The following is a 56,829-nucleotide window of genomic DNA, read 5'->3' as shown; positions in this document are numbered from 1 at the left end:
TTGGTGATACTGTCATTGAACGAGTCGAGTCGACAGCTATGTGTATCTAGGGACATAAACTAATGTTAGGTCTGGACAACCAAACTGCAGAAATAAAACGTAGAATTGGTCTTGCTTGGGCTGCATTCGGAAAACTCAGGCTAGGAATCACACTCAGAAACAAAGGTGTCGGGGAATCTCGCACACGCGATCATAGTATGCGTCCTTTTACGACATGTAACGAAAAGTCATGACTGTGCGAGATTCACCACTTAGAGGTGAATCTCGCACACCATGAATTTGTGTGGTGTGCGAGATTACCCTACCCCGAAACAAAATGACCAATCAATGGATTCGACAACAAACGAAAGTCGTTGATGTCATGGAAAGAGTAGCATGTCTGAAATGGAGTTGGGCGGGACATATTGCAAGAAGGACAGACGAACGTTGGACCAAAAAGATCATGAACTGGAGACCAGAACCAACCGGACCACCGGAAAGATGGAGAAATGGAATCGAGAAAACAGCAGGCATAAAATGGCAACAAGTGGCAATGGATCGTTCGAAATGGAAGGAAGTTGGGAAGGCCTACATCCAGCAGTGGATAGAAACAGGCTGAAGAAGAAGAACAGCGATCCTGAACGCGGATTTTCACTGGCTTCTTAATGAATCGACGTCTTTTCCAGATGTGCTCCAATGTACTTTACTTCTCTCAAACAACAAAAAGTCAAGAAGGAACTGCACAAAAAAAAATCGAAATCGGAAAAATTTTCCGATATCGCGAAATATCTCCAGATCGAGGAGAAAAAACTTTTTAGTGCACAAGAGCTGATAAATTATGGACACAAAATTATGGTGAATCTTGTTAACTCGACAGTCCAGGCGACAAGAAACAACTGATCAAGACCCAGTTGCTGGCTGGTCGATGCTGGTGTCAAAAAAGTAAAAACCATAAAAGTTTCAATTATTGAACTGCATAATTATTATAAACAAAACGTTGTTCCTAACTTATGCTAAAAGGCTTTTTGAGCGAACTCGATTCCAGAACTCGCCTCCGGCTCGCGTTCCCTAAAAAAGCCTCTTAGCATGCGTTAGGAAAAATACTATTCTAAAACCTTTTTAATATTGTACGAAGTGTATGAAAAACAGAAAGATCTTAAGGCTGCAAAAATTCCCCGGAAATTACTTATACAACCTTTCTCAAATTTTAAAAAATTCCTCCTAAAATTCTCTTAAAATTACCTTCAAAATATCCTAAAATTCTCCTAAAATTACTTTTAAAATCTCCTAAAATTCCTAATTTTAGGAGCCTTCCTAAGCAGTGGGAACTCTGTATTCATCAAACTGTAAATATTATGGACCGATAACTTTGTTCTTGATGTGTTCCCTGAGCAACATATGTTAGTAAGTTATTCTAACGATACACACCGTTTGATATGACATTAATCCTAACGAGCAGTTTGGATTCAGACCTTAACACTCTGTGGGCTATCACTTGCTGCAAGTATCTTGGACCATCAATCAGAGAAGTTTACTATAAAAAAGAATCCCTTTTAATAAAATCCAATATGGCCGCCGACAGCCATTTTGTAAGGAGACCGGAAATAGTACCGACGCTTTACATTCGTTAATACCTTTTAAACAAAATCATGAAATTCGGTCAAAATTTACTCGAGATATTGACAAAATACTCCACATTCACTATACGCCCGAGTAGCCAGATAATTTTTTCCCCTGATTGGTACGGTCAATACCTATCTGATAAAGCGAAAACAGACAAAATATGTTCAAATTTAACCGACCTGCAAGCAAAAACTGAACCGTAGATTCGTGTCCTTCCCGTTTATCATGTAACTTAAAGCTTGACCTATCAACAATCGATGTTCTCACAATTATCAGTATCCCGACGAAGAAAAAAGCAAATCGAAAAGAAAGATTTACTTCGGAGAACCGATTGAACTACAGAAATGAGCAAAATAATTAAACTGAGTGGGCTGTTCCTGCTAAATTGATATTCAATAGCTATTTTCTATTGTTAACATGCAGGAGACATTTCTTTTCTCTACGTTTTTAGATCGTCATTTACGAATATCTTTTCTCCTGTAGTGTAATGCAGCAAAGAGATTAATGTTCTCTCATCAGACCAGGACATATTTTAAGAGGATTAAATTCCCTAAAATTACCCGATGCCTGATAATGCCGAATTTTTTTTCAGTGCGCCTTTGTTCCACGAGTCCGATGAGCCTGTCAGTAGTTAGGTCCTTCATTAATTTTAAGTGTCGTTAATAATTGGTCTACTATGAGTACCGCCGATTCACTGGAGATTGATGATTAATGTGAGCTTTAAGAGGGCTCCAAAACAACATTTTCATGTATACACTCATACTCCTCATATTCTAATATCTGTTGAGGAATTTCACCAAAGCAAGAATTTCATTTTCACTCGGCTATGAACTACCAGCAAAGATATTACTTGTCAAGAATAAACACATCATTTTCCGTCGGAACGTAACAATCTCTTTTTAAAGCACTTCTCAATGTATTCTAACAATTAGATGCAGAAGAATTAAATCTATGATCGAGTGTCTCTTCTTGTTTTCTCAATGTTTTGGAATGTATTGAAGCAGTTGATACCTAGAAAACCTTTCCTTTCATTTATTTCGTCATAAATTACATATGTTCTGTTTTTGTGTGACCCTGAATAACGAAATATCCAGACCAGATTTGTTTTGTTGTTGTTCAAGAACCTAAACAAACCCTACACATAAAAATAGCGACAATCGGCAAACTTGTCATACTAAAACCGAAGATTAGAGTTTGGTCAATATTATTTTGTGATTAAAGAAACGAGTTTGGCCTATATCATCTCATTAATGCATCCATGTCACTAAACAAGTACAACAAAAGTTGCTAATAGATTTTTTTTTAGTTAGATATGGCACATTTTGTGATAATGCTTGATGATTGTGGATATAAATTTGGGTTCAACTTCAGTTGACTATTCAGACTACCTTTTGCGCTCTGTTGCTGCACTTCACAAGTTTCTGACCAGAGAACAGACGACAAAATGGCAATAAAAAAGCTCTTGTTCATTTTTGCATTAATTCAAATCGGAAAAGTATCGAACGCTTCGGTTCGACAGATTGGACGTTGGATTGAGTCACCCAGATTAACAAACTGGGGAGATTGGAAGGCAGAACAAATGTGCCCACCGAACTCGTGGGTATCGGCAATGAATCTAAAAATCGAGCCGAACCAAGGTGAAGGTGACGACTCTGCACTAAATGGCATCAGACTCACATGTACCAGCATGGATGGACGCGACACGGCCGACATTACAAGTGGTGAAGGACCATGGGGATTTTATCGTGGTAAAAAGTTTTGCAGCAGCGGTTTCGCCACTGGATTTCAACTACGTTCTGAACCTGATCTCGGAAGTGGAGATGATGGAGCGGCTTCTGATCTGATGCTGGTGTGCGCTAACGTTGACGGTACTACTTCGAAAGTTGTTGGTGGCGGAGTTCTTACATTCGGACACTATACAGCACAGCAAATGTGCCCGCGAGACACAGCTATGTGTGGAATTCGAACTCAAATTGAACGCGAACAGGGCAAAGGAGATGATTCAGCTTTGAACAATGTAGATTTCGCTTGTTGTCCGTACGCTTTGGACCTGTCAGTGTATGTCAGAAGACCTGCAATGTAATGAGTTTTATCCTTTACAACATGTAAATCTAAAGATTGAAAATAAATGAATGTGTAAATAATTCTAACGACGTTTTTACCATCCAGTTGCTACCAACGTAAGTCAAATAACAGTGACAGTGCCTCTTGTTGTCTGAGAGATAAATGTTAGCTGCCATTTGTAACAGATAAATGAGTGAAGGAATAAACGACAAGCTTTGAATAATAAAGTCATTAAAACAAAGAATACTTTAAAAAATGAAGTAAAAGATTTGAAAGCGATAGCTTAAAAAACTTTGATCAAATGAAGTAATAGATCTTCGAATACTTGGAATAATTTGTATGAAACAAGTAAACAAGCCATTATATTGAAATCGTTGCCTTGCTGAGGTTTTTTACAACAGCGAGAAGTCTAGCTTTACTATGATACTATGCATGGGTTTTACGACAGATTTTTTACGTCGGATGCATAGCCTATTTTAGGTAATTTCTTAAAGAATTTTCGGGAATTTTAGAGAATTTCGAGAATTTTCGGGAATTTCGAGAATTTTCGGGAATTTTAGAGAATTTTCGGGAATTTCGAGAATTTCATTGCAAGTAAAATATACCTTCGCTCAACAATTCGTTGATTTTAATTTCCGATTTAAGTATACTGATAACAATTCTAGAATGAGCAACTAAAAAAGATATCGACATTAGGAAGTGAAAAAAATTAAAATTGATTTTCGGACTTTGTTCCACAGTTTTCTTTGCCGATGCTTCTTCGAAGACACCTTTAAACCATTCAGAGGCGTGTTACCCTATGGGAAATTCGGTACCATGCCCAAAAAAATAGGCGCTGAGCTCGGTCACTGAATGGACATTTATTGTCTGAAGAGAAATTGTAATCTATCATAAATAGCTATTAAGGTAGTAAATGGGATTGTTTTGCGCACTAGATGTGAGATTGCCGATACGAGCGAAGCGAGTTCGGCAACACATCGTGTGCGCAAAACCCCCATTTACTACCGTGTTAGGAACAAGGTTTTATCTCCTGTAATGTCATAATCATCATAAAAAACAAATTAAAAAAATCAAACTGAAACATAAACACGCCATGACGCCGTCACTCATTCATATTCCCCGCAAATAAAACACACATCTAGTACACTGTCAAGAATTTGTCAATTTTCCGTGAATAAATGTGAAATTATCGAAGTTAGCCGTGCGCAAATGACCATTTATCGAAATTTTCAGTTAATAAACGTACGTTCTGTGAATGACGTGTTTAAATCTAGCCCATTTTGATTCTAAAAGTGACACTCAAATTGTGAATATTATGACATTACAGGAGATAAAACTATATAGAGTTTGCGAATTAACTTTACATTGCCTAATCTCGTAAAAAATACGTACCAAATTTTTTAGTTTGATGAGTGCAAGAGTCCATGAGCTAAAAGGGAAAATTTCAATTCGCACGTCAGGGTATTAAAACCGAACATTTACAAAAAGAAATTGTTTTGATAGGAAACATGAATGGTGAAGTCTAAAATGAAACATTTAGAACTACAGACCTTACTTTAAGGGCTGAGCTGATCTTCATTTGTTTGCGCTATCCTACTACTTTCAATAACGTAAATCATGTAGAAAAAGAAAGCTGATCACTTGAAAATAATGCCACAGCGCAGCAAGAAGTGAAAAATAAAAAGCTCGAACATTGAATTAGAGGGATCCTTTTGAAAAACAGCCTACCGAAATCGGATGCATTTTCAGTGGACTTTTTTTTATCTGTGCCTAGAAAGGTATTCGACCCTAGAAGCCAAAACCACTTGAAACTTGAAAGTGGTTTTGGCTTCTAGGGTCGAATACCTTTCTAGGCACAGATAAAAAAAAGTCCACTGAAAATGCATCCGATTTCGGTAGGCTGTTTTTCAAAAGAATCCCTCTTAGCGTAAAAACAAATGCAGGATAAATCACCCAGGTATGGTCTAATGGGCGTGGGGTAATTTGGCACACCATGCAAACTGATGGTGTGCCAGATTCACCTGTAAGGAGCGAATCTGGCACAGTCATGACTTTTCGTTACATGTAGTTAAAGGACGCATACTACGATCGCGTGTGCCAGATTCCCCGATGCCAAAAATCACCTCGGAGGAAATAACGATTTTCACGCTTATTTTTATCTTGACAAAAATAATGAGTGCGTTCAGTATAAATCGACAGATTTTGAAGAATCTGCCATAACTAGTACGTATACATTCATTGGTAAAAACTACGAACTGTGAACTAAAATTTTTACTTTTACCTCATACACGTCAGTTCTATTAAGGTTCTGAAATAACAGGTTAAGACACCTCTGAGTTGATCACGAAGGCGGTGACACCAATATCGGAAAATCGAAAAATCTTAAAAATAGCTCTTTGTCGCTTGAAATATGTAAAGCCACACCATAGAGGTAGACTACCACACTTTGAAGAACGATAAAATCGAAACGGAGCGAGTTTCTAGTGTTTTAACAATTTTTAAGAATTTCGGGAATTTTCAAGAATTTTCGGGAATTTTAGAGAATTTTCGAGAATTTTAGAGAATTTTCGGGAATTTTCGAGAATTTCAAGAATTTTAGAGAATTTTCGGGAATTTTCGAGAATTTTAGAGAATTTTCGTGAATTTCGAGAATTTTCGGGAATTTTCGAGAATTTCAAGAATTTTCGAGAATTTTAGAGAATTTTCGGGAATTTTCGAGAATTTTAGAGAATTTTCGTGAATTTCGAGAATTTTCGGGAATTTTCGGGAATCTTCGAGAATTTTCGGGAATTTCTAGAATTTTCGGGAATTTTCGAGAATTTCAAGAATTTCAAGAATTTTCGGGAATTTAATGCCTAAAATAGGCTATGGTCGGATGTCCTTCTCAAACGGATTGTCGTTACCCCACAAACGATATTGGATTACATTGTAAATTTTACAATTACTGGTACTGGTACTGGTACTGGTAATTTAGAAAATTTAATTCGTGACAAAAACTTACGTTAGCATCTTTCTTCAACCATTACAACATTTCGAATATTTGGTTGTCCGTGAAAATGTGTTCTTAGAAAATTTTTGTGCTCGTTTTTTTTATATTTTTAATTTTTTTTTATTAAAAGTCCAAATTACAATAATTATAATCTATAAAATTATCAATAAAAAAAAGGAAACTAAAGCTACAATATTTGAAACAATATTTTTCATCTCCACTTTACGCTTAATTGAAATTAACAAACAAACAAACAAAAAATTCATAAATTTAAAACAGACTCCGTTTTGAAATGAATTCGGGAAAATAAAATCTATATAAAATGAAAATCAAAACAATTCCATTTTCCATTTCTAATTAAAAATACGATAAAACACTTTTATTCTACGTGGATGAGGGGGCAGCTAAATTAAATATAAATCTTTTAACTTGCAACAGGTCTACCAGAAATTCACTTTTTTTTAAATAAAGTTCATTTGGTGTGTTAGACTTTCGCTTATTTTCAATTCATATCCATAACAAATTAATGGCTTTTTATATTAATCAACTTTTGTTTTGTATATTCACCAATATTATTGTCAATTATTTTGGTTTTGTTTTTTTTTGTTTTTTTTTTTTCATTATTCTTTTTTTTAAATATATTTTCGTATATTGAATATAATATATATGAATTCTTCTTTTATTTATTTAAAAAATTTAAAAATTGTATAAAGCAGAGACATAATTTTGCTATGTACGAAAAAAATGTCTTCAATTTATTTGTCTTTTGGCATGGCGGTAGAAAAATTGTGCAATATTTTGTTGTTGTTGTTGTTGTATTTTATTACAAAGAAAAAATCGATTACTTTTAATCTTATTTTTACTTACATACATAAAAGCATTGCGTGTGTCGATTATGTGTATTTTATGTTTCAATCAGATTTTTTTTAAAACCTCAAATCAACGTTGACCACTAGATTTTCACCTGCTTCGCGCCCAAAGTTTATAAACACTCAGTAAATTTCACTGTTGTGCAGAATTTGCAACAGCTAGTGCTCATACTATTGTTTATGATAGTAGTGTATTTGTCGGTTTACTCACTGTGTGTGTGGGTGTGTGAGTGAATAAGTGAGCGGCTAATACAAATCTGATGTCAATAATAGTATGAACAGCAAATGCTGAAGGGACAGCTGTTGCAAATTCTGCACTCCAGAACCGAAGTAGTTTGAAATTCTGCAGTTAATTAAGGGAATGAATGAAATAGTTACCGAGGAGTTTAAAGAGGTTCCGCAATGAATGAGGTGCTGTGTTAACATAAATATTGGTATGTTTAAACAATCTTATATCAATGCATGTACCGGTAGACACTTTGAAAAATCAAGCGGTTTTTTCTTATTGTAATTTCTAATTTATCGAAACGATAGTTTTTTACTGACTTTGTCGATTGTGAGCAGTCTTTTTTCGATTTTGTTTTTCAAATAAATTGACTTAAAATTTTTCCAGAAAAATTTAGACCAAAAAATACGTAGTTTGCGACAAAAAGTAAGCAAAAAATTGGCCTAAAAATATTTAGTGGCTGTGCTGAAAAAGCTGGCTTTAGTAAATACGTTATTTTCCTACTTGAATACACTATTAGATTGTTGGTAAAGAAGTTTTTAATTTTCGGAGTAGATTTCGTGATTTTCCAATACTTTTTACAGAAATTATGGATTTTTCAGAATAGCTCGCAGCTAGATTACTTAAGAAAACTGTCATCCGAAGCACATCAATCTGTAAACTAATCTGAAAAATCAATTTTAGTAACTTTTTAACATTTGAAACTTTATAGTGGTCAACGCAGCAAAATCGATTGGTCTTTATTTGTAATTTGTATTATAATGCTGAAGCAAATGTTTGTTTTATTTAGAAATAAGCAATGTGTAGCATTTTATTTATCATAAGAGGTAATTAGAATTGTCTTTTCCGTTCATAAAATTGTTGTTTTAAAGTTACTTATCAGTTATTGCTTTTCTTATCAAAGGTGGAAGAGTATGGTGTATGATGGAGTGTAAGAGTGTTGAAAGCTAAAAACTATTAACGATCGCATACAAAATGTAATACGCCGAGCTAGGTCGAACAAACATAGTTGCTTCTTCTGATATATTTGAATTGATTTGGAGATTTTTGAGCTCAGTTTCATTTCTAATAGAAAAATGGAAATTTCGACGAGAATTCAGAAGCTTGCTATGTTCACTTATTGTTGGTAGTAAGACGATAGTAATAAAGCTTTACGTGTTACGGCATGTTTCATTTTCATTTACATTGCGTAATCACGTAAAGGATTGTACTTCCGAGGTTCAAAGATGTCCTCGGAAGTAATATACCATTACATTCTTGAATTATTAAAAGAAAAAGTTGTTGTGTGCAAATGATTCACATATGCGATGGGAAATATGCATCATGTCCGGAGCGATAGCGGAGGACTTGACGCAGTCTAACTTCCAAAAAAAGAACGAAGAAAATTTTTTGAGACGCGGCAACTATATATAGGCGAGAATTTAAGTTTCTTTCCTTTGGCCTGTATCACCACAAATCCTATTCTATCTTATTCAAATACGAGCAAAACGAGCTATCACTCGACTATGTAACTTTAAAATTGCCATCGTTTTGAAGTTGGTCATTTTGATAGAAAATGCACCAAATTAACGTTTTTCAAACAATCAAAATCTTTCAACTTACTCTGTATGTTTCTATCTGTCTATCTGTCTATCTGTCTATCTATCGACGGTCGATCTCGGAAACTAGTCAGCCAATCTCCATGAAATTTTGCAGGAACCTCAGGGTGGGCATAAAAATGAAAATGTGATACGCTATTACCCCAGGAAAAACCAGAATTTAGTTTTATTGGCCTCGAAGTGGTTTCTGAGTGTGGTTTTCGAGGGTCGGGAACGCGTTTTCGGCTGTAGCTTAGCTGTATTGAAACCTACAGAGGCGTGTGACCCATCAAATGAAAGGTATTCGTAACACGATTCAAACAAAAAAAATAATTAAAAAAATCGGGTCAGATTCGTTTGAGGTAGAGTGATTAGAGTGACCAAATTTTGAGCTACTCGAGCGTAGGATGAAAGGACTAATATTTTTTTGGGTTATGTGAGATAGAGAATTACTTTCTTCGGCAAAGTCTCAGAATTTTACGAGTAGAACAGAGGGGCATATGTGAAAAATGTCGAAAGTTGGAAATGGGTGGGTCAATTATGTTTTTAGAGGTATTTCTTGAATGGTGGCTGGTAGAGAGTTACTTTCTTTGTCAAATTTTCGAATTTCGTCAAATTTTCGATTTTCGTTAAATTTCGTCAAATTTTCGAATTTCGTCAAATTTTTTCATTTTCGTCGAATTTTCGAATTTCGTCAAATTTTCGATTTTCGTCAAATTGTCGATTTTCGTCAAATTTTCGAATTTCGTCAAATTTTCGATTTTCGTCAAATTGTCGATTTTCGTCAAATTTTCGAATTTCGTCAAATTTTCGATTTTCGTCAAATTGTCGATTTTCGTCAAATTTTCGAATTTCGTCGAATTTTCGAATTTCGTCAAATTTTCGAATTTCGTCAAATTTTCGAATTTCGTCAAATTTTTGAATTTCTGTTATAAACTGTTATAAAAAGCAGTGTTCTAAAACTTCTAAAACGACTGATATCCCAACAAAAATCTCTTCGAGAAAAGTGTGACGCAGTCTTTGAAATACAATTACGTAACGAAGCTGAAAGCGTCAACTCTAGCGATATCATTCATTTTAGAAATTGTATTTCAAAGACTGCGTCACACTTTTCTCGAAGAGATTTTTGTTGGGATTTTATTTACAGGCTAATGGGGTCTCAAAATATTTAACGCTGATTTATGCAGTGATCAATTTAACAATTCTTACCAGCACTAGAACTTATCATCGCAAATATGAATTTTTTTAACCTTTTAGTGACGGCAAGTTATCGGTTATCTTCGACAAAAAAACATTAGGAGATTAGCTCTGACTTGTGACCTCGTAAGCATAATTTATGCAGAAACTATTTTAAGTAAAAAATTTCATATTAGACACTGATGAGAAGTGCTTTCAACAGATTTAATCTGGCTTACCGTTTCTAAAAGACTAATGCCGTAGCCATACCAAATTTGGTTTCGAACGAACTATCTATGTATAACACGGATCCATGATAATAATGTAATGAATCATTTTGATGTTGGGCTTATTTATCATTTCTGTAGCACTTATCATATTGATTTTTTTTGTTCTGTTTGGAAAACGAATACATCAATAAGGCTAATGTTGGCGTCACTAGTTTAGATTGTTAGGTAGGAGGTGTGTATTGTAGATAACAATTTTTTATAAAATTCCCTTAGAACGAGCAAAGTCTCATCGGATTCATGACAAATGGTTAGGGGAACACATTTTATAGACTAAACAGTTAATGTCTAAAGGCTGTTTCAATTTTGGCGAAAGAAATAAATAAACGTTAACGTTAGGCAGTCAATTTTGTCAAACGATTGTACTATTATGCATTATGCAATGCTGCACGCATGCTATGTATGTTATTGTAGCATTCTTATTACTATGTACTTTCTGGTATTCAAACTAACAATCGTTAATTATGCGGCATTACTGCAAAAGTATTGTTGAATAAGAATTATGATCACTATTGAATTGAAAAGTCGAAAAGTGGGTTTCTCTTGTTTAAAATGTAGCCCGAATCGACGGTTGAAGAAGTTGAAGTTGAAACTTGTCTCAAACTCTACACTAAAATTTAAAAATAAAAATGTGGACAATTGGCTGACGCATTGGGCCTCAGCGTTTTTTATATAGCTGATCTTGTGACTTGCAAAACGAGCCAACAAAGTTTAGAAATGAAAAGCGTAGATCCCCAGACATTCGTCTCTATTTTCCGTCGACGGATTAGGCGAGTCCGCATGAATATGTTAGGCAGGAAATGTCTTCATTTTCCGTGTAGAGTGGAAGTATCGATTTTTGCCGAAGGGCATGGAATATGAAAATTTTTTGTTACAGAAAAACCCGGTTTTCACTAATAAAACGATATTTTGTTTGATTTAGATATATCAACTCAAACAGAAGAAGAAGAAGAAAAGTGAGAGCAGCCTCCACTTTTTAAAACCTTTTAAAAACAGGTAAGCATCTGTTATTGACAACGAAGTCAACAATAAATTGATGATCTGTGGTAAGGGAACCTCTTACTTATATAGCGAATCGTATAGTAACACTAAGGAAGTACAAGATTTGTTGTCAATTATTACCTGACCTGATCTGACCAAATCTGACCTGTTTCAAATATAACCGGAAATGACCTGATTCACTCCAGACATGATGAACAGCAATTCAGAAATGTTTTATTGTGCAAACATGGCAGATAGTTTCAGGTTTTCTATTGTCAGGCTCAGATGATGTTTATTTGCGGTTCAGGTCAGGTTTCAAGTTTTTCAGTTCAGGTTTTAATCTGACCTGGCCTTAAAAGGCCCGTCATTGGGAAATGACAGGACAGTTTCCCGAAAATGTATGGAAAATTTTATCACAAAAATTCACCGAAAAGATTCAAAGAAACTCACCCATGATGCTTTCCATTGTATTCGTGCACCGTCTCTTTATGTCCCCAAGGCATATTTAAACACTAAAACACTTTTTACTCGATGCAAAAACAAAAAGTTTTTTTTTTGTTTTGTCGCGATAAAAACACAGAAAATATTTCGACACAACTGTGACACTCCGCTATTATAAGGACTAGAATGAATGTTTGCTGTGTTCACTTCGGCGGTAAAATATTTCCATTCAAAAAAGTGTCCGACACTTCAACGATGGTAGACATTTATAAAAAATTGTAACCTCTCCCACTTCTTTAGTAAGCTAACAAGACTTCGCTGAGTCTAATTATACCACCTCTTCGAACAAAAATATCGGCTGAGGTCGAATAATTCTCCGCTGAGCTTTAACAAACCTCCGCTGAGCTCTAATAATTCTCCGCTGAGCTTTGACAAACCTCTAATGAGTTCTAATGATTCTCTGCTAGGCTTCAGTAAGAGTCCGTCAGACCTTAGCACGTTGTAGTAAGGCAATGAGGCGAACACTCAATAAGTATCAGCGGATACCTAATAATTGTTGCTATGATTTAATAAGACTCCACTTAGCTTTGGCAGATCTCCGCTGAGTGTCCGATTCACTCCATTAAGTCTTCCTGCAACTTGCTTAGACCTACCGGACACTTCCTGAAGCCTAGCGGAGAATTATTAGAGCTCAGCGGAGGTTTGTTAAAGCTCAGCGAAGAATTATTAGAGCTCAGCGGAGAATTATTAGAATGTCCGCTGAGCTCTCGTAAAGCTTTAAAAAATGGTCGATGAGCATCATTAAATGTATACGCTACCCTTTGTCAAATGTTTCATGATTTTTATAATATGTCCGACACTTTTTTGAATGAAAATGTTTTACCGCCGAAGAACACAGCAAACATTCATTCTAGTCCTTATAATAGCGGAGTGTCACAGTTGTGTCGAAATATTTTCTGTGTTTTTGTCGCGACAATACAAAAACAAAATTTTGTTTTTGCATCGAGTAAAAAGTGTTTAGTGTTCAAATACAAACTGTAACATTACAGAGTTCAGATACCTTTTACAAACTTTGACATAACAGAGTGTTGCTCCTATTTACAAACTGTAACATTGCAGACTGTTGATCCCTTTTACTAACTGTAACATTACACACTGTTGATCCCTTTTACAAACTGTGACATTACAGAGTGCAGATACCTTTTACAAACTTTGACATAACAGAGTGTTGCTCCTATTTACAAACTGTAACATTGCAGACTGTTGATCCCTTTTAATAACTGTAACATTACACACTGTTGATCCCTTTTACAAACTGTGACATTGCAGACTGTTGATCCCTTTTAATAACTGTAACATTACACACTGTTGATCCCTTTTACAAACTGTAACATTGCAGACTGTTGATCCCTTTTACAAACTGTGACATTGCAGACTGTTGATCCCTTTTAATAACTGTAACATTACACACTGTTGATCCCTTTTACAAACTGTAACATTGCAGACTGTTGATCCCTTTTACAAACTGTGACATTGCAGACTGTTGATCCCTTTTAATAACTGTAACATTACACACTGTTGATCCCTTTTACAAACTGTAACATTGCAGACTGTTGATCCCTTTTAATAACTGTAACATTACACACTGTTGATCCCTTTTACAAACTGTAACATTGCAGACTGTTGATCCCTTTTACAAACTGTAACATTGCAGACTGTTGATCCCTTTTACAAACTGTGACATTGCAGACTATATTTCCCTTTTACAAACTGTGACATTACAAGTTGATATTCGCTTTTATAAACTGTAACATTACAGACTGTCGCTCCCTTTTACAAACTGTAACATTACAGAGTGCAGATACCTTTTACAAACTTTGACATAACAGAGTGTTGCTCCTATTTACAAACTGTAACATTGCAGACTGTTGATCCCTTTTACAAACTGTAACATTACACACTGTTGATCCCTTTTACAAACTGTGACATTGCAGACTATATTTCCCTTTTACAAACTGCGACAATACAAAAACAAAATTTTGTTTTTGCATCGAGTAAAAAGTGTTTAGTGTTCAAATATGCCTTGGCGACCTAAAGAGACGGTGCACGAATACACGAATTTTTGTGATAAAATTTTCCATACATTTTCGGGAAACTGTCCTGTCATTTCCCAATGACGGGCCTTTAGTGGAGGTTTCGGAAAGTGGAATTGAGGCGCCGAAAAATCTGCGGATAAAGGCTGACGAGATTTATGGATGTGTTTCAAATTAGAAAATTCGAATAGAAGAAGATAAAAATTATTTTGTTTTGAGCGTACCGTTTTCTTAAGGACTAGTTAAATATTTTCATTAAATTTCTGTCTTATAAAGTCTTGAAAAGTTTTAATCTTTAATTCGTTTAATATATTTCCTTTTTATATTTTTTTTTGTGTTTTATATTCATTATTATTAATTTATCAATTATTCGCCTGAATAGATATGATTGTTTATTGTAAATGGAGTTGATTATTTGAAATAGTAGATTTTCTCCTTCAATTATTTTCTTTCACTTTAAATTATCTGTCGCGTGAAAAACAGATTCAATAATTTTTCATTTTATTTACTGTAAAAAAAACTAAAATTCAAACTTTAAAAAATGTTGTTTTAACAATCTTATACCGGAATTAGTTTGCAGTCAGTGATTGTATTAAAGAAAAAACTTCGTATGATCAACATACTACCTACATAAAAAGTGTTCTACTAAAATTATTACCAAGATAAATTCGAAACAATTTTCGGAAATACCAACGAAAACGTAATGCCGGAGAAGATACCTGTAATTAACATAGCTGCCGCAAACATACCTGCGGTAACGGCATGTTGTGGCTTTACCGTTTGTGGTGCGTACATCATTCCCAGTGAACTTAAGTAACCCGAACTGATGCCCATGAGCACGGCGATGGCCCAGTAAATCCAATCATTCACTATGTATATCGGCATGATACGTGTCACACCGGCCGGTTTATAGTTACAAAACAGAAACAGTGGAATAAAGACCACACGTAAAAACACTGGGATGCATAAGTACTCCTTTTTGGGCTGGTTGGTTGGTAAAAAAAAGAAAAATTAATTTTCCGTAAACGAAAAATTGAATGGATGTTTCTTACCCATTGCATCCAAGATGTCAATAAACTACCAATCATAGCACACAGATTGAACGTTAGGAAACATAGAACGTTCAGATACAAATCTTTCGGCACTATGAAATTTGGATCAGACTGTTGAACATCTGTAAACAACAGCGGATGGTATTAATGACCATTTGAAAAAAAAAAATGACTCGGTATGTCGACGTTACCTGAATGAACCGACGGGAAAATGGATAATGTTACGAAGAAAACGAAAAATACGTTAAAGAGTTGCGGAAACGCTTGCTTGAATATCGTCCAATATGGTGGACGGGAAGTAGTTCTGCCACTGACAATTTTCGATTTTTCCAACTCTTTGCTGTGCAACATTTCATGGTAACGATAAAATTTCTGAAAAATACAGTCAAAACCTCAACGAAATTTTTTGCGATTTTTCCGGTACGGCATTCGAATAAATGCTTACGTTCAGAGGTAAGGCAAAATATGTGTCGAAACAAGCCAGCAGCACAAACATTGCTGCTATGAAATAATAAATGGCAGCTGTTCGCACCGAGGAGGAAAAATATGTGCTGGCAATCGAAATGATCGATGTTAATGTACCACTAATGTTCGAACCAAGTACTACAGCGCCCGTATATTTGAACGGTAATTTGGCCGCCATTCCATACACTGAATTTTGATAAATTCCTCCGGCAACTGGAAAGGAGTTTTACTCGTTATTTTATACGTTCGCTGAATACAAATCCATAACCAAAGAACAACTTGCTGCAAAAACAGTGTGCACAATTAAGTCCGTATTTTATGCAGTTCATCTGCCACTAGTGTATAATGATGCTACTTGGAGCAATTCCTAAAATATACGCTTTCAACCATAGCTGCATTGCATCTCAAATGTAGGTCAATCAAAGGAGATGACAATTTTGCACACATCAAGATATTTTTTTAGCAAGTTGATTGTTAAGGGAGAAATGATCCAACATCGACTTACTATTTAACACAACCACCAAACCGATTGTAATCCAGAAAAATGCTCCGGGCCAGTCCGACGAATCAGCCATCGCAAGGGCAACAGTCACAATGAAAACGAAAACTTCCACTAAAATACTCAACACAATGCGAGGCGTTAAATTTCCTCTAAAAACGAAAAGAAATGTTCAAACAAATTCTATTACCAGACAAGGAAACACCGAATCTTACCCTAAATTTACGAATATATTAATCCAATTGAAGAAAACATTTGGTATTTGAGATGCCAGTGCAATGTACGGAAGGAAGTTGTTACTGTACTCACTACTTTCGCCCGTATATTCTTCACCCAATTTATATTTAACAAAATACTGGAAAAATTTGTTCGAAACCATTAGGAAACATGAAATTCACAACAAATAAGCACCACCAACCTCTTTCGCAGTTATAAACATATTCCATGGCGTTAACGTACCCACTCCATGCAGTAATAATGTAAAAAATATCAATCTATACCTATCATATGGTGGATTTATTTCCATTCTAGCCCGTTCCATTGTCATCCCTGCACCAATTGAATATAAATGACAAAACAAAAAGAAACTATTTTAATAATCCCGACAAATCGATCAAACGTTTCTTTTTTTATTTATTTAAATTGCCTGAGTCGTGCGTGGACCAGGACCATATAAATAATAAAAAGTACACAAAAATAGTTTACCTTTAAAATTAAGTTCGTCGTTCGGTAAATTATTCGCTTCCCAAGCAGGCGTGAGGCGCACTGGTTTGGCCAAGAATGGTGCCCGTTCGATATTCGATCCATCTGTAATATGAACGCACGATTATATTTATTTCTTTCGTTTTTTTTTCATAATTTTTTGTTTTATTTTGCTAAAAGAAAATCATTGATTTATATGCATATGCGAAAAAGAATAACCGCTGAAATTTGCTGAGTTAAAAAAAAATAAAGAAGAACGTTCGTATATGTACGAGTAAATTGCATGAGACATGATTTTTTTTTCGCGAACTGCAATAATACGCTCAGTTCTTCACATTCTTACACACTCACATTATGAATTTCAAATCTTAGAAGGGACTTTTAATTCACTTCTATCACACTCGCGAAAACCATGTACAATCGTAAGTTTGTAATCACTTTTGTACATGTGACATGAACATTCATACCATCCATTTACACTTTACAATAACGAAGTGACTATTCGCAGTCATCTGCAAATAGGCAATATTAATGCTATTTGCAGACTGCGAGTAGTCAATATTGATGCTTTTCGCAGTCAACTGCCAATAGTCAATTTTGATGCTATTCGCAGTCAACTGCCAACAGTCAATATTGATACTATTCGCAGTTAATTATTTGAAAAACTGTAAATAACTAAAAATATCTTCTAAAATAAAAGTAGAGTTAAAACAAAGAAAATTCGTTCAGTCAAAAAATTAGAATTGTTCGATAATTTGTAAAGTATATATATTGCAAAATGCAACGAAAGAAACTGTTTATCCATTGTTTAAGCTTTGAAGACTGTTGGTCACATGTACAAACTGTAAAACTAGGGATTGATCATCCCTTTTACCAACTGTATCATTACCCAAACAAACTGTGACATTACAAAGTGCTGCTCCCTATAACAAACGGCAACATTACAGATTGTCGCTTCCTTTTACAAACTGTAACATTAGAGAGTGTCGGTACACTTTATACACTGTAACACAGAGTGTTGATCCCTTTTACAAACTGTGACATAACAGAGCGTTGCTCCCTATAACAAACGGTAGCATTACATAGTGTATATCCCTTTTACAAACTGTAAAATTACAGAAAATTGATCCATTTTACAAACTGTGACATTACAAGTTGATATTCGCTTTTATAAACTGTAACATTACAGACTGTCGCTCCCTTTTACAAACTGTAACATTACAGAGTGCAGATACCTTTTACAAACTTTGACATAACAGAGTGTTGCTACTATTTACAAACTGTAACATTGCAGACTGTTGATCCCTTTTACAAGCTGTAACATTACACACTGTTGATCCCTTTTACAAACTGTGACATTGCAGACTATATTTCCCTTTTACAAACTGTGACATTACAAGTTGATATTCGCTTTTATAAACTGTAACATTACAGACTGTAGCTTCCTTTTACAAACTGTAACATTACAGAGTGCAGATACCTTTTACAAACTTTGACATAACAGAGTGTTGCTACTATTTACAAACTGTAACATTGCAGACTGTTGATCCCTTTTACAAACTGTAACATTACAGAGTGCAGATACCTTTTACAAACTTTGACATAACAGAGTGTTGCTCCTATTTACAAACTGTAACATTACACACTGTTGATCCCTTTTACAAACTGTGACATTGCAGACTATATTTCCCTTTTACAAACTGTGACATTACAAGTTGATATTCGCTTTTATAAACTGTAACATTACAGACTGTCGCTCCCTTTTACAAACTGTAACATTACAGAGTGCAGATACCTTTTACAAACTTTGACATAACAGAGTGTTGCTACTATTTACAAACTGTAACATTGCAGACTGTTGATCCCTTTTACAAGCTGTAACATTACACACTGTTGATCCCTTTTACAAACTGTGACATTGCAGACTATATTTCCCTTTTACAAACTGTGACATTACAAGTTGATATTCGCTTTTATAAACTGTAACATTACAGACTGTAGCTTCCTTTTACAAACTGTAACATTACAGAGTGCAGATACCTTTTACAAACTTTGACATAACAGAGTGTTGCTACTATTTACAAACTGTAACATTGCAGACTGTTGATCCCTTTTACAAGCTGTAACATTACACACTGTTGATCCCTTTTACAAACTGTGACATTGCAGACTATATTTCCCTTTTACAAACTGTGACATTACAAGTTGATATTCGCTTTTATAAACTGTAACATTACAGACTGTCGCTCCCTTTTACAAACTGTAACATTACAGAGTGCAGATACCTTTTACAAACTTTGACATAACAGAGTGTTGCTACTATTTACAAACTGTAACATTGCAGACTGTTGATCCCTTTTACAAGCTGTAACATTACACACTGTTGATCCCTTTTACAAACTGTGACATTGCAGACTATATTTCCCTTTTACAAACTGTGACATTACAAGTTGATATTCGCTTTTATAAACTGTAACATTACAGACTGTAGCTTCCTTTTACAAACTGTAACATTACAGAGTGCAGATACCTTTTACAAACTTTGACATAACAGAGTGTTGCTACTATTTACAAACTGTAACATTGCAGACTGTTGATCCCTTTTACAAGCTGTAACATTACACACTGTTGATCCCTTTTACAAACTGTGACATTGCAGACTATATTTCCCTTTTACAAACTGTGACATTACAAGTTGATATTCGCTTTTATAAACTGTAACATTACAGACTGTCGCTCCCTTTTACAAACTGTAACATTACAGAGTGCAGATACCTTTTACAAACTTTGACATAACAGAGTGTTGCTACTATTTACAAACTGTAACATTGCAGACTGTTGATCCCTTTTACAAGCTGTAACATTACACACTGTTGATCCCTTTTACAAACTGTGACATTGCAGACTATATTTCCCTTTTACAAACTGTGACATTACAAGTTGATATTCGCTTTTATAAACTGTAACATTACAGACTGTAGCTTCCTTTTACAAACTGTAACATTACAGAGTGCAGATACCTTTTACAAACTTTGACATAACAGAGTGTTGCTACTATTTACAAACTGTAACATTGCAGACTGTTGATCCCTTTTACAAGCTGTAACATTACACACTGTTGATCCCTTTTACAAACTGTGACATTGCAGACTATATTTCCCTTTTACAAACTGTGACATTACAAGTTGATATTCGCTTTTATAAACTGTAACATTACAGACTGTCGCTCCCTTTTACAAACTGTAACATTACAGAGTGCAGATACCTTTTACAAACTTTGACATAACAGAGTGTTGCTACTATTTACAAACTGTAACATTGCAGACTGTTGATCCCTTTTACAAACTGTAACATTGCAGACTGTTGATCCTTTTTACAAACTGTGACATTGCAGACTATATTTCCCTTTTACAAACTGTGACATTACAAGTTGATATTCGCTTTTATAAACTGTAACATTACAGACTGTCGCTCCCTTTTACAAACTGTAACATTACAGAGTGCAGATACCTTTTACAAACTTTGACATAACAGAGTGTTGCTGCTACTTACAAACTGTAACATTGCAGACTGTTGATCCCTTTTACAAACTGTAACATTACACACTGTTGATCCCTTTTACAAACTGTGACATTGCAGACTATATTTCCCTTTTACAAACTGTGACATTACAAGTTGATATTCGCTTTTATAAACTGTTAACATTACAGACTGTCGCTCCCTTTTACAAACTGTAACATTACAGAGTGCAGATACCTTTTACAAACTTTGACATAACAGAGTGTTGCTACTATTTACAAACTGTAACATTGCAGACTGTTGATCCCTTTTACAAACTGTAACATTACACACTGTTGATCCCTTTTACAAACTGTGACATTACAGAGTGCAGATACCTTTTACAAACTTTGACATAACAGAGTGTTGCTCCTATTTACAAACTGTAACATTGCAGACTGTTGATCCCTTTTACAAACTGTAACATTGCAGACTGTTGATCCCTTTTACAAACTGTGACATTGCAGACTATATTTCCCTTTTACAAACTGTGACATTACAAGTTGATATTTGCTTTTATAAACTGTAACATTACAGACTGTCGCTCCCTTTTACAAACTGTAACATTACAGAGTGCAGATACCTTTTACAAACTTTGACATAACAGAGTGTTGCTCCTATTTACAAACTGTAACATTGCAGACTGTTGATCCCTTTTACAAACTGTAACATTGCAGACTGTTGATCCCTTTTACAAACTGTGACATTGCAGACTATATTTCCCTTTTACAAACTGTGACATTACAAGTAGATATTCGCTTTTATAAACTGTAACATTACAGACTGTCGCTCCCTTTTACAAACTGTAACATTACAGAGTGCAGATACCTTTTACAAACTTTGACATAACAGAGTGTTGCTGCTACTTACAAACTGTAACATTGCAGACTGTTGATACCTTTTACAAACTGTAACATTGCAGACTATATTTCCCTTTTACAAACTGTGACATTACAAGTAGATATTCGCTTTTATAAACTGTAACATTACAGACTGTCGCTCCCTTTTACAAACTGTAACATTACAGAGTGCAGATACCTTTTACAAACTTTGACATAACAGAGTGTTGCTGCTACTTACAAACTGTAACATTGCAGACTGTTGATCCCTTTTACAAACTGTGACATTGCAGACTATATTTCCCTTTTACAAACTGTGACATTACAAGTTGATATTCGCTTTTATAAACTGTAACATTACAGACTGTCGCTCCCTTTTACAAACTGTAACATTACAGAGTGCAGATACCTTTTACAAACTTTGACATAATAGAGTGTTGCTACTATTTACAAACTGTAACATTGCAGACTGTTGATCCCTTTTAATAACTGTAACATTACACACTGTTGATCCCTTTTACAAACTGTGACATTGCAGACTATATTTCCCTTTTACAAACTGTGACATTACAAGTAGATATTCGCTTTTATAAACTGTAACATTACAGACTGTGGCTCCCTTTTACAAACTGTAACATTACAGAGTGCAGATACCTTTTACAAACTTTGACATAACAGAGTGTTGCTACTATTTACAAACTGTAACATTGCAGACTGTTGATCCCTTTTACAAACTGTAACATTGCAGACTGTTGATCCCTTTTACAAATTGTGACATTGCAGACTATATTTCCCTTTTACAAACTGTGACATTACAAGTTGATATTCGCTTTTATAAACTGTAACATTACAGACTGTCGCTCCCTTTTACAAACTGTAACATTACAGAGTGCAGATACCTTTTACAAACTTTGACATAACAGAGTGTTGCTACTATTTACAAACTGTAACATTGCAGACTGTTGATCCCTTTTAATAACTGTAACATTACACACTGTTGATCCCTTTTACAAACTGTGACATTGCAGACTATATTTCCCTTTTACAAACTGTGACATTACAAGTTGATATTCGCTTTTATAAACTGTAACATTACAGACTGTCGCTCCCTTTTACAAACTGTAACATTACAGAGTGCAGATACCTTTTACAAACTTTGACATAACAGAGTGTTGCTCCTATTTACAAACTGTAACATTGCAGACTGTTGATCCCTTTTAATAACTGTAACATTACACACTGTTGATCCCTTTTACAAACTGTGACATTGCAGACTATATTTCCCTTTTACAAACTGTGACATTACAAGTAGATATTCGCTTTTATAAACTGTAACATTACAGACTGTCGCTCCCTTTTACAAACTGTAACATTACAGAGTGCAGATACCTTTTACAAACTTTGACATAACAGAGTGTTGCTACTATTTACAAACTGTAACATTGCAGACTGTTGATCCCTTTTACAAACTGTAACATTGCAGACTGTTGATCCCTTTTACAAACTGTGACATTGCAGACTATATTTCCCTTTTACAAACTGTGACATTACAGATTTTTGCTGCCTATTACAAACTGCGATTGTACAGACTCTTGCGTCCCTTGACAAAACTTTAATCACAAATTCTAAAAACAGTCAATAGTAATGCTATTCGCAGACTAATTGCGCCTTCACATTGATGAGAAATGAATTTGCGCTGCGCAAAAAATATTCCAACACAACAAAAATGAATAATGTTAAGGGTCCACAATAAGGACGTGCATACGATTTTCGACGGCTCGTTTTTTTTTGTGACCAACTCTTAGTCTGCACTTTTTCGAAAATAACCCTTCGTGTGGGCGTCCTTATTACGGATGGATGTTTTAAAATGTAATAATTATTTATAATTAAAAATAGATTCTCTACTCTACTCAAAGTCTATGAGAATGTTACAGGTAACCATTTTCTTTGACATCCTTTCAAAGGACTGTCCACTAATTACGGAAAAGGTATTCATCGTATTTATAGCACAATGTTGAGTTTGTAATTAAATTTGCATCCGTACCATCTGTCTTCGACTACCTTTTGATATTTTCATCTGGTAAATTATATTTACTGTTGGATGTATATGACTAGGATGATGGAAAAAGATTTTTTCTTACTCATCATTGACTAAAAAGCAATTTGTCACGATTTATTCACCAGAAAATAATTTATTCTCGTTACACTGCAATGCCATTTGACCAAACTGCACTATGTGCTGTGACTAAGTATTTGAAAAGCTTTAATTTAAAGAGGAATGACAATCTGTATATATGCAAAATGATGATAACGGTTGTAAAATTCAAAATACTATCACTCATGTTTATAGCATTTCACTGTAAATAAGTATAAGAAGATTGAAAAACTAACTGTCGTAAACAAAGTATGGAGTGTATATTTACAGTCCAGTTTTTAACGACCAACATTCAATGAAAATCTAATACGGATAACATAGGCAAGGCCATAAAACTTTTCTTGTATGAATCAATCGTATGTTATGCTAAATGTACAGAAAAAAAAACGTTTTGTCGAAGCACTAGAAACCGGTTGTATTAGCAGAAAGGAAAAAGAAAAATTACCAGCCAAAAACTGGATAAAAATTCCGCGCGTTTCTTTTCTTTTATCATTTTCAATGCTTCATTCTCGTCTCTCTCTCCTTGTGATTCATTGCAGTGAGACTACATACAAAGTTCATATAGAAATTAGACTAAAGCAAAAAATGGAAAAGAATTTTTTTTTTGCTTTATATCCATCAAAAAGTTGTTGCTGAAGTAGAACGTAAATAAGGGTATGACAAGGCAATTTGCACAGATGTATCTTTCTGTTGAACAATTTACGATTTTTTTTACTGCTTTAAAATAATTAGAAAAATGGCAAACTTTTACGACCCATTAAGATACTGAATGAGTAAAAATAGTTTTGATAAGAGGAACTATAGAAATGAGCGCAGTGTTTGTTAATGCCAGCCACACGAATCTCTTTTGTAATAACTTTGGATTACGGACTCTATTATTGCCGTGGGAAAGAAAACAAATTGACCCTACCGTTATCATCAAGGAAATGAAAACGAGAAGTGTTTTGAGGCAGAAGACTTATCGAAAATCATTTTACGAATCGTTTAAACACAAACACCATTTTCAAAACACTTCCATAAATGAAAGAAAATATCTACTGTGTATCACCACCAACAACATTATTATCGATCAGAGGAAGCAATAACAGTGGAGAACAACGTTCTTTCCTTTTGTATCGTTGGGCGCGGTGGATTCTCTTGGGTTATACGACGAAATATTATTTTAAGTTTCAAATTGAATGTGCGGTTCTACAAAGCTCTTCATTCCAGGGCTTATTATTGGGAATTTTTTAAGAATTTTTTAAGAATTTTTGAGAATTTTAGGAATTTTTAAGAATTTTTAGGAATTTTTCAGAATTTTTAGGAATTTTTCAGAATTTTTAGGAATTTTTAGGAATTTTTTAAGAATTTTAAGAATTTTTGAGAAATTTTAGAATTTTTTAAGAATTTTTAGAATTTTGAGAACTGAAATTCCCAATAATCAGCCCTGTCATTCCCAGCCTGGAAATCACCTTGGTTTAATATTTCACTGGATCTTCAAACAGTGCTGTATAAACATTGAAAGGCCAGGCTTTACCTTTACTCACACCACATAGAAACGAATTTCGAAATGTTTCAGCGCACTTCAGTGAATGAGGAGAACATATTTCCGTTATGGTCAACTTCTATTTAAGGAAAACTTTCTCTCAAAATTTAATTCAATTAATGCCTCAATAAACACAATAGTGCCGGCAGAACAACGAACTGACGTTGATTCTTACTCTGTGAACTAAAAGTTCACACACGCCACAAATTAGGCAAATTTCAGAAATGTTTAAGAAGCTTACCATTAGTTTCGTATGTCTTTAACAAATTATTTGGTTGTTCAACGCTCATTTGTTGGTGTATGCACAATTTCATACTGACAAGGTATTTCCTCCTTGCAGCAGTTTTTCTTTAGGTAAAACTAAAACTTATAAAATTATGCAAACGTAACTTACTTGGTGCAATTGTGGGCCCGCCTCCATTTGTACGATTAAGGAGAGTGGCTTCTTCATTTTCGTCATTTCGAACCATGTCGACTAGATTAAAACTGTAATTAAATACGAAATTGGTTATTAGATTTAAATTGTCGGTAAAATGGACATTTTTGAGTTCATTCAAACGCAGAAAGACATAAGGACGTGCGTCACTTTCATTCTTTAAGGGTTTTTATTTGATACACTATTGGCAGTTCGAAACTTTTCATCGCGGTTCTAGTTCCTGTTTTACCTTTAAAAGAAACTATCGTCGAAATTGCATGTAGAAGTTGTCGATACTAGTTTACTGTCCAAATATTTCAGTTTACATCTGAGATTTACATCATCTCGGTAGTTGTCACAAACTACCGGCGAAACATTTAAACGGCTAATCAACAACTTATTTACACATCTTATAAGACCAACCAATCCTATCTCAAGAAAATTTATACAAAATCTGAGTACCTGAGTTAAAACACATCTTTCAATATTCGTAAATCGTAAAATGTTTTCGATATTTGGCGCAATATGACAGCTTAAAAGAAGACATTTTCTACTAAATAGATAAATTATTCCAAGTTACCACAAGATTCGGTAACAATAGGAAATTCTTCCTATTACTCCAATGACTTTGTATAAAATTCGTATCCCCGAAATTTTTAAGGTCACCACTTTGTTGTTTTCTTTTTTCGCCAATACCATACCATAAGCAAAAAAATATCGCAAGTCGGAAACGAACCATCAAGGCTGCTTAAAAGGAATTTGTGAGATTCGTATTTGTATTGTTGCGATTGTTGAGCGTAAGAAAGATCAACATATACCGTGTACACTATGTATATATTATATGTTATACCTGTACAATGAGTACCATGTATGCATACCACTATGACACGCTATCTAGTTTAGATTATATTTCTTATTGTTGAAGTTTACATCACAGTTTGACTTGATTATTCCCTTGACCGAAAGTCATGGGTCTTACGAATGGGTGGCGGGACATTTCGACACCGTCAATATCGTCAGGAACGATATTATCGTTTTTTAGACGATACTATCGTCCAAAAAAACGATATTATCGTCCAAAAAATTTTCATCCAGGACGATAATATCGTCTAAATTGGAAAATTCTAAAATATTGTCTGGACGATAGTATCGTTTTCTCGACGATATTATCGTTCAGAAAACGATACTATCGTTTTCTGGACGATATTACCGTTCTAGAAAATCTAATGGATATTTTCGTTTTCTGTACGATAATATCGTCCAAAACGATAATATCGTCCTGGGCGATATTATCGTTTTCTTAAATGATAATATCGTCCAGCACGATACTATCGTTTAGAAAAACGATAATATCGCCCAGGACGATATTATCGTTTAGTTTTGGGTGGTAATATTGTCCAGGACTTAATTTTACTCAGAGGTGCAGCAAGAACCGAATTCTCTTCCAAAATATCAAAAAACAATTGTCAGAGGAAATCACCTACACATCAGTGTTTAAAAAAGGCGTTTAGTTCGTCCCTAAATAATTCATCTTTTTACGAAATGAATACCAACTTAGATTGTACATAAAAAGCGTTTTAACACGCCGAGCGATCCGGCCCATTGCCCCGGAGCGAAGCGGAGGGCCGCAATGCGAGCCGGGCGCCGGAACGGTGTCGGAACTTAGGAGTTAATTTTTTTTTTCTCGCATCGTCTCATAATTAGTCTGTGTAATTTTTCTATTATAAAATTGAAATTTACGGAACCAAATGAACCAATTTTTAATATATATTTGCCGTCTATAAAAAGGTGTTTATCTACAAGATTTTGTGTTTCGTCTTCAACAACCATCCAGAACGATAATATCGCCCAGGACGATATTATCGTCTAGAATTTTTATTTTAAATAAATTAAAAACGATATTATCGTCCTGGACGATATTATAGTCTCAAATTTAAAAAAATTAATAAATTAAAAACGATATTATCGTCCCAAAAATTATCGACCAGGACGATAATATCGTCCAAAATAACGATAAATTTGTTCAGAAAAAGAAAATAACGATAATATCGTCCAGCGGATATTTTCATCCAGGACGATATTATCGTCAAAAAACGATATTATCGTTTTTTGAACGATAATATCGTTTTTTAGACGATAGTATCATCAAAAAAACGATAGTATCGTCCAAAAAAATGATAGTATCGTCCAAAAAAACGATATTATCGTTTTTTTAAACGATAATATCGTCAAGAAAACGATAATATCGTCCTGAAAATATTTTAAAATTTATAATTTTAGACGATATTATCGTCCTGGATGAAATTTTTTTAGACGATATTATCGTTTTTTAGACGATAGTATCGTCTAAAAAACGATACTATCGTTTTTTGGACGATACTATCATCTAAAAAACGATACTATCGTCCAAAAAACGATACTATCGTTTTTTAGACGATACTATCGTTTTTTAGACGATACTATCGTCTAAAAAACGATAATATCGTTCCTGACGATATTGACCGTGTAGTTATGTCGCCTCACCTTACGAATGATAAACACCCTAAAATGTTTGTCACACAATGTTCACTACTATGATTGAAAATATATGGCCTAAAACCTTAAATACAGAAAATGTTTGTCACACTTTGTTCATTCCTTGTTACCACGATAACTTTGGTAATTCTAAACGGATTTCCAAAAACTCGACGAGGAATTAAATTCCTCAGGTTAAGTTCGAAGATGGGCTATGAAGAACCGATGATCTTAGAGATATTCCAAAAATAATTTTTGTCTCGTCGCTCGGAGTAAGAATCTGCGATTTATTCCGAAAAAACTTGCTGTCTATGCAAGAAAAAAAAATGAACGAGTGTGAACTTTGCGGTTAGAGCGAAGCGAGGGCCGTAATCACACGAGTTGTATACCTTATTCATAAGCAAGTATGGCCAATTTTCAGTAGAACATCGAAAATATTCGACGTTTCATTTGAAACATTCAGCTACGCTGATTTGACAACTTTGTCAAACGAAAATATTCCCTTAGAATTATTTGCTAAAAAAGTCTTATAATCTAGAAAATTTCAACGAGTGTGAACCGTATTCACACGAGTTTAAATTTATTCAAGAGTTTAGCAAGAAATGTGTCGTCATTACAGCGTCTTTTAGCAGACACAGTAATATCGAAGCATGTTTTGTTTGAAAATGTAGAAATAAGCAAGGTTCAGAACCTTGAAAATAAGCTCCCTTCTGAAATTTTATTTTGAATAAAATACAAGGAGCGAACAATTTATGACAAAACAAAACAAAGAGCTACTTTGATCAAGATCAATCCATGATATTTTTGTAACAATTACCAAAATCTATTGAGAAAATATCAGTCAGTCAGTCAAGGGACCTGACCCACCCATAAGATGGGGCCTAGTTATATAGAGCACATTCTCTCATAATATCTTTGCTAAACAACAAATATGATAGCATTTCCTGTAAATATCAAATGTTAGCAAAATATTTCTACTAGACACATAAATTTCCCGAAATCTTCTACAGGACAATTTGTTTCACTGTAAATGTTATAACCGTCCCCATCCCATCCACACATTTAGCATGTGAACAATGCCGTCAGATTCATTTTTAAAGTAGAAGAATTTATGCAATGCTAAACATTTTTTGAAGAGCTACTATAATATCAAATTTTATGAATTTGTGTTTGCAAAGTTTACCCTTCGTGATTGAATACGTAAACATAAAAACATGCTAGTTGTGTAATATGATAATGTCTCGCCGGAGTGCTGTGAGTCAAATTTGATAAAAGAGGAAATTGTAAGATGTTATCAACAACACATTAACTTCGTAAATTCTTGAATTGTTTATCTGGCATTACAATTATTAGATATTCAACTAAAACGACTTTTCACTTTCTGTGTTGCTTTTGTGGTAGCGACAGTCATTCTATGAAAAGTTTTTGTTTTCAAACAAAATACTATTGTCATAAATAGCCGTTCTTCCACACATTTATATTCTCCATCACTTTAAATAAGCGCCCGTTTTTATTTTTGCATCACTGCATATTGGCGGTGGCGGGACATTTCCACACCGTGAATATCGTAAGGAACGATATTATCGTTTTTTTTTTGGACGATAGTATCGTCCAAAAAAACGATATTATCGCCCAAAAAAATTTCATACAGGACGATAATATCGTCTAAATTGAAAAATTCTAAAATATTGTCTGGACGATAGTATCGTTTTATTGTCGATATTATCGTTCAAAAAACGATATTATCGTTTTCTGTACGATAATATCGTTTTCTGTACGATAATATCGTTTTCTGTACGATAATATCGTCCTGGACGATATTATCGTTTTCTTAAACGATAATATCGTCCAGGACGATACTATCGTTTAAAAAACGATAATATCGCTCAGGACGATATTATCGTTTAGTTTTGGGTGGTAATATTGTCCAGGACTCAATTTTACTCAGAGGTGCAGCAAGAACCGAATTCTCTTCCAAAATATCGAAAAACAATTGTCAGAGGAAATCACCTCAACATCAGTGTTTAAAAAAGGCGTTTAGTTCGTCCCTAAATAATTCATCTTTTTACGAAATGAATACCAACTTTGATTGTACATAAAAAGCGTTTTAACACGCTGAGCGATCCGGCCCATTGCCCCGGAGCGAAGCGGAGGGCCGCAATGCGAGTCGGGCGCCGGAACGGTGTCGGAACTTAGGAGTTAATTTTTTTTTCTCGCGTCGTCTCATAATTAGTCTGTGTAATTTTTCTATTATAAAATTTAAATTTACGGCACCAAATGAACCAATTTTTAATATATATTTGCCGTCTATAAAAAGGTGTTTATCTACAAGATTTTGTGTTTCGTCTTCAACAACCATCCAGAACGATAATATCGTCATGGGCGAATTTTTATTAAATAAAATATTAATTTTTATTTTAAATAAATTAAAAACGATATTATCGTCCTGGACTATATTATCGTCTCAAATTTAAAAAAATAAATTAATTAAAAACGATATCGTCCCAAAAATTATCGCCCAGGACGATAATATCGTCCAAAATAATGATAAATTTGTTCAGAAAAAGAAAATAACGATAATATCGTCCAGCGGATATTTTCATCCAGGACGATATTATCGTCAAAAAACCGATATTATCGTCTTTTGAACGATAATATCGTTTTTTAGACGATAGTATCATCAAAAAAACGATAGTATCGTCCAAAAAAACGATATTATCGTTTAAAACGATAATATCGTCCTGAAAATATTTTAAAATTTATAATTTTAGACGATATTATCGTTCTGGATGAAATTTTTTTGGACTATAATATAGTTTTTTAGACGATAGTATCGTCTAAAAAACGATACTATCGTTTTTTGGACGATACTATCGTCTAAAAAACGATACTATCGTCTAAAAAACGATAATATCGTGCCTGACGATATTGACCGTGTAGTTATGTCGCCTCATCCATATTGGCAGATTAAAGCGAAAGAAATTCTCGAGTTAAAGTCGAAAATCAATTATTTATGTTCAATTCACCCTACGATTCACCCATAGAACTCATCAAACAGAATACACAGAAAGAACCGTCTAAAAAAGGCTAATCAAATGAAGCTCTTAAAGTGCGAAGTAAATTAGATTTTAGTTTAATGACATTCGTATGCGCAAGAGAAATTAAGCAACAAACCGACGTATTAGCACTGAAATTGTAAAGATTTTCAAGTTAAAAGGCGTTCAATTTTACGTTTAGCTTCTCCGTTAAAAGGATTTTTATTTGTTGAAAGTATTGCGGGAAAAATGTCAGCCAATACATTGCTGTTATTTGCATAAAAAAAACCTCTAAACCCGTTTTCAGTAAATATTTTTCCTAAAGTCTTACATCATCGCATAAAAAACTTATATATTGGTGAAGAATGACAATAAGTAATTTGCATACTCGTAAAAAACATGTGTTTTCCATGCAAATTGAGGCAGTAAACGCAGAGGTAAAATTGAACTACGCTTCGGGCTTTAGTGCCAGAAGCAGAGATGGATAGGTCTTTGCAATCATGGCCATTTTGAACCTGCCAATATGGCACATATCACTTTATAAAAAATAGCCTGAAATACTATGCCATGTTTGTAATCGCAAAAAAAAACTAGGAGCTTTCAGATGAGGGATGTCGTTTCATGTGTTACCATCAAACATACAGATCCAGTACATCCTTTCGACTCGTATCTAGACATATTATAATATTTATATACGAATACACACAATCGATCGACAGTGTTGATTCGACACTTTCCGATATTTTCGTCAATCAACGTCATAGTCATACTAGGTATGCAACAAAAAACGTAGCTCCAGCTTCCTTATGCGAATAAACAACTTTTTGAATTTTTACGTCCGTATGCATACCAACTCTATAGAATCAGTGTTCTCGTGTGTGGGGTGGGACCATCCATAAAATACGTCTAATCGAAAAAGGATAATTTTTAGCCTTCTCTGCACCCGGTATACACTGAAAATGTGAATATATATACCGAACGTTTTTTTTTTCTCGAATTCACCCGTTTCTTCGTGTAAAGCGTGAAAAGCGCACGTATAAATTGGATTGCCGCAGGCACATGAATAATTTTAAATTTGAATATCCTGGGCAAAGTAGCGTTCGGCGTAAGCACACTGGATGTCTATGTACTTCGAACGTCGGAAAAGGAAATTTGAATAGTGTTAATCAAACTGTACCATCAACAATAATATATATACAAATCCCATTCAATTGAAGTTTTCGAGAAGAAAATATTGAAAAAGTCGTGTCAAAACTTTTGAAAAATTGAAAATGTAAATTGCCAATAACGGAAAGCGAACATCTGTAGGAAAACGTTGTGAACATTGTGTGTAGTTCGATACAGTGTGTGGAAGATTTTTTTTTGTTCTGTACATTGTCCATGGACCACATCAAAATCTCTCGCTAATCTTGCGTTCGTATGTATTCTGTACGTAGATTTATTTACATATTCCATATGAAATGAATATATTTGCGCACGATGTTAAATGAATTTAGAAACACATAGTAATAATCTTATCTAATGTTTTGTGTAATTAAAGCAGACATCAGACAATAGAGTCTTGACACTAACCGTAATGTGTGTTATAATGAGTGTGTTTTTAGCGAATTATAAACAAGTGGCTGGATTGGTGATAAGAAAAATGCAAATTTATGAAAGAATATTTACAACGGATATAATATACTGCCTGGAATAAGTAAATTTGAAATTTGGTTTCTCTATTTACATTTTGTGGGAAAAAATAAACAATTTTTTGATTCACGTAGCGATGGCAGTTGAACGATTTATTCGTTACATATGCAACTAGATGTTCGCTTTGTTTATATATATCTACTCTAGCAGAGTTAATCGATTCGATAACGAACGGAACTCATTAAACATATCGAAATAAAAAAAGTGTTTTGAGCAATTAACGTTCTTCAACTATAAATATATTCATCGGATTTAATGTTTGATTCCGTTCTAGAACTTTTACATTATATCCCATTATATCAGAATATCAGCACATCTGAAACTCTAAAATAGAACATTCATGTAAAGCTGGCGTACAGTTTTGTTTTGGAGATAGATCATTAGCCAAGAAAATATAAAAACAAAAATACACAGGAAAATGTATGTACACAGATCAAAATATGGACCTAGATCTAAATCTTTTTGGGATTAACAGTACGTGACCGAATCTTTTTCAGAATTTGAATTTAATCCCCTCAGGGATTACTTGAATTTATCCCCAAATGAGTAATCCCTAGAGGAATTTAATTTTAATCTTTAACCATTTAAATTCAAAAATGTTTGGTTTCCCGTGGTAGTGGGGATAGTTCGCGGCTAAAATTGGCCTTCCTGCCAATTTCGATCTAGAATTTCTCTATATCTATACTATCTTTGTAATGTTTACATTGATTTAATGATTTATTGAATCTGGTAGTATCTTTACAAACCTTTTAAATCTTTTATCGTAAGGCTAAGGCAGAATAATCCATCGGTAGTCCCATTGCAACATTTTAAGACCAAATTAGTTTCTCTCACAAAACCGTATCTTGCTCGCAAATCGTGTTCGAACTCAATTAACTCAAAAGTGTGATTTCAAGACAATCAAATTATAAACGGAAAATAATAAGCAGTAGTATCATCATTCAATCCCCAATATTATTATTTAGATCTACTTTTAATCCCTGATGGAATTACACTTTTTCAATTTCTGGCGAAGATTAAAAATCTAATCCCGAAAAAATTATTTTTTTTAAGTAATCCCCTCGGACCTAAAAATTCTAATCCCATATTTTTGTCTGTGTAGTGTTCCAGTAAACATTTCTGAACTGTATTCAGAAAAACAATTTAATATTTGCCAGACTTGGCAATCTAAAAATGTCTGACAACCGAAATGTAAATTCGTATCTGTTCTCAGCACAAATTTTGGTGTATTTTACAAGAAAATTTCACGACCTGTGCGATAACTGTTATCGTTATAAGATGCTTTCGGCGCTCTTAAAAACGTCAGTGACTTTTCAATTCCACCATAAGTTTCATGCCTATATGGAACACACACTCCTATCGTTTCTTTTTTGTTTATTTTTTTTTTAAAGATCAACACATAACGTTTTACAGCTAGTAAAACACTTAACGGTTAATAAAAAAAATTGTTTGATCTTCAGGGTCGTAACGGCAAGGCACGTGCAGGTTTAGCCTACCCAATCTCGAAAAACACTAAATTTTCATTTTCCACTTAAAGAAAGTTTCTGGCGGTTCTGAAACTTTTATTATTCCCATCGTATATGACAAACTACTCTCAATTTTGGACATTCTTCTTCAAGGGTCTGAATGACAATTGTTTCCTTTGGTATATTGTTCTTACGTTTTGAGTGAGCGATTTTTTTTTTAAAGTACGCAAAGGGATGCCATTTCTCGATAAAAAAAACTTCTTAAACTTTTCAACATTTTAACCGAAGAATCATGGTAAATACGGTCGTATGGTGGTTGTGTGTTTCAGATTCTTTTTTGTGTTTTATTACTACATAATGTGCCATTGTAAGACCTTGAGGAATAAATTTATTGCTACGTACAATTGAAATAAAAAAGGTGTAGCTCCTCTCTCTCTTTCTGTCTCTATCGCAGGGACTAACGTAAGGATTTTCCCGTGGGTGGGAGTTCGACGAAAAGGCGCAGAAATGACTTACTTAGAGGCGCCAAAAGCAATGATTAAAATAAGTCGAATTTTTCCTAGGGAGATTTGAAACACATTTTTCTTCCACTTCTGAGCCCTTCTTCTGGTGAAAAAGCCCGCGTTTGTTTTGTTGTCATTTAATTTGATTTCCCATTTTGCAGAATAATAACGAATTTCGCTGGCGATACAGCAAAACAATGCTGCATGTGTGATGGGCACAATTCCGGACACTGTGCAGATGGATGAAATTTTTTATTTATAAAATGTTATAATTTGTCAAACATGAATAAACTAATGTAGATTTAAAAAAAAAAAAAAAAAAAATCATGGCCCTACGTTAGTGAAGGGCCGTGACGCAAGTCCGTTCACACTGAAAAATTTGAAAAAAAAAAATTCCGCAGGACTGAGGAACACGAACTTTTTGACTTTTCCCCCTTTGCTCCTACTACCCCCAAAGTATTTTATTCGTAATTCGAGTCCATACGAGTTCAACGAGCTATCACACGCCTCATAAGGTTAAAATTTGGCCGAGATATTAAATTTCAAAACTTGGAAATTTGCAGAAATTTGTATGAAGAAATTCATTTTCATACATTTTGAAATTGATGAATTTTACCAACCTTTGTCACTCTGTCACTTTGTCACTTTGTCACTCTGTTAACCGAAACTTTTGAATTTGCCGGCGGATTTGGCTGAAATTTTCAGGGTATGTTAAGGACGTAATTCTAAGAAACTAATTTGAAGGAATTTTTATAAAAGCTTATAATTTCGGAGTTATGAGCGTGTTAAGCTATTGAGCTATGGAACCTATAACTCGGAAAATATGGCAGATAGAAAGTTCGTTTAAAAGACAAATTTATAGAGTTTCAGATTTCATTCGACACGTGTTTCATGGTTTTCCTAAAAAGTCGTCTATTTGGGAGCTATGAGCGTTTTAAGTGCGAGCTATGTCAGCCATAACTCGGAAAATACTGCGGATAGAAAGTTCGTGTAAAAGACAAAGTTATAGAGTTTTAGATTCTAGTCGATACGTGTTTCATGGTTTTCCTAAAAAGTCTTCTATTTGGGAGCTATGAGCGTTTTAAGTGCGAACTGTGTCATCCATAACTCGGAAAATACGGCAGGTGGAAACTTCGTGTAAAAGACAAAGTTATAGAGTTTTAGATTCTAGTCGATGCGTGTTTCATGGTTTCCCTAAAAAGTCGCTTATTTTGGAGATATGGGCGTTTTAAGTGCGAGCTATGTCAGCCATAACTCGGAAAATACTGCAGATAGAAAGTTCGTTTAAAAGACAAATTGATAGAGTTTCACATTCTATTCGACACGTGTTTCATGGTTTACCTAAAAAGACGTCTATTTGGAAGCTATGAGCGTTTTAAGTGCGAGCTATGTCAGCCATAACTCGGAAAATACAGCAGATTGAAACTTCGTGTAAAAGACAAAGTTATAGAGTTTTAGATTCTAGTCGATGCTTGTTTCATGGTTTCCCTAAAAAGTCGCTTATTTTGGAGATATGGGCGTTTTAAGTGCGAGCTATGTCAGCCATAACTCGGAAAATACAGCAGATGGAAACTTCGTGTAAAAGACAAAGTTATAGAGTTTTAGATTCTAGTCGATGCGTGTTTCATGGTTTCCCTTAAAAGTCGCTTATCTTGGAGATATGGGCGTTTTAAGTGCGAGCTATGTCAGCCATAACTCGGAAAATACAGCAGATGGAAACTTCGTGTAAAAGACAAAGTTATAGAGTTTTAGATTCTAGTCGATGCGTGCTTCATGATTTCCCTAAAAAGTCGCTTATTTTGGAGATATGGGCGTTTTAAGTGCGAGCTATGTCAGCCATAACTCGGAAAATACTGCAGATAGAAAGTTCGTTTAAAAGACAAATTGATAGAGTTTTAGATTCTAGTCGATGCTTGTTTCATGGTTTCCCTAAAAAGTCGCTTATTTGGGAGCTATGAGCGTTTTAAGTGCCTAAAATTTTCGATTTTGGTCAAATTTTCGATATTCGTGAATTTTTCGATTTTAGACTTTTCGATTTTCATCAAATTTTTGAATTCCGTAAAATTTTCGATTTTCGTCAAATGAAAGCTGGAAGGTTGAGATCAAAGAGAAAGTTATACAGTTTTCTAAGAAGAATATTTTCGTTCGTTTAAACTGCATAGTATAATTGTCTATTATCTTCGACCCAATTCTAAAAAATCACAACTTACAAAAGAACTGATATCGGTGTAGGTGACGCTTACAGATTCTACACGCAAAAAGATACACCAGAAAAATTTTAGGAAGAAAATTATAATAAAAAAGTTTGCGTCACAAAAGTGGCAGATGTTGAGGAAGGAAAATTTTTATAATTGTGAAATATATTCCTTTAATGAATGGAATTCAAACGGAAGAAAGCCGAATCATCTGCCACTTTTTGACGCAAACTTTTTTATTATAATTTTCTTCCTAAAATTTTTCTGGTAAGATTTTTGTTGATAAAACTTTCGCGTACTTTGCTCATCAGCTGCCATTTGTGACGCATATCTTTTTGCGTGTAGAATCTGTAAGCGTCACCTACACCGATATCAGTTCTTTTGTAAGTGGATAACAGGACTTGCGTCACACCTCCACTGCAAGTGGTTTTGGGCGATTTGAGATTTACCAATGGCATGCAATTTCTTGATAATTTTGCCATTTGGCAAAACATATATGCAGTAATCATCTGCGAAAAACGTCCTTTCACTATGACTTACGTTACAATCAAATCTGAAGTGAATATGTAATAAAAGGTAGGACTCAGCACGCTTCCTTGTGGGACTACTGCTAGGATATGAGCTAGATATCCTAGATTTCTGACAATTTGGTACAAAGAACGTTTTTGTGGAAATGATTGAACAATTTTAATAAGATAGAAAGGAAACTTTCGAAGGAACATTTTGTGTATTAGACTCTTATGCCACTATCAGATGCTTTCTCTATGTCAAATGTGAACAATCCTGTAGAGTTTTTCTTATTTAGAGCTTGTTGGATATGATTCCCTACTCTGAAAAGTTAATGATTCGTCGAATGACCAGCTCGAAAACCGGCCAACAAACAAAGATGTTGTTGGTTTTAATAAACAGCCGTAATCGATTCAAAATAATTTTTGCAAAGATTCCACAGTTGGTTAGAGTATTTTTTCAACCGTGAAAGTCTGTCGTTCCACCTTTCCTTATTGAAGAATTTAAATTGAGCTTTGATCAATTTGTTCAGATGGTTAATTTTCTTGTCAATGCTGAGGACATGGTTTCGCTGCCACTGTCGATTTTTGTAATTTCTAACTGATATTAACTTTAATATCGTGTTGTCTGGAGTCGGCGAGTGGTCGACAGTCTTGTACACAGGAATGGTGAGGCTGTCAGCCTCTTAATTCTTAATCAAATCATCAATCAACGACTTGGAATTTAAGTGGTACGGAGTTGTCGACCTCCTGATTGTTACGCTAAAACCATCTTGTCACGAACTAAACGAAAACTAAACTAGACTTATCGAAAACTTGGAATAAAATCAAATTCCCACCCCCGATGTTCTTTAGGTTAGTCCCTGCTCTATCGTGAGAAACTTTGTGCCTGAACCTTGTTTTCTAGAATTTGGTCTGGCTCATTTTTACTATAGTCAAAGAAGCATTCCGATAAACATGTAAGTCTTTTTAATAAAAAAAAATATTAGTCACAACTGCACATGCTCTAGAACTGTTTCGACATTTCCGTTCAACAGTCACATCCGAACCGATCAACCGTTTTCAATTTAAAATGTTTCCATTTTAAAGCGGCAATTCCAAAAACCACTTACCCTATAAACAAAGACAAAGTATATCTGTGTTGACCAACAAGCAGAGTAAAGGACATGTGTACGAAAATATAGGAAATCGGAAATTATCATGAAATTTGAAATTTCCTCGAAATCACTTCTACTATGCACATATTCTCAAAATTGAAATTTGAACGCTATTATAAGAAGCTAACAACTAAATTGGTTTGATAATAATAACGTGTGTTCCTCAATGAAATTTCGAATTTGTATGGGACGATACGAAAATGAATAGCCAATAGCGATTGTTCTTTTTGAAATTATTCTTGTATACGTATGTGTGTGCTAATCAATGAGAGGCAATATTCTCTGTCTGAATTTTCAATTAAGATAATAAGAGAGAGATAATGTACTGTTGAATTGATTTATTTTTGGGACAATTTAATCAAATTACATAAATTTTGGGGTGAGCAACAATTGCGTAGAATTGTCAGTGATACTGAATATCACCAGCACATCACTTGTGAACGAACACACACTCGCATAGATTTTTAGCCCCGTACGAAGTACGAAGGGGCTTATAGGATTACGATGCCGTGTGTAATTGATGGAATTCATAGATGACGAATCCGCAATAAAAATTTGGGCCGTCTGTCCGTCTGTCTTTCTGTCCGTCTGTCCGTCACGTCGATATCTTGAGTAAATCAAATCCGATTTCAAAAAAAAAATTTTCCCTGAAAGATAGTCAAAATAGTGAGGCTAAGTTCGAAGATGGGCATATTCGGGTCGGCCCTTCGTGAGTTAGGGCCACCTAAGTGATTTAAGGTCTTTTGGTGATATTTATGGCAAAATAAACGATGGAAATGTAAATGACACGGCAAATGATAGGTATTGTCAATACCAATCCAGGAAAAAAAAGTTTTTTAAAATCGGGTGAGTGGACCGTGAGTTAGGGCCTTAGAAGTGAAAAGCTACTAGGGCCCTATGTGTATTTTACATTGAACTCGAGTAAATTTCATTCGGTTTTCGTAATTTTTGTGTCATTTGGAAGGTAATCAAAGGCCGAATAGAATGTTGTTGAAAAAAAAAAATAAATTTGGGTCCTCGGACTAAGGCCGCTACTAGGGCCCTATGCGTATTTTACATACAACTCGAGTAAATTTCATCCGTTTTTCGTAATTTTTGTTTCATTTGGAAGGTAATCAAAGGCCGAATAGAATGTTGTTGAAAAAAAAAAATTTAATTTGGGTCCTCGGACTGAGGTCGATACTAGGGCCCTATGTGTATTTTACATACAACTCGAGTAAATTTCATCCGTTTTTCGTAATTTTTGTTTCATTTGGAAGGTAATCAAAGGCCGAATAGAATGTAGTTGAAAAAAATTTTAAATTTGGGTCCTCGGACTGAGGCCGCTACTAGGCCCTTCAAAAAAATAAAATTTTAGGGCGATTTGAAATTTTTGTTTCATTTGAAAGGAACGTCGTACGGGTCTTCGTAATTGCGCTATGCGCCATTTGTAATAAGGCTCGGAACGGGTCAGGTTCGGTCAGACCGGAACCCGAACTTGATTTAATCCGAACCTGAAAAATTATTTCGGGTTCAACCCGAACTTGACCCGAACTTGAATTTTCGATTTCGGGTTCAACCCGAACCTGATCTGAACCTGAAATTGTTCAACCCGCATTTGACCTGAACCTGAATTTTCAATTTCGAGTTCGACCCGAACCAGAACTGAACCCGAAATTTTGAATTTAATCAGGTCGGGTTCGGGTAACCCGAAATTTTTGACTTTTTTTAGTGTAATAAACGCTCAAAATTTCGGGTTACCCGAACCCGACCTGATTAAATTCAAAATTTCGGGTTCAGTTCTGGTTCGGGTCGAACTCGAAATTGACAATTCAGGTTCAGGTCAAATTCGGGTTGAACAATTTCGGGTTCAGGTCAGGTTCGGGTTAAACCCGAAATCGAAAATTCAAGTTCGAGTCAAGTTCGGGTTGAACCCGAAATAATTTTTCAGGTTCGGGTCGTGAATCCAGTTCAGGTCAACCTGAACTAAAACAGGCCAACCCGAACCCGTTCCGAGCCTTAATTTGTAAGATGTACATAATAATTTTACTTTAACTACATTAACCGGCGCAATAGGCTTACGGTCAAAGTAGGGTGACAGACGCACTAGGGTCACGTACGCAATAGATATACGGGTTTGTACGGGGCTCAGTCGCAGCAAACGCTCCGACTGTTCTGATGGCTCGTTAAATTTATATTATATTTAGACGGGATAATGTGTCACTGAGGTCTAAAAAAGGTTAAAACCATCGGCGACACAGTAAAATGATACATTCAAAAATTTATTAACAAATAATCTCGATAAGCATGTACCTAGTACAACCACGTCGAGTCAAGGTTTATTTTAATGACTCTATCACTCTATGACTTTTATTTTTGAGCTTCTACGTTATCACAGGGGTTACGCTCGTGAACTATTGTACCATTTTGTTTCAAGTTCAAAAAAAAGCGACTTCAACCAATTAATGATGCCGAGCTACAACATTCATGTTCCAAACAAAAAATTGCAGACCAATTGTCTGAGACCATGACTGAGTACAGACTATTGTATTTATATCGAAAATGTACCATAACAATCCCAGTCATTTAAATAGTCGCAAAATAAATAAGTTAGCGACACACAGTAGGTCAAATAAATCATTATTGCAATCACCACTTTAGCGGTAATACCCGATATATACACGACACCACATGTATATTTTGTTGTACATCGTTTACCAAGTGATTTAAATTAAGTAATTCTATTATTGTATTGATGTCAAATGAATCAAATCATATTATAAATCAGATTTACACACTTTGAGCGAGATATACTAACTTGTTTCTATGAAACTCGATTGAATCGTTTCAAACACTAACAAAACTTCATTCATAAAATTGTCATAACGCAGATACATAATACATTTCGTCGCATTGTTGTTCCGTTGCCAGTTTGATATTATTTATTTGACTGAAACATATCTTTGTGTAGGACGATGAACATGTGAAAATGATGAAAACTTTCTATTCGAAAGAGATACCGGAAATTCCCTCTTCAAGGGTATAAATTTGAATTAAAATTGTGAACTAGCTTTATCTACGACCCATCCGAAACTTATTTTCATAAAAATATTTTCAAAAATGTTCGCTCCAGAAGCTGATAATATTTACGATGCTCGGAAGAATTTTGTGATGTTTAACAATAGACTGTTATGATCAGAGCGAGAAAACCGAAGATTAGTTATTATAACTTGCCTTGGGGTACTTGTCAAAGTATTTGCTTCTCTTTCGTGGTACGTTGAGAGCGAGAGGACATAAGACCAGTTTATTTTGACTTGCCTTGGGGTACTTGTCAAAATATCTTCTTCTCTTTCATCATAACACTCTATATCAGTTTTGAAACTATCCCAGATGTCGCTATTGTTCGTTTCCGAAGGAACTCCGAATTTTCGGAAAGGAAGAATTTGGTTAATTGGCATTATGAGGAGCAGTTTACAGACTGGGATAGGCTCAAAACTGAAAAGCTTAAAATTTGAAAACTGAAGAAGAAGAGAAAACTAATGAAAGCAAAAGTTATGCGTATGTTGGCTCCTCACTAACTAGTACTAACTACTATTGTTATCGGTTTAGTACCTTATCTAAGTAAATACATTTTTAGAAACTATGCAGACATAAGAAGTCATTGAACACGCTTCTTGACACTATATTTATAGCATGAAAGACAACTTTGAAAACGATGTGGAATGACTACAACAGTAGAACAATAATACAAACAGACCAATTGAACCCCTACTCATTAATTATAGAATCTAAGTGTTGATTTCCACTTACGAAAAAAGCACTCCGTTTTTTCTTTAAACAACTAGGTCCCACCTTTTGGGCGGGTCAGGTCCCTTGACTGACAATTTTTTCAATATATTTTTGACCATTTTCATTGTTGAACTTCCGAAGCATCACTGATACAAATGCCTACATTTAATATATCGATTACTCTAAACATGACAACGAAATTTGACAGAAAAAGTTCTTCAAATAAACCTTCGAAGACCGAATGATCTTTGAGTTCTCATTTTTCTTATAAATTTGCAGCAAGATTTTCAATCAACCACAAATCGTAAATAAAATGCGACTCGTGTGAATTACGGCCCTCGCTTCGCTCTGGCCGTAAACTTCCCACTCGTATGAGTTATCTATTATTCTGTTTGATTGCCATTTTGTCAAATTTAATCAGAGCAGATGCGAAGTTTTACAAATGTTGAACGATGAGAGGACTTTTTCACTTTCGTAAAAAATTAAAAAAAAACCGATAGATGTTCTTCTCTTACAGTTTTGTACAAAAAGGAAGTCCCCCGGTATTTTACAAAACCGTCACTCGTGAATAAAATGTGGATGGTAATAAACGACCGATAAATTAATTAATTTTTTTTTTCGTTTCTTCACTTTTGTCGATTAAGAAAACGACAAAAGTGAAGAATTGACAAAACGTCTTTAAGTTACATTTTGTAAAAGGATGAATTCCCTAGGAACGAACAGAACGCCTTCTCATTACATTTTGTAGAAGGATGAATTCCCTTGGAACGAACAAAACGCCTTCTCGTTACATTTTGTAAAAGGATGAATTCGCTAGGAACGACCCGCCTTTGCTTTATATTTCCAAAATCGACAAAGAGTGAAGCAGTCCCGCTTTTAGGTTTTGGCTTTTGGTTTTTATCTTCTGCTTCACTTCGGGCGCAACGGGCATTTGCGGCACTGGAAAGACATTTTTTTTTACTTTTTACTGATTTACTGAACGGTAAAATTGAATTTTTCTATTGGTCGAATATAATATCCCATAAAATTATTACGACTCGTGAGAATTACGGCCCTCGCTTCGCTCTGGCCGCAAACTTCACACTCGTATGGGAGTTGTAACATATTTTGTTTGATTGTTGGAATAATGAATTTAAAAAAAATATTCAGAAATTTGTTGAGAATGACTTATATCTTATATTGCCTACAAAGAATGATGGTTACATTTAGCGTTTTTCATAAAATTTCCTACACTTTTCAATCATAGTGTGCTCATGACATTTTTCTGCCGTAAGACCTTGAGTAAAAAAAACATCTTTCTTTGGTAGTAGACGCATTAAATTTGTTAGTCAACTATCAAATTTGATAGTCAACTATCAAGTTGTTAGTCAACTATCAAGTTGTTAGTCAACTATCAAGTTGATAGTCAAATATCAAATTTGATAGTCAAATATCAAATTTGATAGTCAACTATCAAATTGTTAGCAGTTCACTAACAAGAGATGTTTACCGGTTAGAGGCTGTGCATGTAGTGCCGAAATTTTTCTTTCTACTTGTTTCATGCACATTATCGAAAACATACTAATACGATTTACACACACTACGCAACAAAATCAAAGTAATCTTTTTCGATTGAGGCTATAATCAACAGTGTAAAATCCTGTTTTTCTGGGACAGCTTCCAGATCCTTCGTCCCACATAGCCCATCTTCGAACTTAGCCTCGGTATTTTACTTCCACAAATTTAAAAAAAATATTCAGCCAAATTGGTTGAAAATTACTCAAGTTATCGTGCCCTCAACGATTTTTTGTTACCCACATTTAACGTTTTTCATAGCATTTCATACATTTTCAATCACAGTGAACCTTTTTGTTACCCACATTTTTCGGTATTTTCTGGTGTAAGACCCTGACTTTCAGTCAAGGGAATAAAAAAGAGGTGTGGTTTAGCTAAACGGAGGGAGAACGGAATGGCATTTTTTTGTAAGTGGAAATCATGTCTAAAGCTTAAAGAAAACCTCAGTTAAATTAACGAACATTATAACAATGTACCATTAATGGCTACTCCGACTGGCACATGGAAACTTTTGGCAACAATGGTTTAAACTCATTATGTAACTAAATAGTTTGGTCCAGTCTCTCTCGACAAGTTATTTTTGTTCTCTAATTGACTCCGAAATGAATAAAGTTTTTTTTTTCAATCTCTTAAAGTGATCATTACTCATTTTTCTTAGAGGGCAGAGTGCAGCTGATGAAATTGATACAGAAGCCGATGTTCAAATGTGATTTCCGAATAACTGTACATTGTATAGTGTTTAATAAAAATGATTTACATTTCATTTCCAGCGTCAACACGTCTTATAATGTATTAGATTGTAATTGATGGTACACACAACCTCCGCCAATTATTTGGCGGCTTTTCAAATTATGGGGGTCTAATCAATTCAACCCGCATTCGTGTTACAACGAAGTTAGAGTACTTTTTTGTTTAGAATTATACAGTTAATGTCCATCCAATTTGTTTATAGTTTTGCTCCAGCTGGTCCATTCATACCGACACATCGTTTATATGTTTTTAAACGGGTTGCATAGTGACAAGCACGCGCATGGTTACCTTAAAACCACTATATAAGAATTAAGCAAGCATAAACAATGGAGTTGTATGAGTGGATCTGTAGGTAAAAAATCGGTTGACATTAACTGTATATCAATTGTGGATCAGTTTGGTGCCATCACTTTCTTTCAAGTTTGTATTTTTGCCAGTTTGGTCACCTAATTCTGTAAATTATTTTGATCTCATGATACCTAGATGTATCAATTCAAAAACAAATCAAATGATGGTTCTCCAAACTACACTGATCGACAATGATCACATCATATCATCACTCGTAATATTGTTTTGTGAATTTCGATAACATCTGTCAAGGTGCTGCCATTAACTAGATTTGTTTCGGTCTTTCATCCGAAGAGATAGCAAAACTGATCGATGAGTTCAAATGATTTCATATAGCTGACATATTCAATTGAATTCAGGAAGATAATGGTGTAGCTTTGTAGATCAGAAGTAGTAGATCAAATCTCCTGGCAGAAATGAAAATTGAAATGAGATGAAACTCCGACAATTGATCAAAATAATACTTTGCTTCATGAGAAACGATTGTGGACATTTCCGTTTAAACTCGAGCAGTCGACGGATTCAGATTAGGTTTGAAATACGGGAGGACATCATATTCCAAGATGGAAGCGAGGATCGAATTGTAAAGTGCATAAAACAGTCGGAACTGATTTTTCACCTCACTGATAATTTTATTGGTCCAATTTTATTGTACTCTCACACATCAGCACTGCTGATACAGCAGGCATACCTCTCTGTATTTTAATTTTATGGAACTAAACTTTGTTCATTCAACATGGAGAACCATTGTGAATTCCATGCACAAACTTATGTTAGTACCTAGTTTGGGTGATTCCTAACAACATGCGTCATTCTAAGATACCGTGTGTTGTTCAAATACTACAAATGGTGTTTATTTAAACCGCTGGTGACTGAATCAATTAAGCGCGCCGTTCAAGTTGAACAAATTTTACGTGATGATAAAACAACTAAAGATGTTACAATGTCGTAAATTAACGAAAACCTTTTTTTTAAGAAAAAAAAACAAGGCATCAGAACAGTCGGAGCGTTTGCTGCGACTTAGCCCCGTACAACCCGTAATCCTATTTCGTCCGCAACCATAATACGTCCGTAGCCCTAATAAGCCCGGAACCCTAATACGTCTACAACCCTCTAATGCGTCTGTTACCAAAATGCAAGTCAAGTTGGGCATTGTCAAATTTACTGAAAGTGTTCATTTTTAAAATTGCGCATAGCGCAATTACGAAAGCCCGTACGAAGTACCTTTCAAATAAAACCAACAATTTACGACATTATTTTAGAATTTTTTGCCAACTTTCCATTGGGTATTCAATTACCTCTCAAATGAAACAAAAACTAGCAAAATCGGTTGAGATTTATTCGATTTATGTGCAAAAAGCACTTAGGGCCGAGTAGCGGCCTTAGTGCAAGGGCCCAAATTTGAAACTTTTTTTGCCATCATTCTATTCGGCATTCAATTATCTCTCAAATGAAACAAAAACTAGCAAAATCGGATGAGATTTACTCGATTGATGTGCAAAAAGCACTTAGGGCCGAGTAGCGGCCTTAGTGCAAGGGCCCAAATTTGAAATTTTTTTTGCCATCATTCTATTCGGCATTCAATTATCTCTCAAATGAAACAAAAACTAGCAAAATCGGATGAGATTTACTCGATTTATGTGCAAAAAACACTTAGGGCCGAGTAGCGGCCTTAGTGCAAGGGCCCAAATTTGAAATTTTTTTGCCATCATTCTATTCGGCATTCAATTATCTCAGAAATGAAACAAAAACTAGCAAAATCGGATGAGATTTACTCGATTGATGTGCAAAAAGCACTTAGGGCCGAGTAGCGGCCTTAGTGCAAGGGCCCAAATTTGAAATTTTTTTTGCCATCATTCTATTCGGCATTCAATTATCTCTCAAATGAAACAAAAACTAGCAAAATCGGATGAGATTTACTCGATTTATGTGCAAAAAACACTTAGGGCCGAGTAGCGGCCTTAGTGCAAGGGCCCAAATTTGAAATTTTTTTGCCATCATTCTATTCGGCATTCAATTATCTCAGAAATGAAACAAAAACTAGCAAATCGGATGAGATTTACTCGATTTATGTGCAAAAAGCACTTAGGGCCGAGTAGCGGCCTTAGTGCAAGGGCCCAAATTTGAAAATTTTTTGCCATCATTCTATTCGGCATTCAATTATCTCAGAAATGAAACAAAAACTAGCAAAATCGGATGAGATTTACTCGATTTATGTGCAAAAAACACTTAGGGCCGAGTAGCGGCCTTAGTGCAAGGGCCCAAATTTGAAAATTTTTTTGCCATCATTCTATTCGGCATTCAATTATCTCAGAAATGAAACAAAAACTAGCAAAATCGGATGAGATTTACTCGATTTATGTGCAAAAAACACTTAGGGCCGAGTAGCGGCCTTAGTGCAAGGGCCCAAATTTGAAATTTTTTTGCCATCATTCTATTCGGCATTCAATTATCTCTCAAATGAAACAAAAACTAGCAAAATCGGATGAGATTTACTCGATTTATGTGCAAAAAACACTTAGGGCCGAGTAGCGGCCTTAGTGCGAGGGCCCAAATTTGAAAATTTTTTGCCATCATTCTATTCGGCATTCAATTATCTCAGAAATGAAACAAAAACTAGCAAAATCGGATGAGATTTACTCGATTTATGTGCAAAAAGTACTTAGGGCCGAGTAGCGGCCTTAGTGCAAGGGCCCAAATGTGAAACTTTTTTTGCCATAATTCTATTCAGCATTCAATTATCTCTCAAATGAAACAAAAACTAGCAAAATCGGATGAGATTTACTCGATTTATGTGCAAAAAGCACTTAGGGCCGAGTAGCGGCCTTAGTGCAAGGGCCCAAATGTGAAACTTTTTTTGCCATAATTCTATTCAGCATTCAATTATCTCTCAAATGAAACAAAAACTAGCAAAATCGGATGAGATTTATTCGATTTATGTGCAAAAAATACTTAGGGCCGAGTACCGGCCTTAGTCAAAGGGCCCAAATTTGAAACTTTTTTTGCCGTCATTCTATTCGGTATTCAATTATCTCTCAAATGAAACAAAAACTAGCAAAATCGGATGAGATTTACTCGATTTATGTGCAAAAAACACTTAGGGCCGAGTAACGACCTTTGAGCCCTCCCAACAAGCCCACGTTGCATCTTACCCAAAAACAATGTTCAGCAACTTTGTTCTACTCGTCAATACCTTTCATTTGATATATCACAAGCAGCTATTGCGTGCGTATTTCGGTAGATATCGTCGAAAGACTGAAAAACACCTATAGGGCCCTAGCTCTGGAGGGGCCGACCCTGCCATGCCCATTTTCGAACTTGACCTTACTTTTGTCGATACCAATCGGGGAAAAAAAGAATTTTGAAAAAAGGTTGTGATTTACTCAAGCTAGAGGGATCACGGACGGACGGATGGACGGACATTTTTTTTATTGCGGATTCGTCATCTATGAACATAACCAAATGCTTTGCCCTTACTGTCTGCTTCCAATTCGACGTGTTACAAACGGCATATTAATCTTATAAGCCCCCAGTACTTCGTACGGGGCTAAAAAGCAAAATAGAATTGGGGTATTTATTTAAAGCCGACAGAGAGAACTAACAACATTCCGGTCGTCATCATAAGAACTAATATACTGAGAGTTTGTTAAACTTTTCTACCAACAAAATTCTCGATGTGTACCACTCTCGTCCAACAATTTGTTGGTGTGTAGTTGTGGAAAAAAAAATAATTTAAAATTAGACTATTGAAAATTCGTCAAATAACTTCTTGAACACTACCGTATGCTAACCACGTGCCAAAAGATATTTTAATTTAATTGAATAAAACCGAACCATGTGCTTTTCCGTATTACAAAACAGCTGAAGTTATGAAATTTTTTTCCAGCAAATAATCAATAGTTTTACGCACGCAAATAATACTTGACTTTTATTTTAAAGAGATAACAACACCTTTAAAAGTGAACGTAAACAAAATCTTAGCGATGTATGTAATATGTTCCTTATCAGAAGAAGAAGAAAAATTTTATTTTCTGGACAAATGTGTAAGCAACTTGGTATGCAGCTGCATACAGCAATTGGGCATATCATTAATATTTATGTCCTTATCGTACATGTAGTTCCGTTTAAAGTTCCATTATTTATCCGAAAAGAATGTGATTTATACTCAATGCTTTCGAACATATGGTATATTGAATCAAAAATATTTTCCCAAAATGATCCATTTGTATGATAAGTAGACTCCTTTTTTTCGTATCCTTGTATCCTTTCTATCTCGTTTATGTGTATTCCATATTATGTACCGTCCAATCAATAGTCAATACATAATTTATACGAATGTTTCAACTGTTCGCACTAAATAAATGGACAACAGAACGTAAACTTCATACGAAATTCGGGATTTTATTTTCACTTCAGTTAACCATATTCTACTACGGTGCGGAAACTAATAAAAAGTTTAACATAAAACGCACCGAGCATAATAAATATTACACTTCATGTTACACGAAAATACCGCATTTTGTATTATTTGTATAACCAAACACACAACCGTTCATAAATTGAATTCCATTACCTTAATGCACCTTTCGGAAGTACGGATTATCCAATATGTAAAATAATAATAACACAACAACACTGATTACAAAATAAATTTGATTTAGATTCGGCCGATCTATACAAATTCAAACATTTTCTGAAATGAAAGTTGAAATCTAATCGCAGAGAGTATAATTTTACCTATCTATTCACCACTCACATACACAACAAACTGATACTTCTTACGACGCGTTTACAATCACTATTCTCGAGTCGAATTTTGTTTTCTTTTTCTAATACGAGTATTTGTGCCACAACGAGAACGCACACATAGAGTGTGACTCCTTGAGTGATGGTTGGATTAGCGGTAACGAGTAATTTCGCGCCGCGAGATTACACATATTATAGTGGAATTTCGCGCCCATACATTTTTCAATGGCTAACTTGATTTAGAGAATTTTTACGAGTACCTGGCGATAAATTGGCGGTAGATTCAATTGAGTATCAGGCACATAAATTTTGGAGATGCGAATTTTATTCTAACATCCTAGAGCTTTGTATCAGGGATACCGGTATCCTTAGAAAGTGTGGATTTTCCTTTTACAAAACGTTAGGATACCGGTATCCCAACTGAGATACACGTATTTTGTATCAAGGATACCGGTATCCCGTCATAGAAAGTGTGGATTTTCCTTTTACAAAACGTTAGGATGCCGGTATCCCAACTGAGATACACATATTTTGCATCAAGGATACCGGTATCCTTACTCAGAAAAATTGGATTTTCCTTTTACAAAACGTTAGGATACCGGTATCCCAATTGAGATACACGTATTTTGTATCAAGGATACCGGTATACCGACATATAAAGTGTGGATTTTCCTTTTACAAAACGTTAGGATACCGGTATCCCAACTGAGATACACGTATTTTGCATCAAGGATACCGGTATCCTTACTCAGAAAAATTGGATTTTCCTTTTACAAAACGTTAGGATACCGGTATCCCAACTGAGATACACGTATTTTGTATCAAGGATACCGGTATCCCGACATAGAAAGTGTGGATTTTTCTTTTAGAAAACGTTAGGATACCGGTATTCCAACTGAGATACACATATTTTGCATCAAGGATACCGGTATCCTTACTCAGAAAAATTGGATTTTCCTTTTACAAAACGTTAGGATACCGGTATCCCAACTGAGATACACGTATTTTGTATCAAGGATACCGGTATCCCGACATAGAAAGTGTGGATTTTTCTTTTAGAAAACGTTAGGATGCCGGTATCCCAACTGAGATACACATATTTTGCATCAAGGATACCGGTATCCTTACTCAGAAAAATTGGATTTTCCTTTTACAAAACGTTAGGATACCGGTATCCCAATTGAGATACACGTATTTTGTATCAAGGATACCGGTATACCGACATAGAAAGTGTGGATTTTCCTTTTACAAAACGTTAGGATACCGGTATCCCAACTGAGATACACGTATTTTGTATCAAGGATACCGGTATCCCGACATAGAAAGAGTGGATTTTTCTTTTAGAAAACGTTAGGATACCGGTATTCCAACTGAGATACACATATTTTGCATCAAGGATACCGGTATCCTTACTCAGAAAAATTGGATTTTCCTTTTACAAAATGTTAGGATGCCTGCATCGCAACTGAGACGTTGCGAGATTCCTACCAGCAAGAAATTCCTTATGGGCGCGAAATTACACTAATAAAGTAGGAATTTCGCGTGGCGCGAGATTCCTACTTTAAGTTGAAAATCAACGACGCATCCTAAATTACCATTATATTGTTACACTACCTTAAGACGTGAACATATGTTCTGCGCCTTTGGTTTTTGATGCGCAGTGCGGGGCAAATCAAGTATCTGCGTGGTATGTAAAGTTCAATTTAAAATTTAGATCGAAACGATTCTCTGTGTCCGGAAAAATTAAACTTGACTTATCACACAGGTTTTCAATAAAAAAAAAAACTTGAAACTCATGCAGCACCTGGACACTAAAATGAAGTCTATACGCAGTGCCGGACTGGCTAAAAAAAGCCCTTCGGGCGTTGTATGGAGAAATTTTTCAAAAAGCCCTTCGTTGTCATTTATCCATTCAAAAATCAAAAGGCCTTTCGGGAATCGCCCGAACGCCCATAGGGCCAGTCCTAAACTGTCTATACGATGAAGCTCATAGAGTCACTTTTTTCTGCCAATTCAATTCAATTCAATTCTTTCAATTCTTCAGGAACTTAGTCTTGCGAAGAATTTCTGGTTCGTTACGATTTTCGAGACGCAACGTTAAAGCGCTCAGCAATTCTGTTCATAGGAAGAATTGGTGAAACTCGACGCTATTTTGGCTCTCTATTTGACTTAGTTAATAGTTAGCTTCGGTGTTACAGAGATCATTGTCTCAGGTAGTGTAAAGATATGGGCTCAGACTGATATATGCATACAGGCTGTCAGTGTGTCGGTCTTGAAACAACTTCACGTTACAGGTGGAAAACGACCATCATGGAGTTAAACGAAAAATTTCAAGGTGAAATGAAACGACTACACGAACAAATTCTTCACTTAGAGTCATCCAACCAAAAACTGAAGTCTCAACTGCTGAATGTGATGTCAAACGAATAATTTCTTTGTTCGTTTTCTATAAAAAAGTGTTTACTTAAACCATTAAAAATAAAATAAATTCTTTGAATTTCACTGTTGCTGTATCGACCGTCCGGGAAATAAACTTGGAAACCAGTAAGTTTTTGTTGCTCCCTGTTCATCAACCCATGCCAGACCATCACTCACTACCTTTTCGATTGCCTGATTCGAACGGAAACTGTTCCAGCTAAAAATGCATCAAACGAATGAAGAGTCGATTTTATAATACAGCAAAACCGTTGGTTCTTACTTCAGTTCTTTCTGCAACAATTCCTCTGTCACACAGCCTTCTGGTTGTTTAGCAGCCACCGTCAGAACTTGAGTTTCTTGTAAACTTAGCTCACCGGGTATTGACTGAACCATAAACCGATCACGTCCGATTGAGTAAACCACAAATCTAGAATGGAAAACGTAACAGTTGTCGCTCAATAAATTCGGTACGGCATTGCGGCAACAGTCTCGTTTCTTTACCCATTTCCAAATATCTTCAACTTCTTCGTTGCCATTAAAATATCGTCGTTGGTTATTTCTTGATGCTTGGCATTCTGTCCTCTCGCTCGAACCAATCTATTTCGCAATTCGTCCAATTCCATTAGTCCACCCGTACTATGATTCGCTGCCAGACACACCTCAACCACTTGCACACCAAGTTCGTAATAGAAGTCACCCATTCCTAGTACGCTCCAGAAACCTTTACCGGATGCCAGTGGATCGACACCGATTGCGGCACACATTTCCTGGAATTGGCGACGGAATTGTGCATTTTTCTTGATTTCGTTTTTGTGCTTGGCCGCAAATTCTTCGAGATTCTCTCGGAACACGTCCATATTCTTGGCCATTTGTTCGAACTGTGAATCTTGGATCTCGATTCCTTTGTCCTTGTATTTTTCGGCTTCCAGTTTCTGTTTGTGAATGGCACCAACACCGGCTCGTCGTCTCATTTTCGATTTTGTTTTGTTCAAATTTTCTTTTTCACTACAAGCTAATGGGATTGGGTGGATTGAATTTTAAAGAAATCGTCAAATGAAAATTCATTCAATGTCAATCAAACAGCTGTTTGTGTTTTTGAAGTGATATCAGTGATATGAATCACATCACAACATCGCCGCACAGGCCATCACGTTCGAACTTTCGAAAGGCGCGAGTTTTTGAATTCAGAGAGAGAAATGACATTCGCCAACAAATCATTTTAAAAATCTATTTATTTATTCAAAGCGAAAAAAAGACTGCTCGCATACGGCGCAGTCAGTAAAAAAAACGATCTTTTCAATCAACAAATATTACAATAAATAAAAATCATCCGCTCTATTACTTCCTAAAGTTCCAAGAATACATGCCGCATTGCCTCTTTGTATAGCAATAGAAATTTTCTGCAACAGATAATCTTTGGAACGTGGCTCCCCTGATGCTCTCTTCATCAACGATCCCAACTTGTCAATAAATTTCTTTGTTTCTGGACCCATGCAACCTAATGATTCAAAGGCAAGGGGGACGTATATAATGATTATGCTTAAATCTCTCCGCTTTATCTGCAATAGACCCTGCTTTCTTAGAGGATTCACTGATGTATGAAGGAGCCAAAGTATCACGTATTGTTACATCCCATAAAAGTGATTTTCCATGACTCCACGGAACTACTGTCATACCATCAGGTCTTTTACCGTCGTCTCTAGAAATACCAGGTGGTTGCAAAATATTGGGAAATCCTGCAGAGTGTTTAGCAATAATCCCCATCTTTAATTTGCACGATAAACCATGCAAACCGTCCTTCTTAACCACATTACCACAATTACACTTGTACTCTTCACACAACTGGGATCCTAAACGAAGACCAACAGCAATTCTCGCTGCATTGTTATCTAATAGTAAACCTAGTTGACTCGATGGGACAACCTGCAGCCACTTTGAGATTCTTTGGTAGATGACGCAAGTAGTCTAGCACGAGTAACAGGTTCACTAGAATCTAACATCTCGCTAAAACTGCTCCTAATCACCGGTAGGTCCCAGTTTCGTTGCACCTTTCTCATTTCATCATTATCTGGAATAAAATCGTTAGGAATGGTATCTACTATGCTTGAAATGTCATCATCAATTATTCGCAAATTAAATTTACTCAAAATTTCATTCGACAAATCAGATGATGAATACACAGATGACAGATAGGCAGGCATTGCCAAGTCCTCAACTTTCCGAATCCCCAATCCACCAAAAACTAAAGGAAGAGAAGCTTGATCCCAAGCAAAATCTGACAACCTAACATTCGTAATCGCCTCAAGCGTAGAACGGAAAATCTCGTCAACACTTTTCAAACGATCGCGCAGCGAAAAAGTCCTGCAAGTACGCAACAAATAATTAAACCTACAGCTCCCCAAAGACTTCCTAAAAATGCACAAAGCCGGATGAACATCCATTAATTTCAAACGGTCGCACATTATTCTCAACGATTCAACCTTGGAAGAAAAAACCCTCTCTAAACCTGACTCAAAAATCGGAGACCCTAATATCTCAAGAAAAGACTCATCAACTCTCCTGATACCTGGCAACAATGCTGATATATCAGCATACATCCTAGCAAGTCGACCTACAACAAGCAAAGAGGAGCAAATGAATACATAGACCTATGGGCCACTAAATGATGTTTTTCATGATCAGACGATTATGAGCGAAACTTTCACAGGAATAAGATCGAAGAGATCGAAATTCAGCTTCAGAATCACACATAACTGACTTTCGGTCATGAGAACCTTTATATTTCTTATTTCGGCTGGGAGACACCACTAAATTTGATGTGCTGCCTTAAGACATATGGGGACTGTTGAATGTTGAATTCTCATTTGTTCTATGTGTGACAAGTTGGATCGCCTCTTAATAGAGACGTTAGGGAATACATTCCTACGTAGCAGTTTCGTTTTACGATGTCCCTTTTCCTGTTCTGCTACAAAAAAAGACATTCTAAAATGTACCTTTTCCTGTTCGGCTACAAAAAAACGACACGGACATGAGACCATACACCCTTATGAGATCGGGACACTGGATGGAGTCGGTTCAGCATTCAGTCTGCGGAGCACTCATTTACGGTTTCCTTACATTTCTCGCAGAAAGAAACAATCGAGCATGTATTGTGGCTGCAGTGGATCCGCTGAATGGTGATCCGTTGATAAAAAGTGATTTAATAGATGAACTCTGCACGCAGGGAGAGCATGCGTTGGTGTTACTGACTTGTACAAAGAAAAGGCTGTTCCGCCTTGACAAGCGTTACATTGATCCGAAAAATTCATCGGACGAGAAGAAGAGGCAATGTCTGAAAGAGATCGTAACGATTTGCAATTCTACAAGAAGTCAAACGATCTTGCTACTCTACTACAGACGTCTAGCTCTAGCATTGTTTCTGTAATGCTAGTGTATGAACCCCAGACGTCCCACTGATTTTCGGGGTTACAAAATCGTTAGGATACCGGTATCCCACACTGAGATACACGTATTGTATCAAGGATACCGGTATCATCGTGTCATATAGAAAGTGTGGATTTTCCTTTTACAAAACGTTAGGATGCCGGTATCCAACTGAGATACACATATTTTGGCATCAAGGATACCGGTATCCTTACTCAGAAAAATTGGATTTCCTTTTACAAAACGTTAGGAATACCGGTATCCCAATTGAGATACACGTATTATTGTATCAAGATACGGTATACGCGACATATAAAAGTGTGGATTTTCCTTTTACAAAACGTTAGGATACCGGTATCGCCAAACTGAGATACACGTATTTTGCATCAAGGATACCGGTATCCTTACTCAGAAAAATTGGATTTTCCTTTTACAAAACGTTAGGATACCGGTATCGCCAACTGAGATACACGTATTTTGTATCAAGGATACCGGTATCCCAGACATAGAAAGTGTGGATTTTTCTTTTAGAAAACGTTAGATACCGGTATTCCAACTGAGATACACATATTTTGCATCAAAGGATACCGGTATCCTTACTCAGAAAATTGGATTTTCCTTTTACAAAACGTTTAGGATACCGGATACCCAACTGAGATACACGTATTTTGTACTAAGGATACCGGTATCCCGACATAGAAAGTGTGGATTTTTCTTTTAGAAAACGTTAGGATGCCGGTATCCCAACTGAGATACACATATTTTGCATCAGAGGATACCGGTATCCTTACTCAGAAAAATTGGATTTTCCTTTTTACAAAACGTTAGGATACCGGTATCCCAATTGAGATACACGTATTTGTATCAAGGATACCGGTAAAGACATAGAAAGTGTGGATTTTCGCTTTTACAAAACGTTAGGATATAGCCGTATCCCAACTGAGATACACGTATTTTGTATCAAGGATACCGGTATCCCGACATAGAAAGAGTGGATTTTTCTTTTAGAAAACGTTAGGATACCGTATTTCCAACTGAGATACACATATTTTGCATCAAGGATACCGGTATCCTTACTCAGAAAAATTGGATTTTCACAAAATGTTAGGATGCCTGCATCGCAACTGAGACGTTGCGAGATTCCTCCGCCCAGCAAGAAATTCTTTTTCCTTATGGCCGAAATTACACTAATAAAGTAGAAATTTCGCGTGGCGCGAAGATTCCTACTTAATACTAACT

General features: G+C 35.3%; 3 protein-coding genes across 5 annotated transcripts; 1 reads left to right on the top strand and 2 right to left on the bottom strand.

Moving 5' to 3' along the window:
- The first annotated feature begins 2,969 nt into the window (after window positions 1–2,969).
- Window positions 2,970–3,736, top strand: LOC119067822 (vitelline membrane outer layer protein 1-like). The gene has a single exon (XM_037170986.1). The coding sequence runs from the start codon at window positions 3,047–3,049 to the stop codon at window positions 3,683–3,685; it is 639 nt and encodes a 212-aa protein (XP_037026881.1). The 5' UTR covers window positions 2,970–3,046; the 3' UTR covers window positions 3,686–3,736.
- Window positions 3,737–14,644: 10,908 nt separating this feature from the next.
- LOC119067783 (equilibrative nucleoside transporter 1) lies at window positions 14,645–49,775 on the bottom strand. 3 transcript variants are annotated; one of them, XM_037170922.1, is made up of 10 exons: window positions 49,577–49,775; window positions 25,495–25,586; window positions 17,027–17,128; window positions 16,740–16,870; window positions 16,537–16,676; window positions 16,328–16,473; window positions 15,803–16,035; window positions 15,549–15,729; window positions 15,358–15,479; window positions 14,645–15,289 (listed from the first exon to the last, which is right to left on the bottom strand). In XM_037170922.1, the coding sequence occupies exons 2-10, from the start codon at window positions 25,568–25,570 to the stop codon at window positions 14,960–14,962; spliced, it is 1,461 nt and encodes a 486-aa protein (XP_037026817.1). In that variant the 5' UTR covers window positions 25,571–25,586; window positions 49,577–49,775; the 3' UTR covers window positions 14,645–14,959. The 3 variants fall into 3 exon arrangements, with proteins under 3 accessions (XP_037026817.1, XP_037026816.1, XP_037026819.1); XM_037170921.1 differs by lacking the exon at window positions 49,577–49,775 and adding an exon at window positions 38,539–38,769; XM_037170924.1 differs by lacking the exons at window positions 25,495–25,586; window positions 49,577–49,775 and adding an exon at window positions 23,562–23,772.
- Window positions 49,776–52,187: 2,412 nt separating this feature from the next.
- On the bottom strand, window positions 52,188–53,258 carry LOC119067784 (vacuolar-sorting protein SNF8). The gene is made up of 3 exons (XM_037170925.1): window positions 52,669–53,258; window positions 52,448–52,594; window positions 52,188–52,384 (listed from the first exon to the last, which is right to left on the bottom strand). Exons 1-3 carry the CDS (start codon window positions 53,136–53,138, stop codon window positions 52,249–52,251), a joined length of 753 nt encoding a protein of 250 aa, XP_037026820.1. The 5' UTR covers window positions 53,139–53,258; the 3' UTR covers window positions 52,188–52,248.
- Between the last annotated feature and the right edge of the window lie 3,571 nt (window positions 53,259–56,829).

Source organism: Bradysia coprophila (assembly GCF_014529535.1).
Source record: "Bradysia coprophila strain Holo2 chromosome X unlocalized genomic scaffold, BU_Bcop_v1 contig_128, whole genome shotgun sequence".
NCBI classification, from domain to species: domain Eukaryota; kingdom Metazoa; phylum Arthropoda; class Insecta; order Diptera; family Sciaridae; genus Bradysia; species Bradysia coprophila.
This window is presented reverse-complemented; position numbering and strand designations above follow the sequence as displayed.

Bases quoted from the DNA above. Each gene is read 5' to 3' on its own strand.
- LOC119067783 (XM_037170921.1), bottom strand. From the start codon at position 38,594: ATGTCCTTTACTCTGCTTGTTGGTCAACACAGATATACTTTGTCTTTG. The intron at 16,036-16,327 runs GTAAGTCGATGT...ACTCCTTTCCAG, and splicing joins TTTGGTGGTTGTGTTAAATA to TTGCCGGAGGAATTTATCAA. The intron at 15,290-15,357 runs GTAAGAAACATC...CCAACCAACCAG, and splicing joins TGACATCTTGGATGCAATGG to CCCAAAAAGGAGTACTTATG.
- LOC119067822 (XM_037170986.1), top strand. From the start codon at position 3,047: ATGGCAATAAAAAAGCTCTTGTTCATTTTTGCATTAATTCAAATCGGA.
- LOC119067784 (XM_037170925.1), bottom strand. From the start codon at position 53,138: ATGAGACGACGAGCCGGTGTTGGTGCCATTCACAAACAGAAACTGGAA. The intron at 52,595-52,668 runs GTAAAGAAACGA...TTTCCATTCTAG, and splicing joins TTGAAGATATTTGGAAATGG to ATTTGTGGTTTACTCAATCG. The intron at 52,385-52,447 runs GTAAGAACCAAC...ATGCATTTTTAG, and splicing joins TTGTTGCAGAAAGAACTGAA to CTGGAACAGTTTCCGTTCGA.